Genomic DNA, 60,142 nt, shown 5'->3' on the forward strand with positions numbered 1-60,142 from the left:
ATCTGAACAATGAACTCTTTTGCAATCCTGTGATCATTGCAACATTTTACATGAGTCTGCATAAAAAATGGACCAAAATCTCTGATAAGCTGTAAGACATGTGCCACACTAGGATCTAGATTTTATTTGATTCCCGATTCATCACAGAGCTTGGTCAAGAAATGGTCACAAATAAAATAAAAGGCAAGGCATGTGTTGTCTGATCGATCTAATTTCATTTGTAAGGATACACCAGAGATGGGGCACTCGAGTCACATGACTTGACTCAAGTCAAAATTAAGTCACAAAAAATTGAGACTTGCTTGACAAATATCCAAAAAAGACTCGACTTGACTTGGACTTGGCTGTCATGACTTAAGACTTGACTTGGACCTGAGTTAAATGATTTGAAAAAAACTTGTTTTCGTTAAATACACAACCGTTTGTTATATATTATGCATTTAAAAACAAAACAAAACTGAAATTTCTAAGTTACGCATACTCAATATTAACTGGATCTGGACTGGATCATTTGGTTAAGAAGAACCGCTTTAAATGTAGAATTAAGTTAGGCAAAACAAGAAACCATTTCAGACAATGGATATCAAAAATCTGCAACTTATGTGTGAAATTGACTATATACATTATCTGGAATCTAAAGGTTCAAAATTGCCTTTAGAGTTCATTCTTAGCGATTCATATTACTAATCAAAACATTTTTATTGGAGTTATTGAAATGTACAAAATGTAAAAAAATGTACAAAAAGTTTCCCAAATCCCACTAGAGTGTCGCCTATTGGTGATTCTATGCTCTTTGCTTTAGTAGAGCAGGTAGTCTAATGCACTGTATAATGCAAGTGACCAAAAACATTGGAGGATCCGATTGCTATAAAATCACACAGAAAGGGTACCCAGAGCCACATAAAAGCAACAAGGAGTCCTGACCAATCATCATATATATGTCGGGAGTGAGGATTTGATGTGCACTTGTGTTGAATGTGAGGCCTATGCAGGGCTTAGGTTCATAATAAACCACAGACATGATCTGCTATTAATTATGTATTAATTTATGTATTTTTTAGCCATTTGTTTTCCTACTTATTTTCATAAACACAGCATAAATATGATGTAACAAAAGTTAATTAATACCTTATTTCTGCTCGTCTCTGCAAAAAAATGACTCCCATATTTTTTGAACATTTGCACTACATTAGTGACAAATGCTGTTTTGACTGGCATTTTGAAAACAAACCAATATTTCATAACCCAAAATAGGAAACTGTAGCGTGCAAGAAAAAGCATCTTTTATATTATTATTATTTTTTTCTTTCTAGAAACCTGTAAACTGTAGTAAACAGTTGCCAGGCTCATAATGCAAATGTACCATGGTTAAGAAAAACAAACAAGCAAAAAGAAAAAAGTACAGAATGTGACCATAATCCAGCAGGGGGGATGATTCAGGCCACATTAGTGTATGTTTCATATTAACTTTTATGTGCTGTTGATATTTGGCATATGATCGTACGGTTCTTGTTAGCATCTTATTGTCACCTTCAAACAGCTTGCACTTTGGGTGTAGACCGCCACGAAGAACACAGCCAATAATTTATTTTCCAAATACGGTTACATAATGCTGGCTAGCCTGTTTTAATGTTGCTAAGAAATCTTGTCTGTCAGCACAAACACTGGATAGGTTAACACTCCCAATGTGAGGGTCAATGCAATGACCCTTAACTTCACATCCTCTATTGCTCAAGGGAACTGGCTGTACAAAATGAAGATGAAATTGACTGGAAACTAGCATGGAGCTCCATTATGTTTTACTGACTAACAGTACATACGTTTACATATGTTTGACTGACATTAAAAACACTTTTAGTAACCATTAAGACAACTCATATACATATAGTGGTCCCTTGTTTTTAAGTTCTAAAAATAGCCCGCAATAGGCTATGAATCCGCAAATTAGTCCGCTTTAACTTTTACAATTATTATAGATGTTTCAAGGCTGTAAAACATCCAGAAGTCCAACATTTTGAGCGATGGTTAGCAACTTCCTCTGCCATTTTGGTGCTACTGTGAGTGCCTTTGATGGCGCAGAATATTTCGCTGACATTATGGGGCTTGTTGGGATGAAAACCTGCAAACATACATTACTGCACTTTAGAGTCACACTGCTAGCGATCGAAGATTTATGTGAATTTGGCAAGCTGAACACATTCTGTACTGTACAGGAAATACGGGACAGAGGAGATTGATTGACAATGGTCCACAGCCAATCAGGGCGCAGAACACAATGCACAAATCAGTAAAAAAGGTCCTATTGCACACAAAAAATCAGCAAAACTAGGAGACTGTGAACGGTGAGCATACAGTTACCACTGTAGGCAGTTATAAAACTCTACAGGCATTTCAAAGAATTTGGCAGTACATCCAGTTGGATTCACAACTGCAGACCAGGGGCATGTACAAAGACTTGCATTGAATTCATACCAAAACATTGCTATATATAATATATATAATTATATATAATATAATTATATAGTTGCCTCAATTGTGGGCGACACTTTACTGTCTGGAGTAGTATCCTTGTCTGTGGGAGACAGATGTATTAGAGGAATACTTTGTCAGGGCGGTACAGCAGCACCCTTCCGCTCTTATCAAGGTAGCGCAACCGGCATTTCAGCTATCCAATCGCCCACTCTACAACTGGTAAGAATGGGCATCATTGCATCTGCACTCTTGGTCAGTTTGTGGCTTTTTGAGGGGGGTTAACAGCCACATCTTTAATAAATAATTGCGGCCTCCTGATATGCAGTTAAATAATTATGCTTAATAAAATTAAATAAATCTTAGCTGGAATAATATCTTTAAATACATCACTCACCAAGTCACCCATCGCGCACCCTGCCATATTGGAGCCTCCTCACGGTCTCTGTTTCCAAATTTGGACCCAACTCAGCACAGAGCTCCAAAAGAATAGCTCTTGGAAATTTGAAATGGCCAATAAGCCAGTGATCATCATGGGCCAGAAAATCATCCTAATGATCCCTAAAAATTGTGTTCCCTTCAGATTCGACCATTGACAATGTCCTCTAATAAGGCCAACTCTGGAATTGCCATAGACTAAGGATTGTATACATTTGCAAATACTTTTATATGTTCTAAATCACATACTTGGTAAAATATATATATATATATATATATATATATATATATATATATATATATATATATATATATATATATATATATATATATATATATATAATATATATATATATTTATATATATATATATTTATTATATATATATATATATATATATATATATATATATATATATATATATATATATATATATATATATATATATATATATTGACCCATTTTATCAATTATAACTTAATAGCAATGCTTTTCACATATGTTGCTGCGATACTATGTACTGTGCAATTTAACATAATTGCCTCTAGAAGTCGCCAATGGAAATAAAACAAACACACACAAGAAATACACATACACCAGACATGAAGTTGGTGCAGACCAATGACTGTAAAAAATATGGACGACGCGACAGCCCCTTTTCCCATTGAACGCCTTGAGGGCAAAACGCCTGCTTGACGGGCACAAACTGTCGCAAAAGACTGCTGAAATTGGAGCCTTGACATGCGCAGAAGGACTGTCTGATGGAGCCAGAGGAGGAGCCGCGAAAATGAGCGGAGTCGAGCTTCCAATCAAACGCTTTATGTAAAATCAACCACGCCCCCTGAACTTCTCAGCATGCGTTTGCTGTCATATCAACACAAATGGATGTAATAACGTTAACAAATATGAGGGTTTTATATATTCAATCGCGCCAGCTCCGGGCCGCAGCGCATAACCTACTCGCGGCGTCGCGGGCTGATTCCGGCTCGCATGCGGCAGCGCCGGCTCGCTCGGCCGCCGCATCTGGCTCGATTGACTCGGGCTGGAATCGGGCAGTGAGTCCAGGCATCCAGAGTAAGTCCAGCAGAGGTAGTCAGTCTGACCTCTGAGGGGTAAGTCTCCGGCAGGCGAAAATTTTGCCGGAACTGGCCCGAGTGTATTTTGCTATCTGGGTGGTTAGACGTGTATCAGCAAACTAATAAAGCCCGAAAAAAGCCCTGACCTTAGCGAATAAACAGTGTTCCACCAGGATCATGTATGTCAGAAACTATACTTTACTGCTGAACTCATTTTGTCATGGTAAAATAACACAGAAATCGAATAATAACACTTCAGTCTCCTGCCGAAGCTCAGACGCGCTGCTTTGAGAAACTGTCAATCACAGCTGTCAATCACGATGACACGCCCAGCATTAAATTACTGCTAAAAACAAACTGTTTACAAAAATGAAGATCTGCACCTATTTCAGCACAATAATCAGTGCCTTAATCGACCAGAACCATCTTCCGGGAAATTTTATTGCAAGTGTAATATTTTTTTTATTTGGGCTCAAGTCTCCTTCATTAAAACGGAGGAGTCGGGCTTTATGACTTGTACTGCAGTCAGCCCCCAGGGGGCATTCTAACGGCCGAGACCTTCACTCAACCGCAGGCTTGCGGCACACTTGGTGCAGACCAACACACATTCTCACATTAATTTCATCGTTAGTAAATCCAAACGTGAGCGTGAAACCTGGCGTACGCAAAGTTTTTGTGTGTACGCAGCATTGAGTCATGAGGCCCCATGTGTAACAACTCCAGCCCAGGACCTCCACCTCCATCTTCATCACCCAGAACATTGTGCCACAAACATCAGGGTCTTGACCTGACTGCAGTGCATCTATGTCACCAACATGAGTGTGCAAACGCTTACATTTGATGGCATCTGGCACTTTTGAGAAGTGTTTAAGGATAAATCCTGGTTTTCACTGCACAGGGCAAATGGCAGACACTGTGTATGGTGGTGTCTCGGTGAGCAGTTTCATGATTAATTGAAATATGTCTGGCTGAAAAGAAAATAATATGCAATATATATGAAATATATACGTAAAATATGAAATTATGTAAGTTTTTGCATTTGATATTTCTGTAGATGCGAAAAGTATTCAATTATTAACATTATTATCAGTAGTAGTTAAAGGATTATATGCTTTTTAAAACTTTATTAAATATAAAATTGCATTAAATATGAAAGCTTAATGCAGATTAATACATTTTTAACCATAAAAAAAAACTATATTTTACTGGCTGACATTTACATTATGTCACAACAGAATGATCCAGAAAATGGATTTTGCACCATTTAAAATCAGATAAGTCATGCCAAACAATAAATATCAAGACAGGGGTTCGAGTTCACTATGAAATGCCACCAAGCTGGAAAATGAATCTGTTTTTAAGAAGGACCTGGTAAATCATGCTCTTTATACCTCCGGTCTGTGAGTAGATGGTCACACTGGGAAAATGTGAATGGGAATAACAGGAAAGTTTCACTTTACGGGTCAACAGTAGACCTCTTGTTTTATAAGAGATATCATGCATCAGAAAGAGCTAATAGGTACAGTGAACTGAATATATTTTTTAAGTATGGTAAAAGTTCAAGAAATAATTAACATTTGATTCTTATTTAAATCTAAAAAAATGCCCACAGTGCATATGGACTATTGCAAACATACAGGTAGCTTAGTAGTTGAAATATATAATGTAAATAATGCATTTCTTGAGTTACTACTGTATGATTAGGCTTCAGTAAAAACTGGCATTGGTTTCTTTATAAACAAGTTTTCACTTTTTCTAAGAAAATAATGTGACCTAGTTAAAGGAATCTTTTCCGGAACTGGTGCATGGTTTCATAACTTTTCTTGCCAAGATCTTTATTGGTAACATTTCTTTGTTTTCAACTCAACAGTTCCCAAAACAGCCGAGAATGACACATTTACTGACTATTTACTGGGAATAAATAAACAAAAAAGAGGCCAGAGTATTTCAGGAAAACCTGAAGGCAAAACAACAAACCTGGGCAGTCACTAGGTCACTTTGAATAAATAACTCATCGCACGGGTTCTTAAAATACTTGCTGTGAAAATTGGGTTACTCTTTATTTTAAAGGGCTCCTGTCATGCAAAAACAACTTTTGGAAGCTGTTTGGACAGAAATGTGTGTAGTATAATGTGTACACAGCCTCATTAGAGTGGTAAACACAGAGTGGTAAAACAAAGCCTTAAAATGTCAGCCAAATGTCAGCGATTTTGAGGCCAACCACTACGTGACATAGAAGTGCAGTTATTAAATTGTTTTCGATTGAAAATCACGTATTATCATATTTTAGTGTGGACATATATTACCATGTCCATAAAACAGGATTTGCAAAGAAACTGGGATTAAAAGATCTGTTCCATCTGTAGCTATTATAGATGCAAAATACAGTTAGCTTACGGTTTATTATATACCTCGTTTTTTTTAACAAGGTTTTCAGTTCAGTTGATGACTTGACACATCAGTATTTTTTAATTTTTTTTTGTTATTCTAGGCAATAGGAACAATAGGAACGTTTATGAATAAAAATGTACACTAGTTCGTAGTGTATTGCAGCTATAATAATAATAAAAAAATTAACACTGAAATCTCATATGTTGCAATCCTATGCTGGTAGGCTATCTGTGGAACAAATAAATTCCTACATTTTGAAAATAAACATCTACTGTACATGTGAACTTAATAGACATAAATTGACCACTTCAAATAAACATATTTGTACTTCAGTAAACATAAATAAACCATAACACTGCCTTTGTTGTTTTTATATGTCTTTCGGAACCAGTAGATTTTGTTTGCTGGAAGGATTCAGCAAAGGATTGTTGTTTTTTGGAGGACTTTATTACCTTCTCTGCTATCCTGCCTTCAGACAGTAATATTGTTGGGTAATGGCGCCACAATTGTGCAGTCACGTTGGAAGTGTTTCCGTTTCAGTAGGCTATAGCAGCCTGATCTCACAAGGAAACACAAGTATTTTACGTTTGGTCAGTTTAGTGGCTTATTTGTACGAATTTGCACGAAAATGTAGGATTTTAAAAAAGAGGTGTGGCACCCAACCCCACCCCTAACCATAACCATCATTGGGTGATGAATTAGATTGTACAAATTCATACGAATTAGCCACTAAATCAAAAAGTTACGAATTGCCGTGAGATTGCGTTGCCAATACATCAAACCAAAATGTCGCCACACCACGTATTTGAAAGACAAAGTTCTCGTACTGTTGCCTCACTACACTGCCGCTTCCCATGTTAAAGTTTGGAATGATGGTTAAGCGCCCCCTAACTTTAAAGCATATGATTCTATATATACTTGTGGGGAGAGTTTCCTCATCTCAGCTTGTAGACTTACAGGCACACACAGTCATTTCGGAGAGAAATAAAATGCACATAAATTATTTAAACGTAAAACCGTTAAACTCACAAGCATGTATTGAATGGTGGATGTTGTACCGAACGGTTCAATATTATATTGAGAATTGTGGCATCCCTAGAAGCTATGTTTCCATCCACCTATTTTTAGGCGTATTTTGAATATGCACATAAAAAATGGTTGATGGAAACGCCAAGATGCGCATAAAAAACATATATGCGTATAACTGAGTGGGATTAACATTTTTTTTTTTTTTTTGCATTTACTGCATGTCAGTATTGTCTTCTGAGGCGCAAGTCGTTTATTAAATAAAGAAAAGATTAACACAGCTTGTCTTCAGCATATTTTGATTTTACTGTTGATATTTTACTTTAGATAATCAGAAAGTGACGATTTTGTTCTAATGGTATGTTTCCACTGAGTGGTACAGTTCGGTACAGGTCACCTTTATCAGGCCTGCAAAAGGGTAACAATAGTGTGCGAAATAGCCTACTGTAACATCTGCAATTATAAAAAAATAAATAAATGCAACACATATGAACACACACAGACCCTTACAGTCTACCATATGTTACCAATTACAGAAAAACTACACAGCATTTAGTCCTTATTTGGGTTCAAAAACAACACACAACATTTAGCCTACAGTAACATCTCATCTGTATCTTCACCAGCACATGTAACATCTTGTTAGAAAGTGATTCCGTCATTCGAGTTCATAATAGTCCAAAAGGTGATGATAATAGTTAAACATTGCAGTTTGATCATGTTGGTTGCTGAAAGAATCATTTGCTCCTTTGTTTTTTCTGGTTTCTCTTTCTACTTTTTTTCTCTGTAAACCAATAGCGTTCAGCTGCGCGTCTTGCTCTGCCCTTTGGTACCCTTTTGTTGTGCTAGGTACCCTTTCGAAAGGATACCCAAAAAAGTGGTATAGTTCGCTTTTTGGTACCTTTTGACAGTGGAAACGGCGATAAAAGCATACCGAACCGTACCGTACCACTCGATGGAAACAGGCCATTAGGCAACCACGATTTTTTTTACAGTGTATGGAATTCATAACTGCTTGAATCATCGCAGTTGCATAGTGTCAGCTATAAAAGAGGATGCTTTAATCACACGACATAAGTCCAGGATTGTAGATGCTATTTTTTTTCACAGTAACATAACGGATCATATATGCAGCATATAATTACTTGTATGGTAGGTTTCCTGTCATATTTTCCACAAGTAGATGTGTAAAAAACGCAAAACATGTTAAAAATGCATGTGTTTGCTCTGATTCAAAGATACTTTTCTATGTCTCCGGTTTTCAAACTAAGAGTCCCACAAACATAGAAAGTTTAATATAAACCTAGATAACCTAAAAAATAAGGGAGGAAAATGATCATTGTTGTAATCTCACTAGAAAACATTGTGAATAATCAAAAGCTGCCTGGGGTATACAAGGTCTGACTGATCTAAAACTCTTTTTATTCGACTTGGCCACGCTATACTTCAGATTTTTCACCTTCAATGGTCTTGTTTAAGACATTCTGTTCACAACATAAGAAACTACATTTTAGTAAACTTTAAGGTTAGTGTTAGAACAGCAGGCTGATTTTCAGAGTTGTGCCAAGTGCACACTGTGATTTTGGCCATGTGAAAAAAAAAATTGGAAACATTCTAAAAAAAAAATTGGGTCCCTGGTGAGTATTCTGGATCACAATTTTGACATTCACTGACAGCCAACCGATTAATGGCTTTTGCAATCAAATTTTTTCTCTGATAAAATTCTGGCCATGTCAGAAAACATGAACATTCATGAAATGTGGCTTTGTTTCTTGACCTTTTATTGAGTTTATTTTTGCAATCTGTACATAAATCTGAGATCATTCATTCCTCATTTTAAACTAATGAAAATGGAATAAATTGTCTTTTTTCCCCCATCTGGTGTAGTTTTCATACTACGATACAAAAACAGTACAGGACAGTTTCCTAAACAACTTGATACTTTTTCTCTGTTAATGTCTCATGACCCAACCATTGTTATAAGCATTAAAAAACAATCATTTGAAATTTTTATTTCTAATTTATAAAAATACTCAGGGTTATGAGACCTTTATACTCTACAAATAGCCTTTTATTGACTTTTTAGTAGACAAAATCAAGATATTGTATAAAACAGAATTTTGTTAAGTTTGGTTAAGTTTTCAGAATCAGACATCTCCATAATTCAATTTGAAAATGAAAATAAATAGAAAGAAATGCATAAATACAAAATATAGTAAGCTTTAAATTTACTTACCAATTTACTTTTTAAATCATCCTTTTTAAAAGTTAATGTCATTCAGCAAAAAAAAAATAAAAAAATTTCAAATGATAATGTATAATTTTCATTTTCAACAACTCAACAACAACTCAAATTTGTTACCCATTATCACAACTGGTAAGCTGCTACAAAACCAATAGGTAAAGTCATAAAGACTAAGTGGTTTTTGCAAACAATGACCTACATTTTAGCCTTTAAACATACCATCATGCATTTATTACCTCCTTAGAGTTATCGTTAAACGAATCCATTTGTGTGATCAATCCAAACTCATTTGAACATATTTTCTGTAGCTTCTATTAATATTTCATTTGGTCCATCGTGACCAAATAGAGTGACATGTGAGACAACTCAAATGAACAATGAGGGATGGTTGACAGAAACTGACCCCAGATTGAGACAGGCGTAAAACACATGTCAAACCCATTAGATGTCGCAATCCGGCTGGGTCAAAGCCCAATTTACATCAGAGGAAAATTTAAAAACCCTTTAAGCAAGCTCTCAGAAATGGAACTGGTTTGCAGAAAACCAAATCCAAACAGCTCTCAGCAAATTAAGTGTCGAGAAACTGGAGAGACTTTGAGAAGGGCGAAAAACGTGAGCATGTGGAAGCAATTACTGGCTGCAGGCGGGATCGGTTAGCTTTCGGCTTGCCGGGTTCTTCCACGCTGCTGAGCCACCAGCCAAGTCTGTTTCGACAATCAACCAAGCCCATAATACTACCTCCTCGACTGACTGCAAAACTCTCTGGAGCTTCATAATGCTGCTTTCTCTATGCATATCAGGTTTGGAAATGAAAAAAAAAAAAAGTGTGAACCTTGATTCAAACAGTGACTCGCTTCGCCGAAACCGAAGGGGAATCCCACATGGAGTTGTAATGCAGTGCGAAGAGCTCGACTCTACATCTGGGAGGGGTCAGGAGGTTATTGATATTGTAAGACTGTGGGGACTGCTGGAAACGCATAAATAGCTGGAAGAAACACAGTAATCTTGCAGTCTTCTTCTGAATGCCCGGGCACAGGTGACCTCCACTCAGCTCTTCTGCAGGAAACCTCATCTGCCTCTGCAATCCCTGTAAGTGTTTTATGTTTTATTCATGCTGCACAGTGCCGAATTACTTAGGTTTAATTTTGATCAATACAGCTTTATAGAATATACATTTAAACACTGTTTTACTATTTAAAACTTACAGACTAAATTCTAGTTTAAGTGTGGCAATGTCCAAATAACACTAATAATTAATGCCTAAAACGCTAATAATTAATATTAAATATAAATTGTAACAGTCTACACTAATTTAAATAATCATTTATTTAAATAATTAGATATATTTTTTAAATATTGTCATGTTTAGAATCACTTTTAACAAACTATGGCATTTCATTTCCAGTCTGTTATTTGCTGAATATGCCATGTAACAGTGCCTGGAAAAAACAGACAGAATTTGGTTATCCTGACCTACATTCCTTCTTCCTTAGTCAGTGTATGACACAATTATATTAAATCACTCACAGAGGCAGCTTATGTAAAATCTTTCATTTCCACATGTTTCACCATTGTTACTTGGTTTAGTGAAAGGAGTGGTCCAAAATGTCCAAACCTGGTTATGGCATGTGTCCACATGCCCTGCATGGTAAAACGGTTATTGTTCCTTTGCAGAACCAACATGGAAACAATGACATCTCTGAGAGTGAACTGCTGGCTGACCATGACTCTGGCCCTGCTGAGTGGAGTCCCTGCAATGCCGGTGGATGTGGACCGCATGTGCACGGCCCCTTCCACGGCTAAGTACCGACTGACGTTTACTGGCCAGTGGACACAGACTGCCTTCCCCAAGCACTACCCTCTGTACAGGCCACCTGCTCAGTGGTCCCCTCTTATTGGTGAGTGGCTGCACTCTTAAAAATGAAGCTTCTTTATCAGCATTGATGGTTCTGTTAAAAATCTTAAAAATTTATGGATCATGAAGGTTCTATAGGGGAACAAAAATGGTTCTGTTAAATAACTTGATAGTTTCTGGTGTACTTAAGGATGTATACGAAAGAACTGAGTAGCAGAACATTTGTTGCTTTGCTTTTTTTTTTTCTCTGCACCATATGTTCAACCCAAGTCTTTGACATTGTCCCTGTCTCAAGGGGTTTACCAAGTAATTACAACTTCAACTCCTCCAAAAGGATGCCAAAGTTTGTTGATTTGCAGTCTTTATAATGAAGATTGCATAAGAGTTTTCCACAGAAGTGAATTTGCAGAAAATTATTTTGGGTTCTCAAAAAAATAAGTTACAAGTTTGAAGAACTTTTTAATAATCTTAAGAAATTTGTGTAGAACCTACGTACAACCATAGACACCAAAAAATTAGTGTATCTTTTAAATATGGCTGATCAGTGATTCTTGCAGGATTATTAAATAAAATCAAAATGCATCTATTTCCTATAGATTCGTGTAAAAATACAAAGATTTAAGTAACAGGGATGCCAAAAGCAATCTTGGCTCTAATGGATGACCTTCAACAAATTCTGCCTAAAAACATGTACTAATTAATTTCCTGTAAAAAATAAAAATTCTCCTATGAGCCACCGTACATTCACACACTGTTCCTATGGGTCTGAGCACAACAAATATGAAGGTGCTTGAATATCATGTTATGCACAAAAGCAGAAGTACACATCGAAAACTCATTTTCATTTCAGGAGTAACTCACAGTTCAGACTATCACCTCTGGCAAAGGAATGAGTACGCCAGTAATGGGGTGAGAGAGTTCTCTGAGAGAGCAGAGGCTTGGACCCTGATAAAGGAAGTGGAGGCAGCTGGGGATCGGATCCAGAGCGTCTATGGCCTCTTCTCAGCGCCAGCTGTGGTTGCAGGAACTGGCCACGCAACCACAGAATTTGAGGTCTTTGCGAGACACTCTTTGGTAAGTACACTGTGCACTGCAGCAGGTTAAAGACAGGACAAGCATGAGCCACCCTTCAGAAACTAAATGCTGGTCCTGTGTATGATTATATTTATGCTACACCACATCGTTAGCCATTGTTTAATTCAATTTGGACCCCCTTGTCTGACTGTACTGTATTGTTAAATCTTTCAGTTGGTCAGAAACATCACTGTGCTGACTAGATAAATCAGCTAAAATTAGTTTGGCTAGACTGGGAGACCAAGTACACCAGCTGAGACAATCCAAGACCTCTAAATTACCTGGTTTAAGCTGTCACCATAGCATGGTTTTTACAGCTTTTTAAATATATATATATATATATATATATATATATATATATATATATATATATATATATATATATATATATATATATATATATATATATATATATATAAACCACAGATGTTTTCAGTCAGAAAGTGTGGACACTGCCATACTTTTGGGACTGGCTCTCTACATGCTCATACTTCATTGGCCTCTCAGGCATTCCTTATAAAATATTATAGAAAGAATTATAAATAATAAAACTTTCCAAATGAAAACAAGCCAGTGGCAACTCAAATGGGCTAATGAGCAAGCTAAAACCGCAGTGCAACTGAACACTAATGGTCTTCTTGTTTTGCAGCTGTCCTTCATTGTTCGCATTGTGCCAAGTCCTGACTGGTTTATTGGAGTAGACAGTCTGAACTTGTGCGAGGGTGACCACTGGAAAGAAAACATAAGCCTAGAGCTCTACCCCTATGATGCCGGCACAGACAGTGGTTTCACCTTCTCCTCGCCAAACTTTGAAACCATTCCTCAAGACAAGGTCACTCAGGTAATGTCTAAAAGACATATATTTATAACATTTGGTCAGGTCTTCCAACCTGACATAAAGTTTCCAAACCAGCAGACAAACCTGACTTGGAGACAAATCAACAGAAGGAAACTTTTAAAGGCTGCATTTAGTTACATCATTTCATCAGACTCAACCTACTTTGGAAACCATTCCCTGCTCAAGAGAGATGGAGAAAAAAAAATTAGCTTTGTCTTCTAAAAAATCTGAAAACTCAGAGTACACTTAAAGAAATAAGGATACAAGATTTATCACAGACGTTCTACCTTTTTAAAAGGTAAACAATTGCACTAAAACTGTCAATATTGGTATCTTCAAGGTGCATTTTAGTACCTAACGCTTACATATTAGCACCAAATAGTACAGATGTTTACTGTTTGTTACAAGGTACAATCCCACTAACAGCTTTCGTACCTTTATATCTGATGTATTTGTTAGACCACCTAACCAATATTTTTTTAAGGTAGGCATGAAGATCTTGATAGGAATCTTGTTTACAGATACAGCTGAAGTCAGAATTATTAGCCCGCGTTTATTTTTTTCCCCAATTCATGTTTAACAAAGTTTTTTTTAAACCATTTCTAAACATACCAGTTTTAATAACTTATTTCTAATAACGGTTTTATTTTATCTTTGCCATGATGACAGTAAATAGCTTTTGACTAGATCTTTTTCAAGACACTTTTATACAGCTTAAAGTGTTTTTAAAGGCTTAACTAGGTTAACTAGGCAGGTTAGGGTAATTAGGCAAGTTATTGTATAACGATGGTTTGTTCTGTAGACAGTCGGGAAAAAATAGTTTAAAGGGGCTAATAAATTTGTATTTAAAATGGTGTTTAAAAAATTTAAAACTGCTTTTATTCTGGCCGAAATAAAACAAATAAGACTTTCTCCTGAAGAAAAAATATTATCAGATATACTGTGAAAATTTCCTTGCTCTGTTAAACATCATTTTGGAAAAATTTAAAAAAAAAAAAAATAAATAAAATAAAAGGGGGGCTAATTTTGACTTCAACTGTATGTCTTTTTCTCAACAGATAACCTCATCATTCCCAAGCCACCCAGCAAACTCTTTCTACTATCCCAGATTGAAGCACCTCCCCCCAATTGCCAAAGTCTCTCTAACCAAGATCAAGAACAACCAGATCTTCAGCTTACCCATCCAGCCAACACAGTCCAATCAGATCCCAAGCGGGAATGAAATAGACGGGCCTCTTATAAGTAAGCATTGAGAATTGTTTGTGATGATTTGTGATATGAATGAGGTAATGCTCTTTCAAAGTCTCCCCATATACAACCCCTCACCCCCTGAAATATGAATCAAACTACATTTGAATTGTATATTCATATATTCCGTTTTCGAAGAAACTCTACAAATCCTTAGAGAGAAGCTGTGGTGACTGAATCACAGGCTGTAGAAAGGTTTATCCATTCCCATGGTAACCAACACAACAAACTGCAACAAGATAATGGAGGCCAACTCGTTTAAAAGTTTCTTGCCACTCAGCACTCAGGAAGTGTTTGTCATGGACGTGAAATGTGTGCTTTTATTCCATCCTTCTGTTTTCCTACTTGCACAAAAGTCCCTGTCTGTGATACATATCAACCTTTTACAAGGTCAGGAGGATTTCTGGAAAGCATCAGTGAATCGGGACATCTCGTAGTCAAAATGAGAAGCAATTAGATCATAAGCATACAGTAAATTTAGCATAAAAATGATTTAGCATTTCAGCAACTTTCCATTTTGTTTCTTCAATGATTGGTGCTAGTTATCAGCCATTTTGTGAACATTGAATGTTTTGGAAGACCAATTCAATTGGTTTTTGTGCATCTGAGAGAATCCTGCAATATATGCTTAATATATAACTTCTACTAAAAATACATTTTTATACAACTCTAATCGCCAGGGACTTCCAATTCAATTGATTAATAAAAAATAGAAAAACAAGATATTAAAAAAAGAAAACATTGAATAACTTTTTCATTAAACTGGATTTGTTAGCCTTTTTAATGCAAAATTGATCGCCAAAATCAATTGACAAGTATCATTGACAAGTACAAATATAATAATCTGCTAAACTTATGATACTAATCAACAGCTCTCTCTCTCTTTTTATCCACAGATACCCCTCTGGACTGCGAGGTGTCTGTGTGGTCACCTTGGGGTCTTTGTAAAGGTCAGTGTGGTGAGAAAGGGGTAAAACACAGAACCCGTTATATTCACATGCATCCTGCAAACAACGGTGCTCCCTGTCCATCCCTAGAGGAAAAGAGACTCTGTATCCCTGACAACTGTGTGTGAATGTAAATCAGATGAGCCTCATCCAAACGGAAGAATCTGCAGCTTTTAAATGAGACTTTTTTTAAAAGGGAATGACCGGTTTCTTTAAGACTTTGATGGGTGATTTAACAAGCTGAAACAGTCTAGGCCACATATCTCAACTTTAAAAGGAAACTGAAGTATTCAAAGCAATGAAAAGACATTTAAGTTCATTGCATATAAAGGTAAAATATAGGGAACTGCAGATGTCATCAGCAACAAAAAACAAAAAAAAAAAACTTCAAAACAGCAGTGATAACAGGAGTTTAACTGATTTTGTTTTCACTTTCACACACTGTCCTCATACACTGTTCATGGAGTCTGATGCTCTCTGGTGGAAAAAATCACTGGTTTCATCATCACACTCAAAAGCTGAAACACATCTTTAGTTCAAACTACTCTGTTCTTGTCAATATATGTTGCATAAGTGGATGAATTCTGTACAATAACTGCAAAACTGTATATAAGTTGTAAATACAAATGAATAAAATGTATTTCTTCTGAATGTTTGTGTCTGTGTGAAAAAAAAATCATTGTCAACTCATCCAACTAAACCTACCTTAAAAGTTTCTAATCTAAACCTAATCTAGAAATACTCTCCTAATACTCTAAGAGTTGTTTAAATATAGTTGCAAAGTTATATTCGACAGAATATCAAAAAGAACCAGCAAAATGAAGTGTAACCAACTAAACATTGTTAGCTTGCGGATTAGCCTTATCATTCTTTTCCTTAACCTTGTTTAAACAGAACTTTGCAAACCGCAGCTGTAGTTTTCCCACACTAAATCTGCAGCGCATCTACAGCTTTACTAGTTCCCATCTGTTAGTCTTATTTGAAGATTTCCTACTTTAAAAATGAATTGTTTTACTGTAATGAATGGGAGTCTGACAGGACTGTTGCTAGCCAGTTTTGTTATTTTGGCTTCAGCTATGTATTTTGATTTAGGGGAACAAGAGGAAAAGTGCATCATCGAGGAGATTCCAGTGGACACACTGGTGACAGGTCAGTGAAGATGAATTGTGCTGTTATACAGTATTAGGTGTATTTATTCAATTATACGTGAATTGTGGGTTATTCTACAGTTATTTGATCTTAAATAGTTCCTGAAAATGTATCGCTGTAGGCTAGGATATTACAAATGATTTAAGTCAGTTTGATACATTCAGTTTAATAATAAAATAATACTTTTAATACACGTAAAAGTGTTAATCTGTAGACATATTTAGGCTTTATATAACTTTCTTTGAAGACAAATGATTACTTTATGTATACATATCAAGATAAATTCTAAAGGTACATGTTGCATAATATCTAATACATCTGGAATATTCATACGTATCTGGACAACAGGAACCAGGTAACCTGAGGCCAGAGGAAATTCAGGGGATTTCAGACTCGTAATTTAAAAGTAACAATCTAAAAAATGATTCTTTACTTGTGAATTTTTTGTTCAGTTTTATTACGTTATTTAAATGTCTCTTTTGCTTTCATCTAAATTAAATTTATTTTATAAAGTATTTATTTTATAAAGTAGCTTAAATTGTGTTTTATACACTTTTTATTATACACCATTTTATGTTTCTTTTTCCACTTAACATTTATTTTATTTTAAGTAAAATAAGAAAAAAAAACAAAAAAAGGTTTTATGGTCTAGAACACAGTTACACCATAGCGGCATAATAATTCATTCATCCTAATATAGAACTAATATAAAACAATTGCAAAGAATTTTAAACTAAAAGTAACAGTTTATTGTGTGGTATGTGATTTTAGACAGCAATTTAAGCTGAAATTGAAAACAAGAAACATTTACGAAATAATCTAAATAAAAGCTCTAAAAATAAAATTTAGGTAATATATGGTCAATATATCATTCCTCAATATTATAGCGTGATATAATTATAGGAGGATAAGTGACACATGTGGTGCCACTGTATCAACTTTTTATTCTGACACAATGAAAACAATAAAAAGAAAATTCTATGGTAACTGGGAGAGCTTAAATACACTGCAAGTTAAGAAACATATGCAATTAGAAAAGCACTAACAAATTGAGAAAGCATCTTCATTAATTTGACACATGCTAAGTCTCACAACACATGCAAATACCAGCCTGATCTCATGAGGAAACGTAACTATTTTTTGTTTTGTCAATTTAGTGGCTAATTCGTACGGGGTCAGTCTATAGACTGTAAAAGATTTGGACATAGTATCCGTGACATCACCCAAAAGTTTCTGAAGACAGCAAATGAAACTACAAGGGGCGTGGCCAACCGGCACCATTTTGTTCGCACTTCATCGCACCCACCGGAGGTAACCAACAAGGGCAAGGACAGGAGGCGGAGTGCGAGCGGAGCCACGGACGCCTGCTAGCATTCTGCTTAAATGGGCTTTTCTTTGGAAGAAAAGCTTAATACTTCATTAACTGCGACTCGTTTGTATTCTAACCACATGTGCTTGACTGTATACTATATCAATAAAGTGTTTAGTCTTTTAAAAGCACTGTTGTAACACACTGAGACACTAAGGGCTCTATTTTGATGGTCCATGCGCAGAGCGCAAAACGCAGGGCACAAACGATTTCAGGGCGTGTCAGGATGCGTTTTTGCTAATTTAAGGATGGGAAATCTGCCTTGTGCCACGTCGCATGTTCTAAAAGGGTTGAGTTTATTTTCTTAATGAGTTATAGGTGTGTTTTGAGAATAAACCAATTAAAATCTCATCTCCCATTCCCTTTAAGAGTCAGCTGCATCGCGCCAAGAGCGCATTCACTATTTAGAGGACGCAAAGTAAGTCTAAGTGGAAAAAATTAGCATTTCACAAGCAAACAGTTAACAGTTAACAGTTTTTTAACAGAAAACTGTTAAACAGAGCATCTACTGCGTGAGAATGAGAGATAATGGATCACTTTTGCTGTTGGATAGGGAAACCTTTACGCACAGACATCAATTAGTCTATAAATAAATACTTTTGTTTGTTAAGCGCAAATATTCGTTTCAAAATTCTAAATTCAGTTCTAATTTCCAGCAAACGAATAAATGAATAATAATAGCAAAATGTGCTCAAAAACCTGAGTTATATCCTAAAACACATGCTTTGCCCCTTATGGTTTAAAACCTGACAGGTGGGCAAATCTAAGCTTGTTTTTAATAAAACAAATATAAATACGGATATAATAAATAATACTGCTAATAATAATAACATTATACAAAAGCAAATTGTCATGAATGAACTGAAAAAGCCTCCCGAGATGAAGAAGACATAAAAGCAGTGATTTTTCATATTTGTAGGCTAGAAAATAATATGTTTTGTAATATTTTAATCCTTTATATTTATATTCTGTATCTATTCTTATTATATCCTATATATATTCTTAATATTTACATTTTTTCATATGTAAAGATATTTGCCTATTGCTCTCGATATTTGCCTATTGCTCTCTTGTGCGTATTAAGCAGTGCGTAAGCGAGGCGCAACTCTGCGCCAGAGTTTAGACCGGGTTAGTTTTGGTGTAATGAAAAATCTATTATAGATTCTCAAAATAGCAACGCGCCAGCGGTCCGCCTCAGAACGCCTTCCTTTTAGACCAGAACGCCTATGGGCTCAAAAATGAGCGCTAATGCATTTGCTATTTAAACAGCGTAGCGCAACGCCTCAAAACGACTCTTGCGCCAAGCTGAAACTACCAAAAGACTACTGCCCACGCCTTGCGCCACACTGTGCCGGGTGTATGATAGGGCCCTAAGCGTTGTTCTTATGACATTTTTCTACAAGAGGAAAACGTGAATTACTTCCAAACACTGCAAATATAGTCTGTGTTAGTAAATGCAAGGCTATTTATGAAATCTAGGTAAAATAATGTATGATAACATTTCAGATGACCGTTTTATAGCCTACAGCTAATCAATCTGTCAAATTCTGGAGAGCAGACAAGTTCTAAAGAAATTATAAATTATCCTAAACAAAACAAATTCATTTATAGAGATGGTATAAGTAAATGATTTCACTCACCTAGGAAATGGAGACCATGTGAATAGTTTGTGGGCACAATTAGGTGCACACAGCATGTCATATTATCGGATAATTGTAGGAAATAATTCCAAAAGGCAATTGACTGTGTAAAGCTACATAAATCAAAACAAAAATACAATGTACAGTACATGCCGAGTTCAGCGAGGTGGCATAACGATGAGTAGCGAGACCTAGCTGTGTCTCAAGTGGATACGACCTTAACTATGCAGACTTAATATAAACGAAATGTAGGAGTTAAATTCATACAAAAATTTACACCCCCTCAGTTGTCATGAAGGATACCCTATATGAACCAATATCTTTCTTTGTACCAGGCTGTAAACACCTTTTTTTTTTGCCGTAAAGTTGGCCATTTTAACAGTGGGCTCAATGGAAATCTGTTCTATTATGGAGCCAGGACAAGTGGAATTTGGTGAATTTCAGTATCAGTTACTTCCTTATTAGCTTCTCGAGGAAGAGTGGGAGGTTGCTGCTTGGTTCAGTCATACAAAAATGTAACATTTTAAAAAGTAGGTGTGCACTCAAATAAACAAATAGCAACTAAAATGCAAATAGTACTAAATTGTATGAATGAGATGGTACGAATTCATATGAATTAGCCACTAAATCAAAAAGTTACAAATTGCTGTGAGATCGTGTTTGCAAATACAAAAACACACTGCAAATAGCACAGACCACAATGGAAATTTGTTCGGTGACCTCAGATTGGTTGAACCTGGCTGCTTCCTGTTTAGAGTCAGCAGTGTTCCATTTTTCGTATATGGATTACTCAGCTGGATTTGGTTATTGACGATTTGACACGATCGAGGGCCATTTCGTTCTTAAAAACTCATTGAGAGTTGTTGTCAAAGCAACAGTTCTGATAGCCCAAACCGGCTCAGGAGCAGGCTTATATCATATAAACAGGTGTAGATTGGGTCATTTTAAGAAAAGGTAATGCTAAAAGTGTACAGAATTTTTTTGTTTGTTTTTCTAAAGGAATAATAATTTATGTAGTCATTTACGTTTAGACAGATAATATGCCGGTGATTTGTAGCTTCGCAAAAGTTTCAAAAACCTTCACCAATATCAAAATGCTTTAAAATTTTAACAGCCAGTAATTACGTCGATTAAACCGCTCTAAATATAAAACTAAATAACTGCTAAATACTCTTAACACACAAGAAAGTGTAAAGCCTGCAGCCCAAAACAAAGGTGTTATTGCGTATCATATTTAACAAACGATTTACTGCAAACTTATGTCATTTTGATCAGGTGGATTATTGAATATTAATCCGATGATGTCATTACACTGTTGTGTCGTCAGTCAATCATTTGCATTGCTGATCATTTCGCAGATCGATAGATCTGTCCAGTTCTCAGATGTCAGATCAGTTCATCCAGACATTTTAATCTCATTCGCGAACTTGTTTGAAAAACTAAATTAGCCAGAGATCAGTTATCAAGATTAAAAGATCCAGAATCTGCCAAATCATCTTAAATCATTTAAGCGAGGTACAAAAAACGGACCCCATGAGGGTTTAAAACTTAAAAACTGTTTTTATTCTAGTCAAAATAAAACAAATAAGACTTTCTCCAGAAGAAAAAATATTATCAGACACACTGTGAAAATTTTGATTTCAACTGCATATAAAGAATTTGTATTAAAACAACAGTATCACAAATGTTTTGGTTTCTCCTCCATTCAGGTGTTTTCAGGCTTGAGTACTGGGATGAGAACAAAAAGAGCAATACCCCACACCTTGGTTTGACTGTAACTGTGAGAGACCCTCAACATGAGGTTTGAAGCATTCAGCTCCTCCTGCACTTATAACATAACTCTGAATTACACAGTAAACTCTTAAGTCTTACCATCTGGAACAATTCTTCTGATATACTCTGTCATTTGGCAGGTGGTCTTGTTAAAACGCTTTGGGAGGTATGGAAAATTCACCTTTACATCCCCTGCTTCGGGTCAACATTTTCTGTGCATGCAGTCCAACTCCACCAGGTTCTCTGTATTTGCCGGAGATCGTCTGGTGAGTTCTAAGAACATGGACAAAATAAAAAGTCCTTTATCACTGGAAAAAATAAATCTTAAAATAAATAGTTTTGTCTTGTTTCGAGTAAAAATATCTACAAATTCCTAAACCTTGTTTTAATAAAAAATAAATATTGTTTTTTTTTTCTAAAATAAGGCAAAATTAAGTGAGTTTGTCCTTAAACACAAGCTAAATAATCTGCCATTAGAATAAATAAAATAATCTTGTTTTCAGTTTGAAATAAGATTATTTAATTATCCCACTAGCAGATCATCTTTAAGGAAAAAATTATCTAATTTTACTAATTTTATTATAAAACACAAAATCTAGAAAGTCTTGAAAATGCTCATTGTTTTTTAGATATTTCATATGTTTAATTTTTTATTTGGATTAAAAACAAGACAAAATCTCTAAGTATTGTAGGAACATTATTGTTTATTGTGTAGTTTCACAGAATACATTGTTCATGATAACACTTTTTTATAATTTATATGAGCGCAATATTATACACAATTATCGGGATGCAGAAGCAGATAACAACATTGCGAGAAAGTTGCAATGAAAGTACAATGTTAAATGTTTAGATTTTATTTTACCATTTGTTTTTCTACTTTTTACTGTAGTTGGACATTAGTTTTTGAAAAAGTGTTTTATTATTTATAAAAATTAATTTTACGCTTTTACATTTTTAATCAAATGTTTGCCCTGACATTCAAAATGAAGTAATATAACAAATACAGTATGGCATACTGAATGAGTACATTTCTAGGTATATATACACATACATACACACATATGAAGAGTTCAGATGCAAAACCCTTTAAATCCAACAGAGCTCTTTTTTTTGTAAACGACAAAAAATAAGGTCAAGAATCTTGGTGTGACTCTGGAGTCAGATCTGAGTTTCAACAGTCATATCAAAGCAGTCAGTAAATCAGCATACTATCATCTCAAAAACATAGCAAGAATCAGATGCTTTGTTTCTAGTGAAGATTTAGAAAAACTTGTTCATGCTTTTATCAGCAGCAGGGTGGATTACTATAACGGCCTCCTTACTGGTCTTCCTAAAAAGACAGTCAGACAGTTGCAGCTCATCCAGAACGCTGCAGCCAAAATTCTAACCAGAACCAGAAAATCAGAGCACATCACACCTGTCCTCAGGTCTTTACACTGGCTGCCAGTTACATTCAGAATAGATTTTAAAGTATTATTACTGGTCTATAAATCACTAAATGGCCTAGGACCTAAATACATCACAGATATGCTCACTCAATACAAACCTAACAGATCACTCAGATCTTTAGGATCATATAAACTAGAAGTTCCAAGAGTTCAGTCAAAGCAGGGTGAATCGGCTTTTAGCCACTACGCCCCCCGCTGCTGGAATCAGCTTCCAGAAATGATCAGATGTGCTCCAACATTAGGCACATTCAAATCAAGACTGAAAACACATCTGTTTAGCTGTGCTTTTACTGAATGAGCACTGTGCTGCGTCCGACAGATCGCACTATCATGTTTTTCTCTTCTTCTTCATTCTTTCATATCACATTTTACCTGTTTTTATGTTTTGTTTTGTTTTTATGCATTTTTATTATTTGTTTTTATTTTTATTTTACTTTTTTCTTTTATTTTTGTTTATGTAAAGCACTTTGAATTGCCATTGTGTATGAAATGTGCTATATAAATAAACTTGCCTTGCCTTGCCTTGTAAATGAGCATTTTCTATCAGGCTCCTTTGATTAGGTTTAGAAGTTTCATTTTATAGCTAATGATAGGGTTATTAGCGAGTAAATAAAAAACTTTTTGCAAAAATATCTCTTTAGACAATTCTTTGGTTTTTAACAAGGTAAATTTTCTTTTGCGTCAAAGCCAGCTAAATACACTTTTTTTTTTTTTTGCAAAAACCTCTAAATCCACCTATTGAGATAAAACAGTGTAAATGGTTGAAATCACTTTAGATGCAATTAGATTTTTTTTTACGAAACATAAAACACCTAAAATTAAAAATATATAAATCTGTCAAGTGATGGTTCCTTCCGCTGAGGTAACCTCTGATAAACCAGGGACACAGCAAAAGGACAATTATTGAAAGAAATCTGTCAAGTGCATTATTCATTAACATTAAAACTGCAGTGTTTCCTCCAGGATTTTTTCCAGCTGTGGCGGCAGGCCTTTTTTTTTTTACACAGATCTACCAAATACCTGTGCCGTTATTTCAATGCCACATGTTGTGAGCGCAGTATTAGAAGTGGAGATCGCATTTATGTAATAACCTACATGTACGACTATGTGAATCTCTGCTTGCTTGCCGATTTCCTCTGCTCGTGCACAAAACTTCTAGCAACGCCACCTCAAATATAAGCCACTTCAATAGTGTGCAGATCTTCTTGTGCGCTCTCAAACAAACGCTGCTGAGTGCGATTTAGTGCGTTTATGTAACAAGTATATCTCCAACATTTATTAGATTTGCAAGGAATTTTATGAATGTCTTATGAACCTATAATAAACCAACAGAGCGTTATTAATGCGTCCTGAAGTAAAGTGAAACGGTTATATGTCGTGTTTGCTAGCCTCACGCATCACGCACCTGTCTGTCAGCCAATCAGCACGTCATCTTAAAGGGTTAAACAAATGACGCACAGCACTACTACGGTTACAGAAAAGTTTGCGCTGTTATAATTCACTTACACTTTAATACGTTTTGGTGCAATTATTACCCACTATTTAAAAAATCTAATGTTTTGGGTGAGAAACTGTAATGTAGCCGTGACGGGATGAATTTTGGCGTGGCACCCCGCCATGGAAGAATGAATATAGCAGAAACCATGAACTGACAATAATAAAATCTTAACAATCTGTTGTCATGTCTGATATTTGGGATTTAATGTAAGTAAAACAATGTAAACATTGCAAACATTGTAAACTATGAAACATCAATATCTGTGCATTGTTCATTAATATAAAAAGCTTATCAGACATTTTGGTATTATGAAGTAATATAAATAATGAATAGTTTTATACATTATCTTTATCTTTTAAAAATAGCTTAAAGTAGCAAATAAAAAACCAAGGTAGGCCTACTGGACAAAAAGGGGGTGCCTCTCAGACAATTTTAGAAGCTGTCATTCATTCATTCTCACCATACTTATGGTCTTGGCCTCTTGTTTATTCTCATAGCATCCATGTGGGATTAAAGACATCTTAACTCAATACAACTCGACATCTTAGTGTTTCGTGAAACGCAGTTGCTGTTTAATGCATAGTAAATTGGATTCATTCAAAGCAGTGCCGCTGCGCATAAAAAAAAACTGTTATGAATGCATATTAAACTTCCGACTGTACACTGTGTTTTCTTTTTCTTGTAATGCACAGTTTTGGGGTATGGGATGTTTTCATGGATGGTTCCATTTACTGACAGTCGGACAGGCTCATCCAGTTCATCAAACTCCGCCTTTTAAAATCGAAATCGACCGCAGAATAAAACACTCTCGTTATAAAAGCCGGCGTATCAGTGCACCGCTACATTGAACACATATGATTCGATTCGCGCCTTCTGATTGGTTCTTGGGATATGGCCGCTTTTGCTGTCAAACGCAAGTGGCGTTTAGAGGCTTTTGCCAACAAACTGTTATGTGGTGTACTACAGTTCGTGCCTAAAGCATTTACTCAATGTCATTATCTCAGTTTTGGCTGAACTGGAGTTTAGCGGCTTTTGCATCTGAACTCTTCATATACCATGTAGACATGGTCAAGACGGTCTTTTGCAGTTTAAACGAAGCAGCAGAATAGGGAAGAAAGGTGATTTAAGTGACTTTGAATATTTCATGATTGTTGGTGCCAGACGGGCCACCATTTCAGAAATTGCTGATCTACTGAGATTGTTATGCACAACCAATTATAGGGTTTACAGTGAATGATGAGAAAAAGAGAAAATATCCAGTGAGCGGCAGTTCTGTGTGTGCAAATGCCTTGTTGATGCCAGAGGTCAGTGGAGAATGGCCAGAGTGACTCGAGCTGATAGAAAGGCAACAGTAAACTAGATTCTTAAAGTTTGAGAACAAACTTTGAGGCTGGCTTGTGAAAGCCTGACGGTAATAGTTTATTTAGTTTAAACAGTTTTTAAAAGTATGAAAAGATAGATAGATAGATAGATAGATAGATAGATAGATAGATAGATAGATAGATAGATAGATAGATAGATAGATAAATTAGCATGGTATTAGCATGATTCTAACGTGAATTAGCATGTTAGCATGATTCTAGCGTGAATTAGCATGTTGTTAGCATGATTTAGCATGAATTAGCATGTTGTTAGCATGATTCTTGCATGAATTAGCATGTTGCTAGCATAATTCTAGCACGAATTAGCATGTTACTAGCATGATTTTAGCATGAATTACAATGTTGTTAGCATGATTTTAGCATGAATTAGCATGTTGTTAGCATGATTTTAGCATGAATTAGCATGTTGTTAGCACGATTTTAGCATGAATTAGCATGTTACTAGCACGTTTCTAGCATGAATTAGCATGTTACTAGCACGATTCTGGCATGATTTAGCATGTTACTAGCACGATTCTAGCATGAATTAGCATGTTACTAGCACGATTCTAGCATGAATTAGCATGTTTTTAGCATGATTCTAGCATGAATTAGCATGTTGTTAGCATGATTCTAGCATGAATTAGCATATTACTAGCATAATTTTAGCATTAATTAGCAAGATTCTAGCATAAATTAGCATGTTGTTAGCATGATTCTAGCATGATTTAGCATGTTACTAGCATGATTCTAGCATGAATTAGCATGTTACTAGCATGATTCTAGCATGAATTAGCATGTAACTAGCTTGATTCTAGCAAAAATTAGCATGTGACTAGCATGATTCTAGCATGACTTAGCATGTTGTTAGCATGATTCTAGCATGAATTAGCATGTTACTAGCATGATTCTAGCATGAATTAGCATGTTACTAGCACGATTCTAGCATGAATTAGCATGTTTTTAGCATGATTCTAGCATGAATTAGCATGTTGTTAGCACGATTCTAGCATGAATTAGCATGTTACTAGCACGATTCTAGCATGAATTAGCATGTTACTAGCATAATTTTAGCATTAATTAGCATGATTCTAGCATGAATTAGCATGTTGTTAGCATAACTCTAGCATGATTTAGCATGTTACTACCATGATTCTAGCATGAATTAGCATGTTATTAGCATGATTCTAGCATGAATTAGCATGTAACTAGCATGATTCTAGCATAAATTAGCATGTGACTAGCATGATTCTAGCATTACTTAGCATGTTGTTAGCATGATTCTAGCATGAATTAGCATGTGACTAGCATGATTCATAATGAGTTAGCATGTAACTAGCATGAATTAGCATGTTGTTAACATGATTCTAGTATGAATTAGCATGTGACTGCCATGATTCTAGCATGAATTAGCATGTGACTAGCATGATTCTAGCATGAATTAGCATGTAACTAGCATGATTCTAGCATGAATTAGCATGTGACTAGCATGATAGATAGATAGATAGATAGATAGATAGATAGATAGATAGATAGATAGATAGATAGATAGATAGATAGATAGATAGATAGATAGATAGTGTGCGAGCATGAGTCAAACAAGCCAACCCCCGCCTCTCTACGATGTTCTGATGCTGAGATATAGCTGCTGTTATATCGTTGCTAGGTTAGTCTGTTTTGTTGCTATGGAGTTGATTGACAGCTTAGACTGATGATGTATCAAAGCTTCTTGCCAGTATGAACAGTTAAAAACAACCCCCATGTCTCTATCACACTGCAGCATGACAATATCAGTCTGAACCTCTTTAATGGCAGTCTATGGGACAGTTGCTAGGGTGCAGTATCTGGTTGTTAGGGTGTGGCTAAAAAGTTAAAAGGCCATCAGTGATTGGCTGCTGGCTAGACTGAGTTAAATGAGCTCAATTATTAGTCTGTAGGACAGTCTGATGCAGAGTTATGAGCTCACAAAGTTTGATCCCATGTAAAGTCAATGAGAGTCTTTTGCAATGGAAGTCTATGGGACGGTTTCTAGGGTCCAAAAGTGGTTGCTAGGGCGTGGCCAGAAAGTTTAAAGGTGATCAGTCATTGGCAGTTTGATAGTCTGAGTTAAATGAGCCCAGTTAGAAGTCTGTGTGACATTCTGATGCGGAGTTATGAGGTCACAAAGTTTGATCCAATGTTACGTCTATGGGATTTTTCCGACGGTCCCGGGACGTTTTTCGGAAAACCGAAAGTCGGATCAGTCGGAAAGGATATAGCAACTCGAGTCAGAATAGTTCGGAGGTCTGACCCGAGTTTGATGGTCATAGCTTGAAAGGTCTAGGTGGAGATAGAGTTTAATTTTTAGTCTCAGAAGAAGAATAATAATATTAACTAGATTCTTAAAGTTTGAGAACAAACTTTGAGGCTGGCTTGTGAAAGCCTGACGGTAATAGTTTATTTAGTTTAAACAGTTTTAAAAAGTATGAAAAGATAGATAGATAGATAGATAGATAGATAGATAGATAGATAGATAGATAGATAGATAGATAGATAGATAGATAGATAGATAGATAGATACATAAGCATGTTATTAGCATGATTTTAACGTGAAATAGCATGTTGTTAGCATGATTCTAGCATGAATTAGCATGTTACTAACATGATTTTAGCATGAATTAGCATGTTGTTAGCATGATTTTAGTATGAATTAGCATGTTACTAGCATGATTCTAGCATGAATTAGCATGTTGTTAGCATGATTCTAGCATGAATTAGCATGTTGTTAGCACGATTCTAGCATGAATTAGCATGTTACTAGCATGATTCTAGCATGAATTAGCATGTACCTAGCATGATTTTAACATGAATTAGCATGTTACTAGCGTGATTTTAGCATGAATTAACACGATTCTAGCATGAATTAGCATGTTGTTAGCATGATTCTAACATGAATTAGCATGTTCTTAGCATGATTCTAGCATGAATTAGCATGTTACTAGCATGATTCTAGCATGAATTAGCATGTTGTTAGCATGCTTCTAGCATGAATTAGCATGTTACTAGCATGATTCTAGAATGAATTAGCATGTTGTTAGCATGATTCTAACAAGAATTAGCATGTTACTAGCATGATTCTAGCATGAATTAGCATGTTGTTAGCATAATTTTAGCATGAATTAGCATTTGACTAGCATGATTCTAGCATGAATTAGCATGTGACTAGCATGATTCTAGCATGAATTAGCATGTTGTTAGCATGATTCTAGCATGAATTAGCATGTTGTTAGCATGATTCTAGCATGAGTTAGCATGTTACTAGCATGATTCTAGCATGAATTAGCATGTTGTTAACATGATTCTAGCATGAATTAGCATGTTACTAGCATGATTCTAGCATGAATTAGCATGTTGTTAGCATGATTCTAGCATGTGACTAGCATGATTCTAGCATGAATTAGCATGTTGTTAGCATGATTCTAGTATGAATTAGCATGTGACTAGCATGATTCTAGCATGAATTAGCATGTTGTTAGCATGATTCTAGTATGAATTAGCATGTGTCTAGCATGATTTTAGCATAAATTAGCATGTGACTAGCATGATTCTAGCATGAATTAGCATGTAACTAGCATGATTCTAGCATGAATTAGCATGTCCTTAGCATGATGGATAGATAGATAGATAGATAGATAGATAGATAGATAGATAGATAGATAGATAGATAGATAGATAGATAGATAGATAGATAGATAGATAGATAGATAGATAGATAGATAGATAGATAGAGGTAGATAGATAAATAGAGATAGATAGATAGATAGATAGATAGATAGATAGATAGATAGATAGATAGATAGATAGATAGATAGATAGATAGATAGATAGTGTAAGAGCATGAGTCAAACAAGCCAACCCCCGCCTCTCTACGATGTTCTGATGCTGAGATATAGCTGGTGCCATATCGTTGCTAGGTTAGTCTGTTTTGTTGCTAGATAGATAGATAGATAGATGTTGTTAGCATGATTCTAGCATGAATTAGCATAATGTTAGCATGATTCTAGCATGAATTAGCATGTTGTTAGCATGATTCTAGCATGAATTAGCATGTTGTTAGCATGATTCTAGCATGAATTAGCATAATGTTAGCATGATTCTAGCATGAATTAGCATGTTGTTAGCATGATTCTAGCATGAATTAGCATGTTGTTAGCATGATTCTAGCATGATTTAGCATGTTGTTAGCATGATTCTAGCATGATTTAGCATGTTGTTAGCATAATTCTAGCATGAATTAGCATGTTACTAGCATGATTCTAGTATGAATTAGCATGTTACTAGCATGATTCTAGCATGATATAGCATGTTACTAGCATGATTCTAGCATGAATTAGCATGTACCTAGCATGATTTTAACATGAATTAGCATGTTACTAGCATGATTTTAGCATAAATTAGCACAATTCTAGCATGAATTAGCAGGTTGTTAGCATGATTCTAGCATGAATTAGCATGTTACTAGCATGATTCTAGCATGAATTATCATGTTGTTAGCATGATTCTAGCATGAATTAGTATGTTACTAGCATGATTCTAGCATGAATTAGCATGTTACTGACATGATTCTAGCATAAATTAGCATGTTGTTAGCACGATTCTAGCATGAATTAGCATTTGACTAGCATGATTCTAGCATGAATTAGCGTGTGACTAGCATGATTCTAGCATGAATTAGCATGTTGTTAGCATGATTCTAGCATGAATTAGCATGTTACTAGCATGATTCTAGCATGAATTAGCATGTTGTTAGCATGATTCTAACATGAATTAGCATGCTACTAGCATGATTCTAACATGAATTAGCATGTTGTTAGCATGATTCTAGCATGAATTAGCATGTGACTAGCATGATTCTAGCATGAATTAGCATGTTGTTAGCATGATTCTAGTATGAATTAGCATGTGACTGGCATGATTCTAGCATGAATTAGCATGTGACTAGCATGATTCTAGCATAAATTAGCATGTAACTAGCATGATTCTAGCATGAATTAGCATGTGACTAGCATGATTCTAGCATGAATTAGCATGTAACTAGCATGATTCTAGCATGAATTAGCATGTTGTTAGCATGATGGATAGATAGATAGAGGTAGATAGATAGATAGATAGATAGATAGATAGATAGATAGATAGATAGATAGATAGATAGATAGATAGATAGATAGATAGATAGATAGATAGATAGAGATAGATAAATAGATAGATAGATAGATAGATAGATAGATAGATAGATAGATAGATAGATAGATAGTTAGAGATAGATAGATAGATAGATAGATAGATAGATAGATAGATAGATAGATAGATAGATAGATAGTTAGAGATAGATAAATAGATAAATAGATAGATAGATAGATAGATAGGTAGAGGTAGATAGATAGATAGATAGATAGATAGATAGATAGATAGATAGATAGATAGATAGATAGATAGATAGATAGATAGATGGTGTGCGAGCCTGATTCAAACAAGCCAACCCCCGCCTCTCTACGATGTTCTGATGCTGAGATATAGCTGCTATTATATCGTTGCTAGGTTAGTCTGTTTTGTTGCTATGGAGTTGATTGACAGCTTAGACTGATGATGTATCAAAGCTTCTTGTCCGTATGAACAGTTAAACACAACCCCCATGTCTCTATCACACTGCAGCATGACAATATCAGTCTGAACCTCTTTAATGGCAGTCTATGGGACAGTTGCTAGGGTGCAGTATCTGGTTGTTAGGGTGTGGCTAGAAAGTTAAAAGGCCATCAGTGATTGGCTGCTGGCTAGACTGAGTTAAATGAGCTCAATCATTAGTCTGTAGGACAGTCTGATGCAGAGTTATGGGTTCACAAAGTTTGATCCCATGTAAAGTCAATGAGAGTATTTTGCAATGGAAGTCTATGGGACAGTTTCTAGGGTCCAAAAGTGGTTGCTAGGGCGTGGCCAGAAAGTTTAAAGATGGTCAGTCATTGGCAGTTTGATAGTCTGAGTTAAATGAGCCCAGTTAGAAGTCTGTGTGACATTCTGATGCGGAGTTATGAGGTCACAAAGTTTGATCCAATGTTATGTCTATGGGATTTTTCCGACGGTCCCGGGACGTTTTTCGGAAAACCGAAAGTCGGATCAGTCGGAAAGGATATAGCAACTCGAGTCAGAATAGTTCGGAGGTCTGACCCGAGTTTGATGGTCATAGCTTGAAAGGTCTAGGTGGAGATAGAGTTTAATTTTTAGTCTCAGAAGAAGAATAATAATATTAATAATAAAAATAATAATAAGTTTAATAGGATAACAGTAGTCTGGCTTGCTACACAAGCCAGCCTAATAACCACCCGTTACAACTGAGGTATGCAGAAGAGCGTCTCTGAACGCACAACACGTCGAATCTTGAGGCAGATGGGCTACAGATGCAGAAGACAACTCCAGGTCTCCACTCCTGTCAGCTAAGAACAGGAAACTAAGGCTACAATTTACACAGGCTCACCAAAATGGGACAATAGAAGATTGAAAAACGTTGCCTGGTTTGATAAGTCTTGATTTCTGCTGCGACATTAGAATGGTAGTCAGAATTTGGCGCCAAACAACATGAAAGCATGGATCCATTCTCCCTTTTATCAAGGGTTCAGGCTGGTGGTAGTGGTGTCATGGTGTGGGGGATATTTTCTTGGCACACTTTGGTTCCATTTAAACCAATTGAGCATAGTGTCAATGCCACAGCCTACTTTAGTATTGTTGCTGACCATGACTAATCCTTTATGACCACAGTATACCAATCTTCTGACAGCTACTTCCAGCAGAATAATGCCCCATGTCATAAAGCGTAAATCATCTCAGACTGGTTTCTTGAACATGACAATGAGTTCACTGTACTCAAATGGCCTCCACAGTCACCAGATCTCAATCCAATAGAGCACCATTGGGATGTGGTGGAATGGGAGATTCACATAAAGCTGCATGATGCTATCATGTCAATATGGACCAAAATCTCTAAGGAATATTTCCAGTACCCTGTTAAATCTATTCTGTACAGTTCTAGAGGCAAAAGGGGTTCAAAACGGTACTAGTAATGTGTACCTAATAAAGTGGCCGTTGAGTGTTTATTATAATTAAAAAAAAAAAGATTACTTTGTGATATGAGGCTTTTGTCATATCTTACACTCCTAGAATTTAACATGCTTCAGATGTGTGCGAAAAGCTTTTTCGTTTCTCTTTTTTCACAGAAAGTGCATTTAGACGTTCAAATGGGTGAACACACCATTGATCCTAATGCTGCCAAGACAAAGGATACTATAAAAGCAATGGAGTACAACCTGCAACATCTCATTGACCAGATGCGTTACATTAGCAGACAGCAAGATTTCCAAAGGGTAAGCAAACACATGCTGTATATTGGCCTGACAACAAAATGTTACCATATTTTCTGCTCGCAAGAATCTGAATGAGAACCAGACCGAGTGTCATCAGTCCACATTTTCCAAGGTGTACTACTTACTCTCGTGGTAATTATGTGCAATTTGTATCTGTTTATTTTACTGCAACCAGGAACGTGAGGAGAAGTTTCGCCAAATGAGCGAGGAAACGAATGGAAACGTTTTGTGGTGGGCCATTATTCAGACATCAATACTGCTCTCTGTTGGATTCTGGCAAATGAAAAACCTCAAAGACTTTTTCATCGAAAAGAAGTTGGTTTAGCTTTATGAAATGATTAACTGCTTGTTTAAATAATTCTAAGACAGTTTGAAGCATTTTGATAAATTAGCTCGTTTGAGAGGGAACTATCATTTACCCTGTAAAACAAATAAAAAATGTTTTTGGGCTGATGTTAATAAATTCACTTAACATACTTAATAAAACTCTAAGTCTTCTTATTTGTGTTTTACCTCACTCAAGTTGTGCTTTAAACTAAGAATATTTATTTGAAGCTTTATTGGTTTGCTATAGTTTCCACCAAAGTATCATTATTTAAAAGATTATGTATCTTTCAATGTGCTATGTGCACAGCTGATGTTTTTCAGCAATGATAAACTTCCGGTAAAAGCTTAATGTGATTATTTTCAATTTCATAAGGTTCCTTTTACATGATGTTGTAATGTAATTACAATATAATCAGTTAAACAGACTTAAGCATTGATTTAAGGCCGACTCGCACTGTGGGATTTTTTATAATCCTCAATGTTAGTTGGATGTCAAACTGCACGAACATGGCTCTCATGTCACACTGTAAGATCTCAGCTGTCATTAAGTCAGACTGAATGACAATAGCCGCGTTTCCACTATCGCGACTAAATCGAGCGAGCCAGGGCGAGCCAAGCCCAGTCGCCTTGTATTTTCCACTATCACTTACGGGGCCTAATCGGGCCAAAGGGGGGCTTTCCACTTTTTTAGACTCAAAACAATAGTGTCATATCTTGATAAGGTAGCCTAAGCTATATTGAAATCATTTAAAGAATTACAAATATCGGATATAATAAAATCGCATTAAATAAATAAACCAATATATACAAACAAAAGCTAGCTATAACAATGTAGATTTATACAATACATAAACCGTTTTAAAGCCATATTTAACTTTCATTTTACAAAGGCCTATCTGAAAAAAAGATTTGAGATATTTTATAATAAAACAATAAACATTGGAGAAGGTTTAAAATATTATTTATAAAGTATTTGGATACAATGTTATTAATCAAATAGTGCAAACAGAGTATTTTTGGGTGAGTGAAAGCAGAAACTATTGGCAACCTTTTTTTCTGTCATCCAGTCCTGCGCGCGCAGTGCCTCTAGAAACGCATCGGGGAAAACTGCTAATACAAAATGTGTTCTGTGTCCTCAAACAAGTGTTTATGTTTATATATGATGTGGTAAAATTTAAAACTGAAATTTTAAATACATATTAGGCCTAGAGCTTTATTAGTGCAAAGCTGCTGAGTGCAACGAAATATAGACTATATTTTATTACTTGCTCTTATGTGCTGAAACTCCTTTACTTAAAGATCACAGAATAATATGCAACAGCTTTAAATAAAGGGGAATCACCTAATATTAAGTGTCATATAGCCTAGGGAAAAATATGTTTCAGGTCTCTCCAGAGCATTTGAGCTGAATGTTTGACAGCGTCTATCTAAACGTTGATGTTATAAAATACATTTTCTTATTATTATGGAGAATTTCTGTGGTGTTATATTATGAATGGTGCGCTCACTGTGCTGGGTCCCTCCGTAAGTGGCGAGACCACTGGATCCACAATGCCAACAGTCGGTCGGTGAGTATGAGAACACACAGGCCTGTGCTTGTAGACATATAATGTAATGCTGTACAGTAACATGTTGTCTGTTTGTTTTGGTTGTCTTCATTTTAATCGCTTTGTGATGATGCGATGATGTGCTTTATCTGCCTGATTCCCGCTGAAGTGGGCGGGTTGTGTGACGTTTGATTCGGGGGTCCTTCTGGGGGTAGGGTTTGTGTGACACGCTGCAAGCTACTAGCCCGACAGTGGAAACGCGACATGATTTCAGCCTCACTGCTCAACCTCCCGGGCGATTGGCCCGGCCTGGCCTGATAAAAGCGCTGGCTCGCACTGGCCCAACACTGGCCTGGCTAATGAAGACACGCCAAACACAAAAGAAACTGGCCATTGAATTTGACGTCATCCACCCTTGACACTTTCACTATTCCGCATTTTGAAATGATTCCTCGCAGCAAACGTAAACAATCTGTAGCAGCAATTTTGCACACAGCGTGTCTCAATAATAAAACCAGGAAGAAAAAAATATTTTGACATTTCCCCGTGGTTGTTTGAGTTGTCTCTGAAATCTTCTGACACTGCCAGAACTTCATCAGAGGAAAAATCAGATCGCAACAGGCACCAAGTGGCTGTCTGTGAACATGCCAAACCAACAATCAAAGATCACAGGTTTTAGCCTAGGATTTCAGGAATCTTTTAGGATTGCCCAAATTTGTCTCAGATGACAAAATCGTGGCTGAAATCTCACAGTGTGAGCCGGCCTTTAGTTATTCAAACGTAAAACGAGATGAAAGACTGTAACCGCTAGCACCATCAGGATCAGCAGGCAAGCGCAGAAACTCCATTGAAAAAACTGGGTTAAAACAATTTTTTTTAGACCAGGCAGGGGAAAATAGAATTTAATACAGTGATTCTTTTCTGGTCTGAGACCGACTTTATATTGTATATTAATCAGTCAGTGAAGATCACTGATTTTTAAAGAAATAAGAGCTTAAACGTGGCAATTTTGAATTTAAAGACAGTTCCCCGTAAGCGCTGGCTGGATAGAAGAGGCTGGCTGGCTAAAATTAAAAGTCCATGTGCATACAGTATACCCCATTCAGGATTACCCAAAATTATTTTATTTTTTTCTTTAAAGAAATTGTATTATATTTAATTTTCATTTATCTCTTTATTTAACATGTTCTAATGTTTTTCTTACTCATGACCATAGCACGCATATAAAGTTTCAACAAGCTGATGTTGATGATGAACTTTAAATATTTGTAACAATTGCTGATTAATTTGATCTGCTAAATTTCTGAAAATGCAGGTTTAAGTAGGGCTTGGTGATACGGCAAAAAAGCTACCTCAATAATTATTTTTTCATATTGAACAATAACAATATTTTTTTTAATATAAGTTGTTAATGATTTATAAGAGTACACAAACAATAGCTTTACATGTTTACATCCAAAAATGCAAATTAACTTTCTGCGTAAAACTGGATTATCGTATAAAAGACATGCGAATAAAGCAGTGTTTCTATCCAACGAGTCAAAGAGAACAAAATCGTCACTTCCTGATTACCTGGTGCCAAATATCATCAGTAAAAACGGAATTTGCTGCGGTAGGAGAAGCTGCAAGAATCTTTTTTTCATTTAATAAATGACTTGCACCGCAGAAGGCAATGCTACATGCAGTGGCGTTTGAAGGCGTAAGACGCGGAGTACAGATGCTCTTGATTCTGGAGTTCATTAATAATATAATAAAACTATTACTGAAATGGTTGCGGCGTTTTAGAATGACCAAAACATTATTTCAGATGTTTTATAATGTGCTCGGCCTGCTGGTTTGTCCATTTGCACACATTTTTATCATCACTTTTAACAAAATCACATGACCTTTTTTAATGAGCATAATGGAATTTGTACATAAAAATGTTTCCATCGCAGTTTTTTACACATCTTTACTTATCGATAAAAAGTTTATCCTACTCAGATATGTGCATATGTTGTTGTTTTTTTGCACATTTTTAGAATTTATGTGCATCTTGCCAATTCCATCAATCGTTTTTTTGAGTGCATATCCAAAATATGCACACAAGAGGCCACACAATTCAGAGGGTTCATTAATGGCATAACATTTTCGGCCGATAAATTTTCGGTTGCCGAAAATTCGTTAGGCTACATCTATAATATAAACACACTTTTAGATTCTCATTGTTGCAAATTTCTGCTGTGTGATTGGCTCTTAGATTAATATTGAGTAAAAAAGGTCCAGAGCTTATCATTGTTATTTAAATAAACTTCATCACGATTCAATATAATATCATTTATCGGCCCAGCCCTTTGTTTAGGTACTACAAAACATAAAAAATATATGCATTTCGTTATGACACAAGCTCATGTCTTAATTACATGTAGGCCTTTGACAGATACTTTTATCCTAAACAATTGCATGTGTCAGTGACATATATCTAGTTGTTTGTTAATTTTACTGGAAATAATTAATTTTAATGTTGCTAGTACTGTTTTATTCATTTGAACTGAACATCACTTCACTTTAAAATTATAAATTGTTAAAATAAAATGTTTTTTTTTAATTGCATTTATTTGTTAAATACGTTTTAAAATATCTTTTTTAAATAATTAAAAAACATTTTATTGATATTCTTGTTATATTATAATTAATACTTTAATTAAATATTTTAGTAGTAATTTTAAGAATGTGTGAGAATTATCTATAATTAAACTAACGTTATCCATGCCAAATGTTTACTTTTCATATCTGACTTATTTAGTTGTATTCTCATAATCAAATGTGGTTTATATTGAATTCTATGTAATTTGACCCACACCCTAAAAGGGTTAATTACAACGTCACTGCTATAGTAAAAGTGCTACCACCATCAGAAAAAAATCTAAAACGTATTAACAAAAAACTGTAGTAAAGTTAATAATATGTATTAAGTTCAAGAGCCTTAGTGTGTAGGCGGAAACGGTCGCTGACTGTCGTAAGTTAGCGCGATTTTACCACGATGACGTTACCGTTCCAAAATCTGCTATTTTGTTAGCTATTTTTGCTATACCTAGCAAGCCTACAGTTTAGTTCGTACACTACTGATATCAGTTAAGACATCAATAAAAGAGGATACAGGTATGTAACTTAGTGACCACGACAACGTTTGTACACACCTTAGAGTAAAATTTAAAGTAAAAGATTATTTGTATAGTTAACGTTAGCTCAGAAGTTAGGAACCTAACTGTTAACGTTAGATATAAGTTAATTGGAGGAGCAACAGATTTTATGTATGGCTTGTTATTGGCTGTTACATGAAATGACGAAGGCAGTTAACTCACTTATGGAAGTTTTAGCAAACAAGTTATTTTACTCGCACAGAATTAATAATGTCTCACTGGATCTGCTGTAACGCGTGTTTCACATCATCCGGCCCTGAGCGTCAGATGGCGGTCACGAGCTGCGGCCACATCATCTGCAATGTGTGCTTTCAAAGAGGTAAAACACCCTCAACACAAAAGCGTTCAGGTTGTTTTATTCAGAGGACATAGTGTTTTTACAAATAACGTTAGGTGTTTAACGTTAATGCTTTGTCTAATTGACTAACGTAACCTATTTTCATTGACGATATCCCACATAAGAAATATAACTTACTATAGTAATGTATAGTAAACACATAGTGTTTTTGAACCATACTATAGTAAAGTATAGCATACTGTATAATAGTTACTTTTTCTTAACGAACCACTCAACATGGGATTAACTGATTAAATAATAAATACTATATTTTAGCATACCTTTATACTACTGCAGTAAACTGTGATGTATTGTAGTACAATATACACTGTAGTTTTAGAAACAGTATATTGAGTCATTTGGTATTATTTTGCTATGGTTGTATTACCACTGCAACTCTAGAATTACCAAGTATTTTACTATAGTGTGGCTCAAAGAAAGTAAATATGTGGATATATTGACCTCTGCTGGAGATTCTGCAGTTTTACAGGGGAAATTCTGTCTTTGTTTCCCACATCAGGAAAGCAAAATTTGTGTCTCATTTGCAAAGCAAAATGTCAGATCTCTCCCCTTTCTGATAAAGTAAGACACCAAACTTTTTGTCATGGAGATTACTATTAACAAACTATGCACTAATCTGGTTATTGCTCTTACAGAGCTGCTCAGACGTTTTCTCAGATATCAGTTCAGTTGCTGTAAAGTACTTCTCAGAGATAAGCAAGGTAATCCTGTGCTTAGTTGAATAGAGCTCAGCTATGTTAATCAGGCATGCACTCATGACATAAACATTTCTGTTATTTATGCTTTTCAGGTCTTACAATTCCAGGGCAAACACCAGAAAAGATTGCTGGCCTACTATCAGCAGACGGTGAGATCATCTGACCTTAATGTGAACATTACTGATGGTTTGGTGACACGCTACATTAGTTATGAAAAAAGAAATATATTTTAGTTTTTTATTTGTTTAGAGTAGTGTAAACTTGTTAGAAGCATTTTGAAGGTGATTATAAATTGATGTGACGATTAGAATGACTCGTAACTGCACAGATTTGGAAATTTCATATTATAGATTTTTTTAAACGTTATCTTTGCTTATTTTAACATGATTTTCAGTCAAAAATATTTCTAAAACAAAATTCCAGAAACGTCTTTTAAAGTTTTTTTTTCTACTGAGTGTGGAATTTTTCTTTTTAGGTTTATAATTTTAAACCTACTCGAATCTAGGATCTGGATTTAAAATTTTATTTCATGTTTTTTTATTTGAGCTAACATAAACTAACAATAGATTTTTTTTTATATTAAAAGGATTACTAAAACTGTAACTGTAGATACTTGTAATTAAAGAGATAGTTTACCCAAAACTGAAAATTCTGTCATCATTTACTCACCCTTTACTTGTTTTAAACCAGTTTGAGATTTGCTTTCCCTGTTAAACATAAAAGAAAATATTTTGAAGAATTGACTTCCATAGCATTTGTTTTTCCTTCCAGCCATGTCAATCATGTTAATGGTTCCAAGATTCCTCAAAACACTTATTTTGTGTTACACAGAACAAACGAACAAAACAAATTGGAACAAGGGTGAGTAAATGATGACAGTATTTTCAGTTTTGGGTGAACTATCTCTTAAATGCATTGATTTGCGTTTAGAGACCTTATTGGATAACAAAGGGCTAGGCGATTAATTAAAATCAACATTTAGAACCTATAATTGGTCTAATTTTTCCAGGTCATTTTTTTCAATTACTTACCCTACCGCGAGTGGAGTCACATGACCCCTCGGGTATCCAACACAGTCTTCATGTAAATGCATACTTTTGTAAATACATTACATGTGTGCATATTTTTTGTACAAAACTTATCAGTGAACACATAAAATAATCATTCATCAACTGTAATCAAGGTAAAATGTTCAATTAATCAAGATTTAGATTTTAGGCAAAATCGCCCAGCCCTAGGATAGCATTATTCATATTTTCATATGTGAATGCAATGTGGAGACAAGTGGATGCAAAGATCGATTATTTTTTTAATAACGTGCACAAGGTAAGATTCTTGTTTACCAAGTCAAATTAATGTCCTACAACACTCCTGAGCACAGATTGAGAGAATGAAGGAAGAAGGACTGAAAATGCAACAAGAGATGCAGATGATGTCTAAGTAAGTATAAGTATTTCAGTAATACAGCCACTCATTTTGTTTGTCTTATTTGTTGTTGTTTTATTTATGTATTTTTTTTACAGGAAAATAGCGGAACAGAATGCCTACATATCAAAGCTGGAGACAACTGTTCAAAATCAAAGGTATTTCAATATGCATTTCTGAATAGATTGAATATAAGAAAATCACCTTTTAGATTTATTTGATATAATCCTTGTAATAAGTTGCACAAGTATATTTCAAGTAAATTTTATCTTATATCTTAAATCTTATATCAAGTACAGTGAGCTTGTCAATATCATTTAACATTGACTTAAGGTTTAACCTAACACCTAAATAAATTAAGTAAAATGTAATTAATTATCTTTTAATATTTATTTCGATTTTTTTTTGTTTTTGTTTTTTTTTAGCAAAAGGAACATTGCTTTTATCAAATTATGTCAATATTATTAGTTAAATGTTATTTTAGATTTCCGTGATACTTACACTTCAATTGTTTTATATATTTGTAATAAATGCATGTCACGTTTTAGTCAGCATTCCTGGCTATCCCAACAAGTCAATACTTTTCTATTAAAATGTACTTGATTTATTTGCAGTGAATAGAAAACATTTAAACAATACAAGTAAATGAATACTAATATTCAATCTTTTCTATCCAGTTCAACTATTACATGAAGTAAATCTGTAAATATTTAATATTTTACTAAGTTATAATTAATATTTTACTAGTTATAGTTCAGCGTGACATGTAATATTACATTTAATAGTAGAAAAATTATGACAGGAAATTTCTTAGATTTTACCAAACCAAGTAATTTTTTTTTTCAGTGTACAGGGCTTGCAACCAGCATTCAAACACTCTGAAAAAAGATTTCGGTAACATTGAACCCCAGAAGAAATACCTTTATTTATGTTTAGGATTTGTGGCATTATTGGTCAAGAAAACTTTCGTATAAAAAAATTAATATTTTCATATCATATTTTTTTACATTCATATAAATATCAAAATTTCATTCATTCATTTTTATTCATTTTTATTTAGCTTAGTCTCTATTTCAAAGGTTGCCACAGCGGAATGAACGACAACTATTTCAGCATGTTTTAAGCAGCGGACGCTTTTCCAGCCGCAACCCAGTATTGGGAAGCACCCATACACACTGATTCACACACACTCATACACTACGGACAATTTAGCTAACCCAATTCACCTATACCATATGTCTTTGGACTGTGGAGGTAACCGGAGCACCCGGAGAAAACCCATGCAAATAGGGCAAGAACATGCAAACTCCACATAGAAATGCTAACTGGTCCGGGACTTGAACCAGCAACTTTCTTGCTGTGAGGTGACAGTGCTAACCACTGAGCCACCATGCCGCATACCAGTACATTTTCTTTTATATTAAAAAAAAATCAACATTAAGAAGATGCAGCTTTGGCTGCAGATTCAGTCTTAAGTGGATAGTGTGTGGATCCCGCTCTGCACATCTGTCCAGTTCAGTCTTCTCTGTTCTTCTTGGCAGAACTGCTCAATCTTAGTCAGTTAGCATGGAGATGTCAATGTCAAGTCAACCAGTGAATTCTCAGTTGGCCTGAGATCTGCATTTGGCATTCGGCCATTCCTCTGTAGCTCTAGGATCATTTTTTACTGGAAAACAAACGTTCACCCCAAAACCGCAGGTGTCTTGAAAACTATGTCAGGTTTTTATTTTGACATATGTTACTATCTTTTCAGGGCCTGGGCAGTTTTTGGAAAAAAACGTTTTTATTTTTTTTTAACTGATAATAATACAAAATAAATGTATTTGAGCACTACATGATCATCATAGAATCATATCTGAAGTGTCACATGACACTAAAGACTGGAATAATGACTACAGAAAATACATTAGATACAAAAAATAAAGAAACATTAGCCAAGTCAAGCAAAACATACTTTTCATATTTACTGTAAATGTGGCATACACTCAATTTTTTTTTGCTGCTTGTTTAAACTACTTGTGTAAAATGAGCTGAAACAACAATTCTTGAGATTTTTTACTACAACTTAATTGTTTTTTGTTTAATCAACTTAAATTTGTTTAGTTAACTAAATCGATTTTTGTTTGGACAACAAGTTGAATTCAGCAATTTTACAGTGTATACATACGTGACATAAGAAAATACAACACATGATAATGTACAGTATTTATTTTAATTATTATTATTATTTTTTTTAATGCAACACTTGTCTCTACATCTCTATAGTTCAAGACTGGCATTACAGTCAAACCGAGATTTACCTTCAGCAAGTTTACCAGGTGAGTTTAGCTCATTTTTAGATCCTAATAGATTTGCACAATTACATACTGTATTGAAGTCCTTTTTTGCCACTGAATAAATTATGTTGCCACTGAATTTATTGTTTATGGTATTTTAACATTTTACAGAAAATAGTTGATTGGTTAATTTTAGTTCATGTATTTTCAAACAATGAACATCACATTTATTACAGTATTTGATTATCTTTTGTCAATGAAAATAGTCATTGTTCGCTATTATTAACTTACAGTGCAGTAATTAATGTTAACAAGCACAACTTTATTAATAAGGCATTAGTAAACGTTGACCTACTGTATGCTGTATGTAGATTTTTATTATTATTAGTTCATGTTAACAAATACATTAAGTACCATTAACTTATAGAACCTTACAGTAAAGTGTGACCGAAAAAAAGATAATTGTTACAGTTTATCTCAAAATTCAGCTTTTTTTCTCTCTTATAAGCTTATTCTCAAATAGGTCACTTGAATTCTAAAGTTTCTCGCAGTTTTTATTTTTTCAAATCTAACTATTTCTCAGAACATTTTTACTCATAGTTATGAATTTATTGCTTGCAGTTCTTGCTGCTTTTTCTCAGATTTGTAAGTTCATACAGTACAGTAATACATACAGTCAGAGCTGTGAGTCCATACTGTTAGTCAAGATATAAACTCCGAATTAATATATAAGACCCATCCTGGCCTTTTCACATCATTTTTAGTTTATAGTATTTCACAATTCAGACTCTTTCCCTTACAGTTCTGAGTTTATATTTTGCAAATCCAATGTATTTTCTTACAATTCTTAGTTATTATCAGGGAATTCTAAAGTTGTTATTTTTTTCACAACTAATTTGGACTTTATAGTTTGTAATTCTACATTTTTCCCAGAATTGTGAGATCATAGGTCAGAATTCCGAATTACAAAGTAGAAATTACAAGAAAAGTCATAGCAGAATATAAACTCAGGGTTGAGATACAAAAGACTCAAACTTTTCCATTCATAATTTCAAGCTAGATTATCACAATTTTGACTTCAACCCCCACCCCCCCACCGTTATGACTTTATATTTTGCAATTTGAGCTTTTTCTAAGAGAGGGAAATTTACAATTGCGAGTAAGAAAAGTGCAATTTCCTTTTTTAATATTCTTTAATATTCCACTTGGCTGCGGAAACAAGCTTCCATTATGATCAGGCTGTCCACACTGTTACAGCAGTTTCAAATATTTTAGTCTTGGTAACTGTGATAAACTTTTGTTTTTGTGATGTATAATACTATTTATAAGACCTGCTTTACTTTTATTTCAGCTTCATCAGTGACAAAAATCCCCTTTTGTTCTCCACTCTCACTGTCCCGATCCTTATCCAATGCTAGCCTGTAAGTATACATTCTGATCAGCTTTAATCTCTATAGAAGGTTCAAATAACCATTCAAATTTTAAAAACGTGTTCTTATTTCATATAGGTATGTAATTGTATCTATAATTAGAAACTCTAAAACATTTGATAATCAATTGTAAAGAATAATAACGAAACCGTAAAAGGTTATATCTAATTTCATATTCATTTCAGCTATCTGTTAAATGCTGTTTTTTATATCATTGTTTCATTAAAGTTTCAAAATTCTATGAAATAGCCAGTGCTTTAAACAAGGATGGTCGTGCTTGTGATTGTAATATTTTTGTTTTCAGAGCTGAGAGTACAGAAATGGACAGCAGGGGACGCTCTCACAAAGTAAACGTCCTCTATTTTCCATATATAATTCTTGTGTGATTTGTAATAGAGTACACACTTCTCTGTTGTCACCTTGCAATCCTATACTTCTGTTTCTCCATCTAGACAGATGCTTTGAGCAGAATTTGTCTCAGAAGCTCACCGCAAAACTGCCGCATAGGTTTGTCAGAAATGTTATGCTGTTTTCATATTCTCTGCTCTTGATATTTTTGGTTTGTATATGATAAAATATATGCATGTTGGATATGTTGAACTGGGTTTGTTATAAATGCACTAATAGAGATAATTTGGTCTATAATCGTTATCCTGATCAACAACAACAATCAACATATTGACCAATAAAATAACCAGTGTTTTTTCTTATTTACATTTAAATCCTTTAAATAAGAAATTATGAACATATAGTTTATTTAATTAATTAAATTAGCTTTCCTTTACAGTGCATATTTACAATGTTTAACAGTATTATTGTACCACTATTGTTAACAAAACTCTCTAAAAAAAAAAATGCAATAATGATACTGTGCTAAGAATATTTTATGATAAACAGGTTCTAATTTCAGTTTCTGATTCCCCCTTTTGTCTAGAGTGTCTAGAAAATCGCTATATAAATGTAAGGAATTATTATTATTATTATTTTATGTAATTGTTTTCAAAATAATTCAAAATATTTAGTTGAATACTTTTATATTACATGAATTTGACTTGGCGTCACAGTGGCACAGTAGGTAGCATGATTGCCTCACAGCAAGAAGGTTGGTGGTTCGAGCCCCAGCTGGGTCAGTTGGCATATCTGTGTGGAGTGTGCATGTTCTCCCTGTCTTCGCATGGGTTTCTTCCTGGTGCTCCAGTTTTCCCCACAGTCCGAAGACATGTGGTACAGGTGAATTGAATACACTTAATTGGCCGTGGTGTACTGTATGTGTGTGAGTGTGAGAGTTTATGGGTGTTTCCCTGTATTGGGCTGCGGCTGGAAGGGCATCCGCTGCCTAAAACATATGCTGGATAAGTTAGCAGTTCATTCCGCGGTGGTGATGCCTGATTAATAAAGGGATTAAGCTGAAAAGAAAATAAATGAATGAATTTGACTCATAGAATTTTAGAATTTATTTACACAATTTATCTTGTGTGAAAGCTGTCATGTACTTACTTTTATTAACAGTTTTATTTTTTCCAAACATTTTGTTGTCTTTGAAAAAGGCAGATCAGTACTTGGATTATTTAAATTAATAAGATTTCCATTTATTTGTTTATTTATTTTTTGCTCAAATTATAGCAAATTTCTGTTTAACAATTACACATAGACATGCATTGTAAATCAATTGTATATGCTTTTTCTGAACCCTTCTGTTTGCATTAATTAAATATATGCTTAAAATCAGAGTTTGTTTTACACAAATTTTCTGATTTTGACTAATGTAATGTGGACCTTTTTGAAATGTATAATTATTGTGAAAAGCTCTATGCAAGTATTAAATACAACTTGAATTGAAACAAGAATTCAAGTACAACTTCAAAACAAAAACGACATTATTCATAATGCATTAAATTCCACCAGTCAGCTATGAATGAGCAAAGATCTTTAGCTCTGCCCACTTCTGTGAAGCACCACAAATGACATAACTGATATAGGTCTGCCTATAGTATTTTGCAATAAACCTGAAATATATTGTTTCTACAGATAGAGCCAACAATGTTTTTATATAACAAAAATTAATTTGTTCATTCAGTTTCTTATCGGCTTAGTCCCTTTATTAATCAGGGGTCGCCATAGCAGAATGAACCGCCAACTTATCCAGCATATGTTTTACGCAGCGAATGCCCTTCCAGCCGCAACCCAATATTGGAAAAACCCACTCAAGCATTTACACACATACACTACAGCCAATTTAGCTTACCCAATTGACTTATTCTGCATTGAACTCTGGGGGAATCCAGAGCAACCGAAGAAAACCCACGCCAACATGGAGAGAACTCCACACAGAAATGCCAACTGACCAAGTCGGGGCTCAAACCAGTGACCTTCTTGCTGTGAGGCGATTGTGCTACCCACTGCACCACCGTGACGCCCCTACTAACCAATATAATATTTTATATTTCTCCATATTTAATTTGATTGTGCCATTCACAGTGCTTCATGTGAATGTAGTTTTTTCTCGATGTTTGTTTTTTTCAAACCAAAGTGAACCAGAGGTTATTGAGAATTTTATTTCAGTGTGTTGATGTACTTTCTTCTGAATATTGAGTAGGGGTGTGCTTAAGAGTATTGTGGCTGAAGCCACCAAACTGACATCCGTTCAGAAGGACCGCCACTCCAAATGCAAAAGTGGCCAAACTTGCATGGATGAATTTTGATTAATCAAGCTCACGTTCAATTTTCATGTACTTTGGTTCAAATCAAAACTCAGTGTTGTGATTAACCTCATAGCTAGGCCCACACAGAATCTGCACGCGCAGAATTCTGCAGATTTTTAGCCCGTCATTAATTCTGTTTATTTACTTGAGTAAATTGTGTGTAAATCTATATTTATTCAGTTTATAAATTAATTACAGTAATATTATTGACTAATGTAAAAATTTTCAGTTGATTTATGTACGATGCAGTTTGTACAGTAAAATTTTCTGTCTTTTAGTAGATATATTTTAGGAGAAACTTGCTTTGTTTACCAAATAAAGTGAATCTAATTGGATTTGCATTAAATAAAAGTTAAAAAGATATGTTTTATTTCACATATTAAGGTTTTAGTTATGATACTTTCTAATTCCAAAAAAATTCTGCATAAATCCGCAGATTTTTACCAAAATTCTCAGCAGAAATAGCAAAAAACGTCCATGGATTCCGTCTGGCCCTACTCATAGCTGGTTGGTTTGGTTTATCTCATTTTTGTAAAAATCCTTATGGAGAAAATGAATTAAAAAATACTTCCTAAACCAGCCCTGCCAAAAAAAGCGGAGTGCCCTAATGCACTCTTTTGATTTTGATAGTACTAGCTACATTTTGGCAGTTTGAGTAGAAGCTTTTGTCAAATATATCAGTGTCCTTTTTTTTTCAAATCCTTTCAAAAGGGTTTATAGCACTTCTGACATCTCCAAAACTGCACTCTTTTCACAATGATATCACCAATCCATTGATACAATCTGGCTGTATACTTTGTTCTGCAATGAATGGTCTCTTCCATTTAGGTTCAGTTCCTCACAGAGCATCAAGTCAGAGCACTCTGGGTAACCATTCAGCGCCATTCAGTGCCACTGTCAGGTATTTCTTCCACTAAAAGAATGACTCCACTGTCTTGTATCTTGGAAAACTCTTCTGCCTTAGTATGGACAGCCAGAGTAACTGGAGAAGTATCTCTTGCAGTAGGGAATTCTCCAGTGGTCTACGGGAGCCCAGGATCAGTCAATCCCAAAATGTGCCCTACCGCAGTGAGTCGCCATGGGAAACGCCAGTGTTCAAACTCCCCTCGGTCTTCAAATTTTCATCGGTGTCCTCTCTGGGACCCCCTCCGTGACATACACTCCAGTCCAAAAGCAACACAACTAATCACATCTCAGACTGTTGTTATATGTCACAAACCTGCGCTATTTTTACAAGATACTCTTCGGAAAAAGACTTCAGGCCTATTATTGTGATCTGCATGCAGGCCTGTAGTCACTGCAGCGCTGACCTGTAACTGACTCTCTTCAATGAACATCTGTGCTCTCGTTTCCATAAATGTTCCTGTGTATCGTAGCGATTAATCACAGACCCTCGTTGAATGGTTTGTGAGTGTGAATTTTAATATGCCCCCTTCCCCCCCCCTCATGACTCGCATTTTGTCAGCAGCATGTGCTGTTAATCACATCCAATATGTTTTCTAGAGCATGTTTTTCCTCTAACACACTGATGCCATTGTACTGAGGTGTTCAGACCTTGTTCGCAGTCATTAAAATGATGCATCTGCTAATGTGGCTTGAGTTTGTTTGAGTTTTTCTGGTGTATCTTGTTTGTTATCTTGGTACCTCATCAAAGATGAAGTCGTGAGATTTGTCTAATCAAATCTTGGCTTCATCCAAACAAATCGGCGGGAGTTTAAAGGTGAGTAGTCTTCGGAAAATGTTGGTGTATATGCTTTTATGGGTCTCACACTGTATTTGGGATAGTCAAAATAAGCAAGCTAGACCTAATTCAAGGCCTGGTTGGAAAGTGCTGTTCTAGACCTTTTTCTTGGAACGCAAAATTACCCATTATGCTTTGCGTGTATGCGCAAGGAGAATGCGAAGAACTTCCGGTCGGCAGCTGATGCATGTAAACAGTCACATTTGGACAGCTTTGAAACGATAGTTTTAATCTATTTAACCTGCTTTTATCCTCTTTGAACTAATACTGTTGTCCATCAGCACTATCTCCTGGACTGATCATTTAAAGAAATGCGATGTAATAGGATGGAAAACAGCTGCTGTGAGGCATTTTTCCCTCGTTGTCAGACGGCATCTTTTGCAGTTTAAATGAAGCCTTATCGCTAAAGTCAACATTTTCTCTTTATTTAAAATATATAACCAGCCCAAACAAATGTAATTCACCAAAATGTTTGACACACACACGTAGCCTGTACTGTGCCACTGACACACTGATTTAATAACTTTGACAAAGTGAAAATATAGGCTAGTGTCATTTCAAAATGACAGAAAAACACAAACCGTGGTAAAAACAACACACTAAATAAAACACAAACGGCTCGCGAATGAACAGAATGAACAGCAAATCAGCCAGCAGAGGATCAGTAACAGACTTTTATTGATCATTTTTGTAAATTGCACGACTTTCATACCTGTTAAGTTTCATGCCAGTACTCTGGTTTGCTCTGTGTGTGTGTGTGTGTGTGTGTGTGTGTGTGTGTGTTAAAAAGCCGCTGAGCTACCAGCTGACAGGCCAGGAACGCACACACGCACTGTATTTCTGACGGCAGATACGTGAACTGACGTGTTTGAACCACATGTGACAGATTATAACGGCTTTAACAGACACATTTCTAAGTTGTGTCACAAAAATACTCTGTTATCCATTAAAAACGTTATTGAAACCCATTTTCGGAGCGCAAATTATCAGTTGTACACACTGTAAACGAAAGTTTTTAGCATTCTACCGGAAGACGCTGGTCGCTATGGCGCCCTCCATGCAGCAGCCATGAAAAAGGTCTATAGTGCCAAAAGATCCCACCTCAGAATTTGTCATGTTCTGATTTTTCTTCAGATTATTCACTCAACATGCTAAATGCCTTTTATGTAATATTAAGAGATACCCTAGAACAGAGATGTCCAAAGTAGGGCCTAAAGGCCAAATCTGACCCATTGTAACCTTTGATATGGCCCACCGTCCCATCTGACAGGAGAGTATGATAGAGAGGGTTGGGGAATGCCTTTAACAGAGATTGTAATTTCTAATTTGACGTAACCTTTTTTGTTTTGTTGCTGAGCTACAAAAAAGGAAACTGAAATGAAATGTAAATGAATCTGATTTTATAAAATTTAAATACGGCCACTCAACGGATAGAGGACTATGCAAAAGACATCGGTGAGCAAGTCAAGGCAAAAAATAGTGTCATTTTGTTATAAATTACAATGTTTTGTTTTTACTGTAATGGGTTCATTATAAAATGTAATAAATACTGCATTAGTTAATATAAAGCAATTTTTAAATAATTTTTAAATAGTCGTAAATAAATTAGGAAATTACTCATTGCAAATATATTTACCTCTGGTCCACTAGCCTCAATCAAGTTTGGTTTTTGACCCATCATAAGAAAAGGTTTGGCACCCCTGCCCTAGAATAAGGGTTAGAATCTGTTATAATATATAAGACCAAATATATTAATTCAAGGGACCCCATCAGAGTGCAAGCTACAGGGGGGTTGGGGGGATTGACCTCCCTAATTAACACTTAATCCCCTGAAGGACATCAAAACAAGATGTATGGGGAGTCGGCCCTTTAATAGTAAGAATAGCTTTCTCTGATCTCTTAGTATTAATAATAAAATTGCATAATATAAATATGCATTTGACTTCCCATAACAGTTCATACCATCAATCAATTGCGTTAATCAATGCAGGGAGAAATATTCAGCAGTCTAAAACTGGCAGTTCTTGAGCACAGACAGACATCTTAAGTATTAACAAAAAACGTTTCTTGTGGGTGTATATATCTGCCTGTAGCCTAAAAAAAAGAGAAAAAAAACATAATTTGTATAGTTTGACTAACAGTAACCTCTTAAATAGTCACTAAATATCTCTCAAAACACTGAAAACTTGTACATTCTATTAATAAATGAGATGTAATTTAAATAGATTTATACATTTGACTTACTGAAGCAAGTATTACCAAACTACTACTGAAAAAGTTGACACTGGACCCCATCTTAATATGTAAAATGAATCCATATTACTCGTTTAGAAATTCAATTTATTTATTAAAAAAAAATAAAAACGTTTTATTGAACTTATTTTATTCTTTTTATTATTACTCAATAAAAATATTAATTTTACTCAATATTGTATTCATTTATTAATTTTTACTGTAAATAAATTTAAATACATTTTGTATTTATTTGATATATATATATATAAAGCATTACATACAACATTGGGCTGCAATGACGTTTGCTGTAAGAAAATAAAACAAGCAAATATTTGATTAAAAGAAACTTATTATTAATTATGATCAATTATTACTTATTTTGTTCAGAAGACGGAACAACATACAGTATAGTAACTTACTGGGGTGAGTAAAGGACAAAAGCTTTTGTATGAAGTGGTTTCTTTAATTTTAACAACCTTCAATGCATGTTTATAAGAAACTGCACCCCGTCCTGTTTGCTGGCCGTATTGTCAGTTTGTGGGCACATCTAATGTAACATAAAAAAATGTCCTATAATGCCCACAGAGCAGCAATAAATGAGAAACATTTACAGTCCCCGAGCTCCTACTTACAGAAACCACAGGAACACATGAATTCCAGCACTTTTAAAGGTCAAATGCACCCAGGTACGTTACTCCTAAATATTTTGTATTGCCTGAAAACAACAGTCCTCATAAATCTACTACAGCTCAGTAATTCTGAAGAGCTGTGTAGTGTAAGAAGGTAAGGCTTCACCTCGAGGGCCTCGACTGATCTGAAGACAGCAGCAATTGTTCATGTGTCATTTCTGCCATGTTGCACGAGCTGCTGAGAAAGATGGCACAATTACCTTGAGTACTGCTGCTGCTTAAAAGTTTGTCTTTGATTCAAGTCAATTTCTCAAGGGGACACGACGGGATATAAAGATGACAAATGCTCTTTAAACAGCAGCTGCAGGTGAGCTGAATAACTTCATCCTGTTTAAAACAGCAATTAAGCAAATTTTGTGTTAAGATATTTTGTGATGATTAATAGGCCTCATTTGAAAACAAGTTAGGCCTACTTAATTTTATTTGAGACATAACCCAATCTTGTGATTTAAAGGGATATTTCAACCAAAACTGAACTTGATTTACTCACCCTTTACCTGTTGTTCCAAACCTTGTCATCCTACATTGGGCTTCTGTTGAACACAACTGACTTATAAAGTATTTGTTTTTCCAACTATGTTAGTCAGTGCCCTGCAGGCACAGGACATCAACATGATGTTGTACCCCAAGATCATGGGGACATTGGGTTTTGTTTGGAAGTGAAAATCTGGTCGGCGTCTGACCCCAACACCAGGCTGACACCAATGTCAAATGTTTAATTCAATTCAATTCAATTCAGCTTTATTTGTATAGCGCTTTTACAATGTAGATTGTGTCAAAGCAGCTTCACATAAATGGTCATAGTAACTGGAACAGTGTGGTTCAGGTTTTAGTGTTTAAGTTCAGTTCAGTTCAGTTCAGTTTAGCTCAGTTCAGTGTGATTTAATCATTACTGAGAGTTCAAACACTGAAGAGCCAATTCATCGATGCGTAGCTCTACCAATCCCGAACCATGCGAGGCAGTGGCGACAGCGGAGAGGGAAAAAAAAACTTCACCTGATGGGAGTGAAGAAAAATCCAATCTAAAATCAAACAAATATCAACATCTAATCATGTTACACCTTAATGCTGTGTGGTCTTTACCACTTTGACATCTATCAGACGTTGGATTTTGGTCACTTTCCAACACAACCTAAAATCAACCAAAAATATTGGCATAATTTGACGTAATTTATTGACATAAAAACATCCTTAGATGCTGGCTAGACATTGAATTTTGGTCATCTCGTGACATAAATCTAACCTAATGTTATCTTCTTATGATGAGTGCTTACTGGGTGGTTACAGTTTTTCAGCTTTTTTCAAAATATCTCCCTTTTTTGTTCAACATAATTAAGAAACACACAGGCTTGGAACAACTTGAGGGTTAAAATAGTGAGTAAATTTAAATTTTTAGTGAACTATCCTGTTAATTCCACAGGCCATTGAGGTAAAGTTGTTTTTAGATTAGCTTATGACATTAAGCTTATGACATGACGCCATTATTGTACTTTAAATATTCGGTACGAAATTGCATGTAAATATGACTTCAAAACTATGTTAGCACTATTTAGTTGACTGTGAACAATGTTACACTTTGGTAGTCATTGGCTGCTAATGTGATTTGACTTTTTAGAAGTTCCAAAGAATACTTCTCTAAAATTATATTATTAAGGAGAAAGTCTGAATGTGTGAATGTTAAACAACCTTTACCTCAATCCTTAGGCCACCTTGCCCTGTTCATATTGTATGTCTCTTTTATTTGACACACAAGGATCAGTTAACGAGCTGATGATCTGAATCAGGTGTGTTTAGTAACCTAGACAGAAAATGTGCAGGGAGGGGAGGACTGGAATTGAGAACCACTATGTTAATCTAATCATTCGTAAGTCAAATCTTCTGTTTTTACAGGGGTTCCAGTGCTTGTGACATGGCAGCAACAGTGCAGGTAAGCTCAGCTGCTGTGTTTAATCAATGCTCAAGTAGTACCAAAGGGCCCAATGCAGGCTAAAAAATATAGTCCCTGCCACAGTCAGACCACCAGCAGCCAAAACTTTTTTTCAGGCTGAATGAACAAAACTTTTCCTGTTGTTTACCCCAAATTGTGACTCTCTGCTTCAGATTTATCTGCTGCTTTAGATTTAATTGACCTTATTCTGAAGTGCACTTGTTTTGAAACAGTTGCCTATGGGAGAAATGACTACAAATAATAAAATGTTAAACCGCTTGCTCTAAAAACAAGCGTGTTTGATTATACATAAAAGAAGACTAATATAATAAGAAAAGATCAGTTTGCAACATGAAGCAGCATAACGAGCCATTGTAATGTCTAAAAATCAATGAAAGTGAATGAGACTGGAAGTCTGCAGTCAAAAAGATTTCAATGCCTGTGCCTGCTCATATGTAAAGAATAAGGTCAATATCATCTGAACAGACTGGCCATCTGGACATCTCATTTGACCCCTAGCTCCAAAGAGAACTGACACAAAGATGTTCTGGTAATATTATCTCTCTTTTTTTTAAACGATTCTATATAAAGACTAGATATTTGGTCATGCATAGAAATTATAGTAGATCTTCTGAAATGCTCAACCAAGCCTGTCTGGCACAGCACCAACCAACCAGTCATTGAAATGAGCTGTTATTTAGGCATGTAGACTTGGTCATGCCAATCTGTCATAATTTAAATTATATTAAAATGGAAATCGGTTTCATTAATATTATTGATGTTACACTGAGAAAATGATTTTGTTTTTTATTTTATTTTAGGATTAACTTTCTTAAAATAAGATACATTTACTTGAGAATCAGAATAGGTTAAGACAAAGGAAGGGCAATTATAGTGAATTAAAACTAAAATCATTGAACAATTGTTTTTTGATAATTAAAATAAACATGAACTAAAATCAACATAGTGGAAATACTTTTAATTTGGTTTACCTTAAAATAATGAATTAAATTAATTTAAGTATAATATAAAATAAACCTAGGCATAAAAACAATCAGAAATACCCAAAAAAAGTATACTAAGAAATACTTGTTTTAAAAGGTACTGTTTATAGAAAATCATATAAGTTACATTTACATAATTGTGGCCCATAGGCAGGGAGTGAGAGGGGGTTCAGGTGGTTCAAAAGACCTACTTGTCACTGAGCAAGGTCCAGAATTTGTCCCATACATGAGCTCATTTGTCCTATTTAAATTGTAAAAATAACACACCAAAGAAGGCTTTAACACAAAGCGGAATGATGTCTGAGCAGAGGAAAGTTTGAAAAATTGTTTAAATGACAATAGGCTAACAGATTTCTATTTTTTCTAACCCTTAACCGCATTATGGCAACATGATATTTATGCTTATTTCCCTGCCACTGTTTCTTTAATTTTAGGTTTCTCACATTTTTTTGTTTGAAAGAGAAGACCTTAGCTAATGATGTGCTTTAGTTTAGTCACATGACATGTAGTGTTTTTCTGTAGTACGATTTCTGACAGACTGGCGTTTAATGTGAGTAATTGCTGAATGCAAATGTAAACGTCAATAAAAACAAAGGATCAAATTATGTCAGATCCACAAAAAAATCCGAAACATCACCTTAAGCAAGTTATGAAGACATGCTCACGACTCAAAACATTTGTTATTATTTTATTTTTGTCAATTAATCAAATGTGTGTGTTGCCGAAACGGCAACACTGTGCAATAGTGGAACGTGCAATACTGCAATGGGTTAGCTTGCAAGGTCAGCTGTGAACTTTTAAGTTGTAACAATAACAACATGAATGCTAGTAGTATGATGGTTATTGGTCATGTGTTAATGGCATTTGAATTATAAATAAAATGGATTTTTAATGGCAAAACTACTTTTGATTAGATATAAATACAGAGAACAGTGTATTAGTGAAGACCACCATGTCCTAAGATAAGCGAAAGAAGAAAAGGACAGAACTGGCTCTTTCTGCAGATGAAAGTGAGGATGAGATGGGTTTTAGTGACCATGAGAATGGTGCAGATTGGTAATTTGATAAGAGCAGTGATGGAGACAGTTCACCCAAGTTAGCTCAGAGGCGTAGTAGAGTACTTAGTATAATACATAAACATTTTTAGCTACATTATTCTGATGCACCTGTATGAATTAGACTTGCTATTTATTTGTTATTTTATTTACTGGAGGAAATATTTATACCTACTGTATGTTTTATATAATAAAAAATATGTTTGTTTTTAATAATATTCAGCAAAAAAAGAATGTAATAAATGAAAGCTGTTGGAACATCAATTGTCGGAAAGTATAAGGTGTCATTTATGAGTTCTGTGGTAACTTATAATATCGCAACACCAAATAAATCACTTCAAATAACAAAATTATTAATTAAAAGGAAAATTCTAAATTTGAAATTTCTAAGTTAGATCCACTGTTGGAATATGTTGCCATATGGCAACATATCATAAAGTACCTTAATTTTTATTATTATTTTTTTTTCACAGCATGTCAAGTTCAGCCATTCTAAGTAAACAAAAACAGTCACTTTTTTATAGATCATAATGCATGCAGTAGAGGGCTAATGATATATAAAGTAATACATTAGTGCTTAAAAATAAGCTTTGATCTCAGATTTCTTTGTTCTAAATCTTCAGGAAATGTTCTTGGTACATCAAAAAGTGAGGTGATTATACCGTCCCACAAGCTTATACAGCAAAAAAATAAATAAATAAATAAATAAATAACACTTAAAATGTCACTAAAATGCAACCTATTTAAACCTCATAATTAAATATAAAATGAGGTGAATAACTGCAAAAATATCCAAGTTTTAAGAAAAAAAGAATCACCCCTTTCACCAGGCTGCATGTGCCTGTAATTAAATGTCTGACAGTGGGATAAAAAAAACAAACCTAAAAGGACAAAGGAGATTCTGTTTACCCCATCAGTAGAGATTATTCTTCTTTAAAGCAATGCTTAAGTGTTTGTCCTGGGGAATATACTGAATATAGGTTTTTCAAATTTTAAATGAAATCATTTTAAGTTTATAAATAATTTAAACTTGCATTTTGTCAAACAAACTCAAAACATTGAGTTGAATCTCGTTGCTTTTTTAAACAAAGTTAAAACATTGTTAATGTAGCTTGATAAGTTAAAGTAACATAAAACATGTTGCAGTGACTTGATCATAAAACTTTTTAAAGTGCAAGTCACAGGAAGGAAGTCTTTGTTTGCACTGTAGATGGAGTGTATGGTAAATGTGAAACGTTCTCGTGATTTGCCGTGCACTTACGCATCACTTCACATTACACATCTTCTCACTCTACCTTTAATAGTCTGTGTTTCCTCTGGTCATTTTGCTAACAGCACATCTGGTTGCTGTTTTCTCCTGATGTGGTGGTGTACTTTCATATGGGGCACCGTGTGTGTGTGTGTGTGTGTGTGTGTGTGTGTGTGTGTGTGTGTGTGTGTGTGTGTGTGTGTGTGTGTGTGTGTGTGTGTGTGTGTGTGTTTACAATAATCACTTCCCACAATTACTACAACAGAAGGAAAAAAAAACTTGTTGGAGGCAGTTAAGTTTCCAGGCTGCTCACCTCTTTGGAATGCAAAGGAAACTCGCTAAAAAACCCTGATGAAGCCGTACCGGTGAGCACAGGCTCTTCAACAGTTTATTAATAAAATCCCCCAAGAAAAATGTAATTTAATTCGGTTTGTCTTGCTTATTAACGTGGCATGTATGGCTCCAGTAGGAGGGGCTTAAGGGGTCATGCTTATGAAGTGCAGCATGAATGTTATAATAGGCTCATCTGAGACCTGGCACACACACACCTGGAACTCATTATTCTTCCATATGCAGAAAACGGTCATCATGAGAACCAAGGTTATTATAGTTTAGCGTTAAAATTTATTTTTTTAAATTTGCTGTATATTTCAGTTTAGTTATAGTTGATGGGTTCATAAGTTTTAGTTTAGTTTTTATTTTGTGATTACAATTTTTGAATTTAATTTTTCAGTTTTAGTAATTCTAGTTTAACAGAGCTAACAGGACATGTCCATTGTCAACCTGAGCAAATTTTAGTATTTGCATGGCTCATATTAACTTTTGTGCAAACCTATTAGTAATAAACATAACATAATAGGTTGAACAAACACCCATTCTAAAACCATAGAAATGCAATGAATAAAAACAAAACAAAAATAATAATAAAAAATAAGAATACAATTTTCTTTGTATTAAAGAACCTTTACTGTATATGCAGTTAAACATGTCTAGTTTACATTTTTTTGGCAAAAAGGTTAGAACATTTATGTTTATGTTAGAAAGATTATACATAGTTACACATATAGGTACTGTATATACAGTGCATATATAAGTACACCCCTCACAAATCTATTATTTAAATCCATTTTTTTATTAGGAAGCTATATATTATATTTGTGTATTTACATTAGATACAGCTTATCTAACAATATAACTTATGATTACGGTCCAAAATCTAGTACACCCAAATGTATGATATAGAAAAATATTAATTACAAATTTAAAAATGAGGAAAAATCAACAGAAGTAAAAAAATAAATAAAAAATGGAAAGATTTAGTTGTAGGTTGTATTTATTTTTTGCAATATTTTGCTTGAAATTTATTCTATTATTTTTCAATTTTTGAATATGTTTGGTGACTAAAATATTATTTTAATGAATATATCTGTTTTATATATCTATTTTGTTAAAATGAACCAAAATACATTGCCTATATTCACTGAGAAATGGATGCAAATATTAAGTTTAAAAATGGGCTGTACTCAGTGCTGAGCACTGTATATTTTATACATAGTTTTTTAAACATGTGCTTGAATGATGTTTTTGTCTGTAAAAGTGCATCTATAGGTGATTCTCTAAATAGCTGTCAGTCAGCAGATTTTCTGCTAAACTGTAAACATATCTGTAAATTAGCAGTTTTCTGTATTTTAGGATTCATGTTTTTATTTTTATTTTCCCTGTTTATTTATTTGCTTTTTAATTGCATTATGGAATTTGATATTTCATCCAAACAAATTTTATCCTTAAAAAGTAAAAAAAAAAATGCATTTAATAACTTTTTTTTTTTTTAGTAGTTTAAGTGATTTATCGTCTGGGTTAGCGTGTATGTTATAGTACTAAAACCTTGTAATAAGCTGTCATTACTTTTTTTTTTTGTTGTTGTTGTTTTACAAACTTATTTCTCTATATATTATTTCTTAGACATTATATTATTTCAAACCACTAAAATAACAATAAAAGCCATTTTATTAAACTGTAGAGTTGAATTTTCCTCATCAAAAGTCGACAGAGCAGAGATCAACATCCCATAATGCAATTCACAACCATAAATCAAGGGAAAATCACAAAATACAGAAACTGTTAATTAACAGTTTTTTTAAATGCAAAGTATTCTGTGCTTATTAATTCTTTTTTTGCTAATTATTTTATTACAGTTAGCGTTTCAGTGGCTGTTTTTAGTTTAGTTTATTTTTTCCATTTATTGCAGTTTTTAAAGTTTTTTTTCCAGTTAACAAAATTTTTGTCTTGTGGTTTTTGTGTACTAAAATAACCTTGGTAAGCACTCCTCAACCATCTCTGTGGGACTGAAACTAAGCAAGATTACAACAACTACATTCAAACATAGTTAATACAGCACAAAATCTGCTGTATTCAGTGTATATTCAGGCTCCCAACAGAACGAATTGTCCTCAGAAATAGTGGTGGTGGTTTTGTGCATTTTATTGGATCACCGCAAATCACGCAGTGGTTGAGCCTGGAGTTTCAAATGGCTAACTGCATCTTGACGAACCCCCTGAAATGGCTGTAATTGAATGCTTGGTTACATATGTTTGGCTTATGGAGTTTGGTAAAGCAGTGGTCAGATTGAACAGTGGCATAATTGTGTTGTACAAATGCAGAGGATGCATTATATGCTTCATTAAAAGACATGTTGTTGTGTAATTTCACTATAGGATGAAGTTGACATTGAATGTGAGGGACAGAATTGCTAAGGAATGAAATGACAAACCACCATGCTAGTGTTACTTTTGCTGTTTTTGCAGCTTCATATTGTGAATATATTCAGATGTTATGGCTCTTTTGGCACAATGTGCATACTGTATCCCACAATGCCATCATTGCTTTTCCAGTTGGGCTGGAAGTAATCGATTTGTTTGTTTGTGTTATAACATTGTATACTTGATCATCGATGCACAAAAGTGAGTCTTTAAAGCAAAATTCTGTTACATTTCAGACTAGACTTCACTAATTTTAGCTAGGTAATACCATTGTTTCCTTGTTTAATGTTGCATAAAGTG

The 60,142-nt window shown here is 34.8% G+C and overlaps 3 protein-coding genes and 1 long non-coding RNA gene across 5 annotated transcripts in view; all 4 read left to right on the forward strand.

Annotated features, from left to right (window-relative positions):
* The first annotated feature begins 10,653 nt into the window (after positions 1-10,653).
* spon2b (spondin 2b, extracellular matrix protein) lies at positions 10,654-15,971 on the forward strand. Its single transcript, NM_131008.4, is given in 6 exon segments — positions 10,654-10,733; positions 11,319-11,542; positions 12,350-12,573; positions 13,223-13,414; positions 14,470-14,653; positions 15,556-15,971. Coding segments are annotated over 5 exon segments (996 nt in total). The 5' UTR covers positions 10,654-10,733; positions 11,319-11,325; the 3' UTR covers positions 15,735-15,971.
* A 504-nt stretch (positions 15,972-16,475) lies between these two features.
* On the forward strand, positions 16,476-33,739 carry si:ch211-255i20.3. Its single transcript, XM_087281374.1, has 5 exons — positions 16,476-16,755; positions 21,474-21,565; positions 21,678-21,803; positions 33,092-33,238; positions 33,414-33,739. Exons 1-5 carry the CDS (start codon positions 16,608-16,610, stop codon positions 33,561-33,563), a joined length of 663 nt encoding a protein of 220 aa, XP_087137500.1. The 5' UTR covers positions 16,476-16,607; the 3' UTR covers positions 33,564-33,739.
* Positions 33,740-37,994: 4,255 nt separating this feature from the next.
* Positions 37,995-48,777, forward strand: rnf212 (ring finger protein 212). Of its 2 annotated transcripts, NM_001423279.2 has the most exons (13): positions 37,995-38,253; positions 38,497-38,613; positions 39,152-39,213; positions 39,288-39,353; positions 39,443-39,499; positions 40,732-40,790; positions 40,874-40,933; positions 43,041-43,093; positions 44,403-44,472; positions 44,786-44,828; positions 44,934-44,988; positions 48,012-48,084; positions 48,187-48,777. In NM_001423279.2, exons 2-13 carry the CDS (start codon positions 38,505-38,507, stop codon positions 48,335-48,337), a joined length of 858 nt encoding a protein of 285 aa, NP_001410208.2. In that variant the 5' UTR covers positions 37,995-38,253; positions 38,497-38,504; the 3' UTR covers positions 48,338-48,777. The 2 variants fall into 2 exon arrangements, with proteins under 2 accessions (NP_001410208.2, XP_087136144.1); XM_087280018.1 differs by lacking the exon at positions 39,152-39,213 and having other exon boundaries at positions 38,140-38,253; positions 48,187-48,772.
* A 4,942-nt stretch (positions 48,778-53,719) lies between these two features.
* LOC141377491 (uncharacterized) overlaps positions 53,720-60,142 on the forward strand; it is a 61,329-nt gene continuing 54,906 nt past the window's right edge. The window contains exon 1 of the long non-coding RNA XR_015507297.1: positions 53,720-53,775. This is a non-coding gene — a long non-coding RNA (uncharacterized LOC141377491). The remainder of the gene's footprint in view (positions 53,776-60,142) is intronic.

Source organism: Danio rerio, chromosome 14 (assembly GCF_052040795.2).
Source record: "Danio rerio strain M-AB ecotype USA chromosome 14, GRCz13ab, whole genome shotgun sequence".
NCBI classification, from domain to species: domain Eukaryota; kingdom Metazoa; phylum Chordata; class Actinopteri; order Cypriniformes; family Danionidae; genus Danio; species Danio rerio.

What these genes read in the sequence shown, in the direction of transcription:
- si:ch211-255i20.3 (XM_087281374.1), top strand. Translation starts at nt 16,608, where the DNA reads ATGAATTGTTTTACTGTAATGAATGGGAGTCTGACAGGACTGTTGCTA. An exon ending in TGAGAGACCCTCAACATGAG is followed by an intron (nt 21,566 to 21,677) that starts GTTTGAAGCATT and finishes GTCATTTGGCAG; the next exon opens with GTGGTCTTGTTAAAACGCTT. An exon ending in GACAGCAAGATTTCCAAAGG is followed by an intron (nt 33,239 to 33,413) that starts GTAAGCAAACAC and finishes TACTGCAACCAG; the next exon opens with GAACGTGAGGAGAAGTTTCG.
- rnf212 (NM_001423279.2), top strand. Translation starts at nt 38,505, where the DNA reads ATGTCTCACTGGATCTGCTGTAACGCGTGTTTCACATCATCCGGCCCT. An exon ending in TCTCTCCCCTTTCTGATAAA is followed by an intron (nt 39,214 to 39,287) that starts GTAAGACACCAA and finishes TTGCTCTTACAG; the next exon opens with AGCTGCTCAGACGTTTTCTC. An exon ending in TCCTTATCCAATGCTAGCCT is followed by an intron (nt 44,473 to 44,785) that starts GTAAGTATACAT and finishes TTTTGTTTTCAG; the next exon opens with AGCTGAGAGTACAGAAATGG.